The sequence below is a fragment of the Dendrobates tinctorius genome, unplaced genomic scaffold, assembly GCF_039654945.1.
Source record: "Dendrobates tinctorius isolate UK_male_01 unplaced genomic scaffold, ASM3965494v1 ptg000133l, whole genome shotgun sequence".
Lineage (NCBI taxonomy): Eukaryota > Metazoa > Chordata > Amphibia > Anura > Dendrobatidae > Dendrobates > Dendrobates tinctorius.
The window spans coordinates 24,799,367-24,871,455 of record NW_027361801.1 but is presented as its reverse complement, the minus strand read 5'-3'; positions in this window follow the sequence as shown (position 1 = coordinate 24,871,455).

The window sequence follows — 72,089 nt, the reverse complement described above, 5'->3', positions numbered from 1 at the left end:
CTATCTGCTTAAAATATTTATATATATAACATATATCAAGCTATGTATAGAAGTCTTAGAAGTCTATTATCTATATCTATTTAGAATGTAACTATTATTTATATGTCTATATATCTATCAATTCTAGGACCAACTTAAATAGTTTAAAGTAAGACATTTTTGTAAATGACATTTCTAGTGAAGATTTTTGGGCTATTAGGTAGCAATTGTCCTTGAAGTGGTGTATCCACCACTTTGACCCTAACGTTGCTGCGTTGCTTTACTCGGGAGAATGCAACATACAATTGTCCATGGGCAAATACAGGTTCGGGCAAAAAAATTCCATCTCGATTGAGGGTCTGTCCTTGGGATTTGTTAATGGTCATAGCAAAAGCAGGTTTTAGAGGAAACTGTCGACGTTTTAATTTAAAAGGTAACCCAGTTTCTGAAGGACACAAATCGATGCGTGGAATAAACACAATGTCTCCTTCAGCTGAGCCAGTAATCACTTTAGCCTGTATGATGTTGCGGAGTAAGGCAATGACAATGAGGCGAGTGCCATTGCAGAGACCTTTCTTGGTGTTTAGGTTTCTTAATAGCATCACAATGGTGCCAATTTTAAGTTTTAAGAGATGTGATGGCATTCCTGATGGTGTCAGAGAGTTTAAAAATTCAACTGGGTAGTTTTCACATTCCTCTGCCTCATCAGCATCGACAGAATCATCACTTGTATATACAGTATAATCACCACTAATGCGATCCATTACTTTACAGTTCAGAAAATCGACGTCATCATTTTTCGGACATAGTATAGCATGTGATGCAGCAGTGTCGAGGCTTTGTTGGTCATTAACATCAATGCAAATATGGTCTCCAAAGATCTCGGTTACTATAGAGCCAGTGCAACGCATGTCTGGAGGAATTTCAATGACATCCTCTCCAAGGTTATGTTCATTAGACAGTTCACCATTTCCAAGTTTAACCTCTTCAAGACCGCCCACAGTAGATAAACGTTGGCGCTTGCTGGGCTTTGTGCAGCGCCGACGTTTATCTACTGTCGGCGGTTTTGTGCCCCCCGGGACCCCCACATACCTTACAACGCGGGGATCCCGGTGCGCAATGCATGCTGGGACCCCCGACGTCATCGAGACCTGAATGGTTCAGGTCCCGATGACGTCAGCGTCACAGCAGCCAATGGGAGCGATCGCTGGGAAAGCTGCTTTTTTCCCGGCGATCTCCCTCATTGTAACGCAGCTTCTCCCTCTGATCTAACACTGACAGCTGATCAGAGGTGAAGCAGCGTTATTGTGTGACTAGATCGCTGCCTGGCACAGCTGATCGCTGCCTGGCACAGCTGTGCCAGGCAGCGATCTTGTCACACAGTAACGCTGCTTCACCTCTGATCATCTGTCATTGTGAGATCAGAGGAGAAGTCGCGTTATTATGTGCCAGGCAGCGATCTTGTCACATAGTAACGCTGCTTCTCCTCTGATCTCACACTGACAGATGATCAGAGGTGAAGTGGCGTTACGATGAGTCAGATCGCAGGGCAGCGATCTTGTGACAAAAATAAAAAAAAAAGTAAAAAAAAAAAATGCTAGGGTTAGGGTTAGGGCTAGGGCTAGGGCTAGGGTTAGGGTTAGGGTTAGGGCTAGGGCTAGGGCTAGGGTTAGGGCTAGGGCTAGGGCTAGGGTTAGGGTTAGGGTTAGGGCTAGGGTTAGGGCTAGGGCTAGGGTTAGGGTTAGGGTTAGGGCTAGGGCTAGGGCTAGGGCTGGGATTAAGGTTATGGGTGTGTTGGTGTTAGGTTTGTGGTTAGGGTTATGGTTAGGGCTGAGATTAGGGTTAGGGGTGTGTTGGGGTTAGGGTTGGAATTAGAATTGGGGGTTTCCACTGTTTAGGTACATCAGGGGCTCTGTAAATGCAATATGACGCCCGCAGACCATTCCATCAAAGTCTGCATTTCAGAACGTCACAACTTCCCTTCCGAGCCCCACCGTGTGCCCAAACAGTAGTTTTCTCCCACATATGGGGTACCAGCGTACTCAGGACTCAGGACAAATTGGACAACAACTCTTAGGGTCCAATTTCTCCTGTTACCCTTGTGAAAATAAAAATTGGGGGCTAAAAGATCATTTTTGTGGAAAAAAAATAATTTTTTTATTTTCACGCCTCTACATTATAAACTTTACTGAAACACTTGGGGGTTCAAAGTGCTCACCACACATCTATATAAGTTCCTTGGGGGGTCTAGTTTCCAAAATGGGGTCACTTGTGGGGGGTTGCCACTGTTTAGGTACATCAGGGGCTCTGCAAACGCGACATGACACCCGCAGACCATTCCATCAAAGTCTGCATTTCAGAACGTCACTACTTCCCTTCCGAGCCCCACCGTGTGCCCAAACAGTAGTTTTCTCCAACATATGGCGTACCAGCGTACTCAGGACAAATTGGACAACAACTCTTAGGGTCCAATTTCTCCTGTTACCCTTGTAAAAATAAAAATTGGGGGCTAAAAGATCATTTTTGTGGAAAAAAAATGATTTTTTTTTATTTTCACGGCTCTACATTATAAACTTTAGTGAAACACTTGGGGGTTCAAAGTGCTCACCACACATCTAGATAAGTCCCTTGGGGGGGTCTAATTTCCAAAATGGGGTCACTTGTGGGGGGTTTCCACTGTTTAGGTACATCAGGGGCTCTCCAAATGCGACATGGCGTCCGATCTCAATTCCAGCCAATTCTGCATTGAAAAAGTCAAACGGCACTCCTTCCGTTCTGAGCTCTGCCGTGTGCTCAAACAGTGGTTTAGCCCCACATACGGGGTATTGGCGTATTCGGGAGAAATTGCACAAAAAATTTAGTGGTTCATTTTCTCTTTTTACACTTGTGAAAATAAAAAAAAATGGTTTTGAAGTAAAATGTTTGTGAAAAAAAGTTAAATGTTTATTTTTTCCATCCATATTCCATTCATTCATGTGAAGCACCTGAAGGGTTAATAAACTTCTTGAATGTGGTTTTGAGTACATTGAGAGGTGCAGTTTTTAGAATGGTGTCAATTTTGGGTATTTTCTGTCATATTGACCCCCCAAACTCACTTAAAATGTGAGGTGGTCCCTAAAAAAAATGATGCAAATTTTGTTGTAAAAATGAGAAATCGCTGGTCAACTTTTAACCCTTATAACTTCCTAAAAAAAAAAAATTATGTTTCCAAAATTGTGCAGATGTAAAGTAGACATGTGGGAAATGTTATTTATTAACTATTTTGTGCGATATCACTCTCTGATTTAAGGGCATAAAAATTAAAAGTTTGAAAATTGCAAAATTTTCTAAATTTTTGCCAAATTTTTATTTTTTTAACAAATAAGTGCAGATCATATCTAAAAATTTTTACCACCATCATGAAGTACAATATGTCGTGAGAAAACAATGTCAGAATCAGTAGGATCCATTGAAGCGTTCTAGAGTTATGACCTCATAAAGTGACACTGGTCAGAATTGAAAAAATTGGCCCGGTCACGAAGGCAAAAACAGGCTCGGGTGCGAAGGGGTTAAGCAACCAAGTGCTGTATTCAGGATCAGTGGAGCGCATGTTGTTGATTAGCGGTAGTCTGGTAAAATGTTGCCAATGTTCTGAATATTTAATGCAGGAATCTACAATGTCTATTCTTGTTCCATGAGCGATGACTGGAAGACATTGTCTGAAGTCTCCTCCAAGAACAATAACTTTACCTCCAAATGGTGTTTTATTTTTTTCAGCAACATTTGTTGTCATGATGTCACGTAGAAGTCTATCTATCACATTCAATGCATGTTTTTGGACCATAGTGCACTCATCAATAATAAAAAGTTTTGTACTCTGTAAATGTTTTCCTGCATTTGTATCGTTTTTAATCCTGGAAACAGATGTTTCGTTGATCGGAATAGGTATGCCATATAGAGAGTGGATTGTTCGGCCTCCTTGTATCAAGTTAGATGCTATTCCTGTAGTTGCTGCAGGTGACACAATTTCTCCTTGTCATCTTAAATGATGTGTAAGTAGATGGTATAGGTAGGTCTTTCCACTGCCACCAGGTCCATCGAGAAAAAAGCACTTTGGTATTAAACTGCTATTTTGTAAAGCTTCAGTAATGACATCATAGGCAAAAAGTTGCTCCTGATTAAGAGTTTCTTTCATCTCTGCAGCTTTTTTTAACTCATAATCCTTATCATATTGTTTAAGGAGTTGTTTAATATTTTTTGCTGGGAGTGGTAAATTATAATCAGCAAAAGTTTTTCCATGGACTATGAGGACATCTTGGACATCTTTCATAGCATATCCTTCACAATCGATACACTCTTCAGTGTTGCTGTGGTATGTATGACAATAGTCTTGTAAAAAATGGTCCTTAAATTCATTCCACAATTCAAGTGGATTACTGGGGGGGCCAAAAATACAGATATAAGCAAACATGTCTCTAAGTTGGGAAGGCATGTTAAGAATGCAAGAATCTGTTAAAGTATGTCTCCAGATGCTATCATCGAATAATAATCCAAGTGCTAACGCAGCATCCTTAAAGGTTTCATGCATAACTCCACTGACGGTTTTAATGCTGTCAAAACTGGTAGCAGCTTTTACATGCAGTAACAACAAACGTAAATAATAGCGTTCTTGGTCTTTCACACTAACAGTGTACATTCTTCCAATAACTGTGAGACCCCCTCGTTTTCTTTGTTCCCATGTGCCTTGTTTCCAAACGTAGTGTTCTGGAATTTCGCGGTAGAAATAGTTATGTGCATTGTGGTCGATCTTATTAAGGTTGAAATACGCCATAAGTGTAGAATTGGAATTGAGCTTTTGATGGATGTTGTCTGCAGAGTCATTCTCATGAAAATAGAGTGGTTGAGAATTAGGCAGATGTACGGCTAGGCGAATGATGGCATGAGATTGTTTATGCATAGGAAAAGCAAATATCCGCCATGCAGCCTCAGGTGCACTAACATATCTGGTATCCGTAAATTGGTGTGTTTCATCATGTTGGATGTTATTTTGGGAAATTTCAAGGTTGGCTTTGTCATATCCTTTGTAAACGTATTTAAATAAATATTTTACACTTTGAATGGAAGCACATATTTCTACATTAATATGGCACTTTTATTTGGTGAGTAAAAATGGGTTATATGGAACTACCCATGAATTGTCAATCGTCTTAGAATGGTGTTCATATGTTTTGCCAATGGGTCTGCGGTAAGTGGGATAGCCATCCTTTTCTTTGATGGTATATGGTTGGTTTTGTTTTGGGAAACCTTTGCTACACTTTCCAAGATCCATACAGGGAGAATTAGGATTGTGTTCTCCACAGGGACCATGAATCATGTGTTGAAGAACAATGTTATGGAGCTGAGGATAGATTGTTTCATCAGGTATTTCAGCCCAGACTATATTGTCTATGTCCGCCTCAGTCCGTAATTTAGACAGGCTGTCAAGAATAATTAAAATATGAGCGTGTGGGAGACCACGCTTCTGAAATTCAATGACATGGACCATTGCAGTGACGTTTCCAAATAATCCACTGCTAATGTCTTTTAAGAGGGATTCCAGTTTAATTTTAAAGACACGTGCAACCAAGTCTGGTCTGTGTTCAACACGCTGCCACGGTTCTAAATGTGTAGTAATCTCATTCCACTTAGGATTACATGTCATGGTGATAAATAGATCTGGTCGACCATACTTTGCAACAATAGCCATAGCATCCTGGTAGCACTGCTGCATGTTTCTTGGACTGCCTTCAAAAGAAGATGGTAAAATGACGGTTTTCCCAATAGGGATGCCCTTTTGAACCGATTTTTTGAGTAGATGTTCTTGAAGGAGGCAGTAATCCTCCACTTTTAAATCTTTTTGGTGTTTGCGGATGTAATGTAGGCGATTAGCTTCGATTTTGACATAAGCATCTACTAAATATTGCTGTGTTAACTTACCACCATTGAGGAGTGGATTAAAGTAATTTCTGACAGATAACATATAGCAATAGTATTGGAGTTGAGTGATCCTCCTCGAACTTTTGCCTTGTTGTTTGAGTCCATCATGCCATCCTTGGTCTCCATAAGGGAAAAATATTGGATAGAGGAGGGCATCCAAATTGCTATGGAGAATACTAATTTGTTGTGTTTTTGGAGCTAAAGGGTTATGGGGATCAGGTTTTAAATGAATTAATATGTCTCTATTGAAAGGTGGCTCACCATTCTCATTTTGAAACACGACTGCTACTTCACTGACAGTGGGATTATTGTAGCGTCGAGGGTCTTGAGTACGATCTTGTTTAATAGCCATAGTGATGTTTGGCATGACAGTTCCGTTTTGTAGAGATTTAATTTTTTCTTGTTCTTCCACATCACGTAACATTTGATAAGCTTACACAAAAGGATTAATAGTTTGGATTTGAAGGGCAATAATGTTCATCAATGTAGGATGACATTTTTGATTTTCTTTACATCGTAAGCGTTGTTCGTTTGCGGTAGTGGTATCGAGAATGTAAAGTTGGGCAAATGCGTGTTGCAGGTCATCTGAGGGATGTAGTGTTCCAGTTCTATGATAGATCTGGCCATGTATGCGGAAACAGTATGGGCCATATCCAGGAGGTGGTGAAATATTTGCACCCATGGAGGCAAAAGCAAAGGAACTGTTAATACTTCGAATATTATCCATGAAATTTTTGCTAAATTCACTTTGTCCTTTCAGCAAACGTGTAAAGACATCAGGATATTGTAGTATGGGTACATGGACTTTACCCTTCTGACAACAGAGCGTAAAGTTGTTATCAGAAGGTATCTCTGCTACAAAATGCAAAGCTTCGCAATGCTCACATACATGGATCATGTCACCACAGCTGTGTTCGGTAATACTATTTTCATCATTAGTGAAAATGTGAGGTTGTAGTAGAAGTGCATGTCCAACCGATGGGGTGCGCCTAGTTTTGAGACCAACGTATATTTGTCTTGGTTGCACTTTTTGCGGGCTAAGGCAGGTTTCACATTAGCGCTTTTTAAGCGCACACACGGCCGGGGGTAGCTCCGCCCCGAGCCGGCTCTCTGCCCGGCGTGCCCGCCCCTTGCTTGTAGCGCCGCCTACTAGCGGACAGCGGCGCCTGCGATCGGCGCACCCTATCTTTAGCATAGGGTGCGCAGATCGTGCGCAGGCCGTGCGCTAGTTGCGCTTTGACCTGCGCTGCGCACTTTTGACGGTGCGCCGTGCGCGCCAAAATCCGAAGAGTTTGATTTTGACGCGCACGGCGCATCGTCAAAAGTGCGCAGCGCAGGTCAAAGCGCAACTAGCGCACGGCCTGCGCACGATCTGCGCACCCTATGCTAAAGATAGGGTGCGCCGATCGCAGGCGCCGCTGTCCGCTAGTAGGCGGCGCTACAAGCAAGGGGCGGGCACGCCGGGCAGAGAGCCGGCTCGGGGGCGGAGCTACCCCCGGCCGTGCGTGCGCTTAAAAAGCGCTAATGTGAAACCGGCCTAACTGCAGCTTGTATGTGAAGAAACTGTGCATTGGTATTGACTAATGGTGGTATTGATAGGGCAGAAACAGATTGCTGATTAGTTATGTCAGTGAACGGCATATAGGATGAAGTGTGGTAGTAACTTGTTCCACATGCTGATGTGGAAGCATCCTGTTGTGAGTCTACTAATAATGATGAGGAAGAAGCCGTCTGTTGTTGGCGGTGATGGCGTGTAGAGGCTTCTTCAGCCAATGTATAGATTTAGAGTTAGGGGATTCGTGTGTGAGACGACGGCGTTTATAAGCCTTAATCTTGTCAAGTTGATGCTGTTTTTCCTCAGGAGTCTCATTAGCACGGCGTTGTTTTTGTCATAGTGCTAAAGCTGCTTTCCTTTCACTGGCATTGGCATACTGTGCATCGGTATTGAATGGTGGTATTGATAGGGCAGAAACAGATTGCTGATTAGTTATGTCAGTGAACGGCATATGGGATGAAGTGTAGCAGTAAATTGTTCCACATGCTGATGTGGAAGCATCCTGTTGTGAGTCTAATAATAATGATGAGGAAGAGGCCGTCTGTTGTCGGCGGTGACGGCGTGCAGAGGCTTCTTCAGCCAATCTTATGGATTTAGAGTTAGGGGATTCGTGTGTGAGGCGACGGCGTTTATAAGCCTTAATCTTCTCAAGGCGATGGTGTTTTTCCTCAGGAGTCTCATTAGCACGGCGTTGTTTTTGTCGTAGTGCTAAAGCTGCTTTCCTTTCACTGGCATTGGCATACTTTTTGTTATGACTCATGTTGGCACAGGTAAAGGAGTCTATTTGGCAGTTATCTGGCAGTGAAGAAGGCGTCCTGGAGTATTGTAGAGTAAACAGATACTAATTGACCCTGTAATTGCCCAGCAGTAGTTATGAAGTGGTAGTGGCAAATTGGCCCTGTAGTTAGACACCGGCAGAGGAGCAAGGCAGCAGTAGTTATGGCGGTAGAGGCAAATTGGCCCTGTAATTAGACACCGGCAGAGGAGCAAGGCAGCAGTAGTTATGGCGGTAGAGGCAAATTGGCCCTGTAATTAGACACCGGCAGAGGAGCAAGGCATCAGTAGTTATGGCGGTAGAGGCAAATTGGCCCTGTAATTAGACACAGGCAGTGAACAGTCAGAGGAGCAAGGCAGCAGTACTTATAGCGGTAGAGGCAAATTGGCCCTGTAATTAGACACCGGCAGAGGAGCAAGGCAGCAGTAGTTATGGCGGTATTGACAAATTGGCCCTCTAATTAGACACCAGCAGAGGAGCAATGCAGCAGTAGTTATGGCGGTAGAGGCAAATTGATCCTGTAATTAGACACCGGCAGAGGAGCAAGGCAGCAGTAGTTATGGCGGTAGAGGCAAATTGGCCCTGTAAATTAGACACCGGCAGAGGAGCAAGGCAGCAGTAGTTATGGCGGTAGAGGCAAATTGGCCCTGTAATTAGACACCGGCAGAGGAGCAAGGCAGCAGTAGTTATGGCGGTAGAGGCAAATTAGCCCTGTAATTAGACACCGGCAGAGGAGCAAGGCAGCAGTAGTTATGGCGGTATAGGCAAATTGGCCCTGTAATTAGACACCGGCAGAGGAGCAATGCAGCAGTAGTTATGGCGGTAGAGGCAAATTGGCCCTGTAATTAGACACTGGCAGAGGAGCAAGGCAGCAGTAGTTATGGCGGTAGAGGCAAATTAGCCCTGTAATTAGACACCGGCAAAGGAGCAAGGCAGCAGTAGTTATGGCGGTAGAGGCAAATTAGCCCTGTAATTAGACACCGGCAGAGGAGCAAGGCAGCAGTAGTTATGGCGGTAGAGGCAAATTGGCCCTGTAAATTAGACACCGGCAGAGGAGCAAGGCAGCAGTAGTTATGGCGGTAGAGGCAAATTAGCCCTGTAATTAGACACCGGCAGAGGAGCAAGGCAGCAGTAGTCATGGCGGTAGAGGCAAATTAGCCCTGTAATTAGACACCGGCAGAGGAGCAAGGCATCAGTAGTTATGGCGGTAGAGGCAAATTGGCCTTGTAATTAGACACCGGCAGTAAACAGGCAGATGACCAAAGCAGCAGTAGTTATGGCGATAGAGGCAAATTGGCCCTGTAATTAGACACTGGCAGAGGACAAAGGCAGCAGTAGCTATGGCGGTAGAGGCAAATTGGCTCTGTAATTAGACACCGGCAGAGGAGCAATGCAGCAGTAGTTATGGCTGTAGAGGCAAATTGGTCCTGTAATTAGACACTGGCAGAGGAGCAAGGCAGCAGTAGTTATGGCGGTAGAGGCAAATTAGCCCTGTAATTAGACACCGGCAGAGTAGCAAGGTAGCAATAGTTATGGCAGTACAGGCAAATTGGTCCAGTAATTAGACACCGGCAGTAAACAGGCATAGGACCAAGGCAGCAGTAGTTATGGTGGTACAGGCAATGCCAAGCGTCCGCACAGCAAGTCGGCGTGAGGTAAATGACGCAATTTCACGAATGCAAGATGGCGTCGGCAAAATCTCACGAGATTACGCCGACGTCGTTAACACCTCTTGCCATGTTAACCCTCAACACACCACACCGCCTCAACACACACTCCTCTCACCTTTCACCTCCACTCACTCTTTCACTCCACATACGTTCCTTTCTCTCACTCCGTTTCTCATACTCACACCGTCATCGTCGCTGCCCCGACATCTTCCTCCGCCGCCGCGATCCAGGATCCAGACGTTCTCCAGGCCGCCGACATGTTCTTGCGGGACGCCATCTTGGATTTCGTGAAATCCCGCGATATTCAAGATGGCATCGCCGCAACAACATGTCGCTGGCGTGGACGACATCGGGATGCCAAAAGATGGCGTCGGCGAAATCTCGCGAGATTACGCCGACGCCATTTTGGATCCCGATGTCGCCCACGCCAGCGACATGTTCTTGCGGGACGCCATCTTGGATTTCGTGAAGTCCCGCGATATTCAAGATGGCGTCGCCGCAACAACATGTCGTTGGCATGGGCGACTTCGGGATCCAAAATGGCGTCGGCGTAATCTCGCGAGATTTCGCCGACGCCATCTTTTTGGATCCCGATGTCGTCCACGCCAGCGACATGTTGTTGCGGCGACGCCATCTTAAATATCGCGGGATTTCACGAAATCCAAGATGGCGTCCCGCAAGAACATGTCGGCGGCCTGGAGAACGTCTGGATCCTGGATCGCGGCGGCGGAGGAAGATGTCGGGGCAGCGACGATGACGGTGTGAGTATGAGAAACGGAGTGAGAGAAAGGAACGTATGTGGAGTGAAAGAGTGAGTGGACATGAGTGGAGGTGAAAGGTGAGAGGAGTGTGTGTTGAGGCGGTGTGGTGTGTTGAGGGTTAACATGTGCGTGTGTGTGGTGACGTCACCGGTTACAACTGGACGGAAGTTGTTACAACCGGAAGCTGGTTAGGGCATTTATTATTATAGATATTTCATAGAATTTGTGCTCAATGTATTCTTGAAAACAGTTTTAAAGATATCCTGCTAAATCTGGACTTCTGACTCAATATGTATAATTTTAAAAATGTACAATTGTATAATATTTAATTGGAATTAGCTCCTTAAAACTAACCTGTGTCTTATGAGAAATTTAGGTGTCCTCACTTTTCAGCATCTTTTGATGTTGCTACAGTAGATGGGATTAATCGCTGTCTAACTCTTCTGCTCTAAGTACAAATTGCAATTGAAAGTTTAGCTTTTAGAGCTGGCCAGTAAGCTTCAGTTGGGATTGGAGGGTGCTCTAATATGGGATGTTAACTAAGGATGAGCGAAAGCGAACTGTAAAGCTAACGGATCCGGTGCTGTATTCCGAAAACGGACTTCTCCGGGAAGTACGTGCCACTGTTCGGAGTTCGGATGTCTAATTAAAATTTGTTAAAAGGCTGCAGAGCAGCCAGTCAACAAGCTTTTAAGCTGTGGGCACTTCTGGAGACATCACAGCCATGCAAGTATTGATATGGCTGTGATTGGCCGGCACCACCCTTAACCTGACCTGTTTTAAACACCCTATGATGAATGGTGATGGGGGACCCTAAAAAAATGACATGGTGTCCCCCCTATTTTTAATAACTAGCTAAAGTAAAGCAGACAGCTAGAGGCTCATATTAATTGGCTGGGTAGGGCCATGGAAATTGGCCCTTCCCAACCTAATAAGACCAGCCCTCAGCCACCCCAGAAATGGCGCAACCATTAGATGAGTGGTGCATAGCCTAAGGTCTTCAAAATTGCCATATTGCATTGGCCATGGGGTAATGGGATTGTGGGGTTAATGTCAGCAGCTGGCGCTAAAATCAAACCCCTGGGGTAGTAATGGAGTGATGTCTGTCAGACACCTCCATTACTAACCCAGTTGTCAAAAGAAATAAACACACACAAAAAAAATCTTTATTATCTTTATTTGAAAAAGCCTCCAACAATTTCCCTCTTTCATTCATTTATTTAAAAAATCTACTGCAGTCCACACAGAGATCCTACGACGACCCAGGCTCCTTCCAGTGTACGGTGCCCCGTTCAGAGAATGGGGCCAAATGGACTGGAGCAGCAGCTACTGCTGGGTCTCATGCTGAGCATGAGAGCTGGAATGATGAGCGGTGACATGACCGCGAGTGACCTATGCAGCCTAGTTCTCTAGGCTCCATGGAAGGACCTGTTGAAGTGCCAGTTGGCATGAAACGTGCCGTTGTCCACATGTATTTGTCCTCTCCCTGCTATGAGATATTTTCTAAGAAATATAGAAGATTTTATGAAGTAGTGAGTGTGACCTGTTCATTCTACTTTGGTACATCATGCTGTACTCCGCTAGGTCTCACGAAGTTCAGCATGAGAGCTAGAATTATGAGCAGTGACATCACCACGAGTGACCTTTGCAGCTTCATTCTCTAGGCTCCAAAGGTCACTCGCTGTCATGTCTCACCGGCGATGATGTCAGTAACGTCTCTTTAATTTGTAGCAGGCAAAAAGCTATACACTACAACACCTATCATCCCAATGAACTCTAAAGAACACATACAGTCACTGTCTAAACATTCTCAATAAATGTGTTACTTTGTAGCATGTTTAATTTGTAATTATTATTCAGATCCATTATTGCTTACCTAAATGCCTCAACTATAAATTGGAAAGAAAATGTTATTTTACTAGTACAAACTAAATAGAAGAATCTTTTCAGCGTTTAAGAACTATTTGCTAATGATTTACATGGTAAAATATCAGTTGGTAATATTTGTGTTGGTAGTCACCTAAATGAAGATTGTAATCTCTAATTACTGCAGGATTTAAGTACAAGTCAAAAGTATATTGACTTTATATTGTGAGATAATAGAATGAAATAAGCCCGGTCATGCCAGTGTGAAGTAAAGTATTCTCTGTGTATAATTTATATGTCTATTGCTATATGACTAAACAAGACAGAAAGATATGAACACTTTGCAAATTATCAGGTAGGAATATAAATAATGAGTGTTCGATTCAGCATCAGTGGTTATAATATCCATTATCTAATACCCAAGCTATGTTGAACTCAGCCAATTTATAGCCCGGTACAAACTTACCATGAAAAACAAGGTGATGAGATGTGACCTATGTCATCCAGTAATTTTAATCACTTTTATTGCATTTTACAGTGTTGCAGAAACGAAAAACCCACAATTCTATTGTTTATTTTTCCTTCCCTATTGCACTTACTGATTGGTTAACTAACTTTATATTTTTATAGATTAGACTTTCATGGATGCAGTGAAGACACTTATGTGTATTTCACTTTTTTTTCTCCTTTGCATTTAATGGCTTTTAAAAACTTTTCTTTACATTATTTTTGAGTCCCCTTAGGGGACTTGAAACTGTTTGTCATGATCCCAGTGCAGGTTTTTGCCTGCATGTCATGGGTTAATGTCTTGAGCCCAGTGCAGACTTGGACCTGCACCCCTGGGGTTAATTATTGTGGCCTCTCTTTGGTTCAGGGAGAGCTTCTTGTAGCCCTGGGAAACTCCAATCCCCGTAAGTTATACTTTTGCCTTTGGCCGAGTGTGGTGACCCCTGTGTGCCTGTTGATAGTCTTCTAGTTTGCTTCTATGGTTCTGACCTGGTTCTGTCCCGCGTTGTGAGTTTGCCTGTTGATTCGGTACTGTGTATCTGTTTCTCTGGCTGTCATATTCGGGAACTTAACAAGATAACGGTTACGAACACTTACCCGCTTCCCCTCATCCCAGACTTATGTAACCAGTTATCTGGGGCCCAATGGTTCTCCAAATTAGATCTCCGGGGGGCCTACAACATGATAAGGGTTCAGGAAGGGGACATGTGGAAAACTGCGTTCCTCACATCAGAGGGACTCTTTGAAAACCTGGTTATGCCGTTTGGGTTAACTAATGCCCCCGCTATATTCGAGAACTTTATCAATGTTGTGTTTCCTGACCTGATAGGCCATTTTGTTGTCACTTATTTGGATGATATTTTGGTGTATTCCCTGGACAGTCAGTCTCACTTGCAACATTTACAGACAGTTCTCCAGAGACTCAGGGAGAACCACTTGTTTGCTAAATTGGAAAAATGTTCGCTTTTCGTACAGGAACTGTCTTTTTTGGGGCTGATTGTGTCTTGTGAGGGGTTTCGTATGGATCCTAAGAAGGTGCTGGAGATCACAGACTGGGTTCATCCTCGTGATCTCAAGGGGCTCCAGCGCTTCTTGGGGCTTGCGAACTATTACCGGAGATTCATTAAAGGTTTCTCACAAGTGGTTAAACCACTCACGGATCTTAAGCGGAAGGGTGCTGATGTAAAAAATTGGTCAGAACTTGCTAAGGAGTCCTTGTCAGCTCTTAAGAACTGTTTCATGTCCGCCCCGGTCAGTGGCATAGCAACTGTTTGTGGCTCCCAGGGCGGTCGAAAAATTTGCCGCCCCTTTGGTCGTTGATAATCCGGAAGCATCCGAGGAGCCCATGTATGGTCCATGGCGCACACAGACAGCACACTGCCCAATTATACGCCTGTCTGAACAAGCCCTTTTTGTGTGAGCAAAAAAAAAAGGTGGTCAAGACTGATTGTGATCTAGATTCATCATCAGTAAGTTTATGCACCCCAACATTTCAGACACACAGACTCCCCCCTCTCTACCTTCATGTGTGCTGAAGCATTATTACAGTCACTGACTGACAATGGCTGCATATAACACCAGATGTACACATGTGTAGCTTAACATAGGGGCAGGCACTGGTGATAGGCAGGCAAATGGGGAAGCAGGAAAATGGGGGAGCAGGCACTGGTGACAGGCAGGCAAATGGGGGAGCAGGCACTGGTGACAGGCAGGATGAAAAGTAGAAGGACGAGCAGCAAAATAAGCAGCAGGACAGGCAGGCAGAAAAGGCTCAGGCACCAGTGAAATGTAGAAAAGCAGGTAGCAGAATTAAAAAAAAAAAAACACCAGGTACAAGTAACAGGCAGACAGACACCAGTGACAGACAAACAGGCAGATATGTTGTGCACTGTCATTGTAAAAGTAGAAATAACAGAACAAAGATAAGCAAGTGAACAGCAGAGTGACAGGCAGTCAGAAGAAGCAGGCAGGAGGATAGATAGGGTAGGCACTGGTAATTGGTTGGATGAAATGTAGTAGGGCTGGCAGCAGAATCAGGATAAACAGGTGCACAGCAGGATGACAGATAGACAGGACAGGTAATAGCTACAGTGAAAAGTAGAGAAGCAGGTAGCAGAAAAAAATTCAGCAGGTGGACAGAAGAGTGACAGGCAGATAAGGCAGTATAAGCATTTGGACAGTGGGGTGACATGCAGATAGGCAAGACAAGAAGGACAGGAAGGGAGGGAGAGAAGCGGCAGACAGGTATAACAACCATGAGTCCAGGCAGGGTGACAGCACTATGACAGCCAGGGGCAGGGTGACAATGCTATGACAGGTAGGGTGACAGTGCGGTGCAGGCAGGGTGACAGCCAGGGTGACAGACAGGGGTAGAGTGACAGTGCAGTGACAGCCAGGGCAGGGTGACAGCGCTGTGACAGGCAGGGTGACAGACAGGGGCAGGGTGACAATGCTATGACAGGCAGGGTGACAGCGCTGTGACATGCAGGGTGACAGCGCTGTGACAGGCAGGGTGACAGCGCAGTGACAGGTAGGGGCAGTGTGACAGCTGGGTGACAGCGCTGTGACAGGCAGGGTGACAGCGCTGTGACATGCAGGGTGACAGCACTGTGACAGGCAGGGTGACAGCGCAGTGACAGGTAGGGGCAGGGGGACAGCGCAGTGACAGGTAGGGGCAGGCAGGGTGACAGCAGTGTGACAGGCAGGGGAAGGGTGACAGCCAGGGGCAGGGTGACAGCACTGTGACAGGCAGGGGCAGGGTAACAGCACTGTGACGGGCAGGGTGACAGCACAGTGACGGGCAGGGTGACAAGTAGGGGCAGGGTGACAGCACTGTGACAGGCAGGGTGACAGCAGTGTGACAGGTAGGGGCAGGGTGACAGCACTGTGACAGGCAGGGTGACAGCTTCCTCCCCTCCTCCTGCAATCAACAAGTCGGCAGCGCAGTGACACAGTGCAAGACAATAACAAGTTTGTGCCCCCCTCCCATCCCTCCTCCGTCACCTGCAGCATCACGGAGCGCACGGCTGCCATTACCTTAGCAGGGCATGCGGGGCCACACTGCCATCCCTGGGGATGTGGCTGCTGCCGCCTCTGGTGCTCTGCAGCTGCTTTGGGCACTAGGGCAGTTGTGCTGCAGCTGAGGGTAATCCAGCTCCCACTTCCTCCATGATCTGCACAGAGCCAGGCAGGGGTTAGCCAGGGACAGCTAGTCAAACCCAGAGAAACGGATGAACCAGGCAGCAGCAGCCTCCCCAGATACACAGCCAATAAATACAGGCTGGCAGTTCCAGGCGCTCGGCAATCGATTACAGGACAGTGGACTTGATCCGCTGCTCTAGTCTGAATGTCTCCAGTGATCTCAGCAGCTGCACTGTGCCTCCGCGCTTCTCCCACAGAGGAGACGAATTGCTGCTTCTGCCGCGCCGCCCCCACACTTGTGCCGCCTGGGGCGGAAGGCCCCCCCCACGCTACGCCACTGGCCCCGGTGTTGGTTCAGCCAGACCCGTCCAAACCATTTACTGTGGAGGTGGATGCTTCTGAAGTGGGGGTGGGGGCAGTGTTGTCCCAGGGTCCGGCCACCCTTACTAATCTCAAACCCTGTGCCTTCTTCTCCAAGAAGTTCTCATCCGCCGAGAGAAACTATAATGTAGGCAATAGAGAACTTCTTGCAGTCAAGCTGGCATTCGAAGAATGGAGGCACTTTTTGGAAGGGGCGGCTCACCCTATCACTGTTATCACTGATCACAAAAATTTGGCATACCTTGAATCTGCTAAGAGGCTTACTCCTAGACAAGCCTGTTGGTCACTTTTTTTTCACGATTTCAATTCTCCATTACTTTTCGACCGGGGTCCAAAAATGTTAAAGCGGATGCCCTGTCCAGAAGTTTTGACCCAGTGTCTCCCCCCGAGCCGCCGTCTTCCATTCTTGGCCGGGGGGTGGTAATGGCGGGGGTCTCGTCAGAGTTGGAACAAGAATTTTTGAGGGCCCAGTTCCTACCTCCGGCCAGGGGATAAATTGTTTGTTCCAGATTTATTGCGGCCTAGACTTCTGCAGGAGTTTCCTGAGTCTAGACTGAGTGCTCATCCCGGTATCACTGCCACTAGAGAGGCAGTAGCCAGGGTTTTTTGGTGGGCTTTACTTGGGTCCGATGTCAAGAAATTCATTTCTGCTTGTGGAGTTTGTGCCCATTCCAAAAGCTCGCATAACCGGCTGGCTGGGGAACTCATACCTTTACCGGTTCCTGATAAGCCATGTACTCATCTCTCCATGGACTTCATTACCGGTCTTCCACCTTCCAGGGGCAATATGGTGATCTGGATGATGGTGGACAGGTTTTCGAAACAGGCCCATTTCATTCCTTTGGCAGCATTACCCTCAGCAGAAACATTGTCAAGGTTGTTTGTGCTGCATGTGGTCCGATTGCATGGGGTACCCCTGAATGTTGTGTCTGACAGAGGTGTGCAGTTTGTGGCCGAATTTTGGAGGGCATTCTGTATGAAATTGGGCATCTCACTCTCCTTCTCGTCGGCATATCACCCGGAGAGTAATGGTCAGACGGAATGCACCAATCAATCCCTAGAATAGATTCTCAGGTGTCTGACCTTCACCAAACAGGAGGATTGGTGTGATGCTTTACCGTTGGCGGAATTTGATTTTAACACCCGGGTGAGTCAATGCACTAACATGTCCCCATTCCTGATCAATTATGGATTTAATCCTCATTTTGGGGAGTTTTCACGGTTAGATTCCGATTGTCCAGGGGCGGAGGGATCCGTTCAACGGTTAAAAAACCTCTGGGCTGAAGTTCTGTGTAATATCTCTCAGGCCCAGGGGAGGTATAACTATTTTGCTGACAAAAAGAGAGCCCCAAGACACATGCTTCAGGTGGAGGAGAAGGATTGGCTTTCCACATGTAACATCAACTTGAAGGTAACATCAGCTAAATTGGGACCAAAGTTCATTGGTCCATATGAGATTGTGGAGATAGTCAACCCAGTGGCATATAGGCTGCATCTCCCAGCCTCCTTAAAAATATCCAATGTCTTCCATAAATCTCTGTTGAAACCCATGGGGTCTGTCAAGGAGGACTCCGAGCTTGTTGTTCCTCCAGTGTCGGTGGAGGGTCACTTGGAGTATGAGGTTGGACATATTGTGGACTCTCAGCGGGTGCGCCGCTCCTTGCAGTACCTGGTCCACTGGAAGGGATATGGACCGGAGGATCGCTCATGGGTCCCTGCTCACTTTGTACATGCAGATCGCCTGGTTCGGGCTTTCCATGCCAAATACCCAGGGAAGCCTGGGCGTCCAGAGGCCCCCCGTTGAGAGGGGGGTACTGTCATGATCCCAGTGCAGGTTTTTACCTGCACGTCAGGGGTTAATGTCTTGCGCCCAGTGCAGGCTTGGACCTGCACGCCTGGGGTTAATTATAGTGGCCTCTCTTTGGTTCAGGGAGAGCTTCTTATAGCCCTGGGAAACTCCATTCCCCATAAGTTATACTTTTGGCTTTGGCCGAGAGTGGTGACCCCTGTGTGCCTGTGCCTGTTGATAGTCTTCTAGTTTGCTTCTGTGGTTCTGACCTGATTCTGTCCCGCGTTGTGCATTTGCCTGTTGTTTCGGTACTGTGTATCTGCTTCTCTGGTTTCTGACTTCTTGGCTACGTCCTGACTATCCTTTCTGACTAGCCCTTTTGTACTATCGTGCTATCTCGTGCTTTGAGCCCAGCCTGATCTGGTTTACATCCCTGTCTATGCCCCTTGGTAACTTTTTCCTGTAGTTACCCTTCTAGGAGATTTCCAACAGCTTCTAGCTCTCTGGAGTTTAGGCCACACCCCAGCAGTCATGTGCTTTAGGCCCTGTTAGTCTGAAGCACGCATCCTCACTGCTGCTGCCCTGCTCCACAGGTATCTTAGAGCACAGTTTCTCTTACTCAGGACACACGCACTAGCTCAGTGAGCAAGTGCAGTGCGGTGATTCTGACACTGTTATTGTCTGGCTGCCTACACTATATACTGCCATAGTGCAGTATGGTAGTATATAGTAAAAATCATGATCTCCTATGAATGCCAGACACAGGCTGCTCTTTAATGGAACACTATGACTGCAAGCATGAGGACCCTCAGCATACCCCGGATGTCTTTTGAACCCATTTGCAAGTCCCCTAGTTGGCATACTTTAAATGCTGCTATCACTGGTCAACAGTAGCATTTAAGGGGTAACAGCAGTTAGTGGAATTCATCTTCACTCACTGCTGTTAGAGGCATGTAATGGCTGTGTGACACAGCCATCTTCTGCAGGAATCATGCAGGCTTGATGAGATGGGGACTCAACAATGAACGTATCGATGCATCCAATGTCAGAAAAGGGTTAATTATGTGTACCAAGTGTCCTACTGGGGGGTCTACATGTAGGGAAAACAGCAGAAACTTAGAATGAGAATGAAAGTCTACAAATGTAAAGGGCAAGTAGTATCCAGCACTAAATAACAACAGCTTAAGGCTGGTTTCACATTAGCTTTTTTTGCGCAGTGCATCGTGCGCGTCCACGCACATGCGTCATGTGCACCTATGTTTGGCATGGCGTGCGCACGGTCTAGCGTTTGCACGTGTTCGCATACATTTTTGTGCGCATGCATTTTTTTAAAGTGTGCGCCTAGGTGCACCAGACGCAACCAGTTGCATTTTTTGGGTCGGTCCAACAGCGTAAAAAAAAATGCATGCGCGCACGGAATGTGACAAAATAACGCATTACAGTCTATGGGAATGCAGGCGTGCGAATCAACATGCGCACGCCTGCGTTACAAAACGCATGCCTTTTTAAGTGTTAACATGGCTAGAAACTGGTTAAAACGCATGCGCCTAAAAAAACACAAAAGCATGCAAAATGCATGATGTGTTTTTTGCATGCGTTTCCATTTTACATGAAGCGCTGCGCTAAAAAATGCTAATGGGAAAGTAGCCTAAGGCACACTGACAGGGCAAGACATGTAGTCTGTCACCATCTGACGGAAACGTTGCCTCCTGCTGACTTGAGCCGTCTGTGATGGTTTAGACATTTGTGGCGGACTCACAAAACTTTGCCACATTTGGGCCACAGTGGTCTTGCCTTGTGCTGAGGCGCTGCCTCTGTTCCCTCTTTGTGCCGAGCTTCCTAGCTTCCTTGTAAAGCACTAGCAGCACTGCTGTCGGGTGGAATAGAGAACATCATGGACTGCACCAGTGTGTCATGGTACTCTCACAGTTTACGCTCCCGGTTCAACGGTGGTATGAGGCTTTGTAAGTTGTCCCGGTAGCGAGGATCTAGGAGGGTGTACACCCAATAATCAGTCGTGTTGAGAATGTGGGCGATGTGGCGGTCGTTTCTCAGGCACTGCAGCATGAAATCAACCATGTGCTGCCGACTCCCAACTGCCAAAAGAAACGCTGTCCCCTGCTTTAGTCGTCATCTCTGCCTGCTCTGCATCACCCCACCCTCACCGTACATACTGACTAGAGCATTGTGTACCTCCCTCCTCTGGAGAGATGTCTTCCTCCTCCATTGACTCCTCCTCATCCTCCTCACAAAGTGTCCCCTGCCTAGGCCTTTGTGAGGAACCACGTAGCGCAGACTGTCCAGGAGCATATGGCATTTGTGACTCCTCATCCTCCACCTCTTCCAAAACCTCCTCCTTTAGTGCTTGCAGTGTTTTTTGAAGCAGGCAGATAAGGGGGACAGTCATGCTGATTAGTGCATCATCTACACTCGCCATCCATGTAGAATCATCAAAGGCACGCAAAACGTGGCAGATGTCCTTCATGAAGGCCCACTCAGTGGTGCTGAAGTGTGACCGGTGCACAGTGCGACTTGTTTGCGCCTGATGCAGCTGGTACTCAATGACTGCTGCCTGCTGCTCACACAACCGCTCCAACATATGTAACGTTGAATTCCACCTGGTGGGTAGGTCACATATGATGTGATGTTCTGGAAGGCGTAATCGGCGCTGCAGAGCAGCAAGGCGCGATCTTGCCGTGCTGGAACGCCGCAAGTGAGCGCATTCTATGCTGACCTTGTGCAGCAGTGCATCAAGATCCGGATAGTCCCTCAGAAAGCTCTGCACAACCAAGTTCAGCACATGTGCCAGACATGGGATGTGAGTGAGGTTGCCTAGGCCCAGAGCTGCCACCAGATTTCAGCCATTGTCTCACACTACCAAGCCCGGCTGGAGATTCGCTGGCACAAACCACACGTCGCTCTCCTGCTTGATGGCATTCCAGAGCTCCTGCGCTGTGTGACTTCGATTCCCCAAAGAAATTAATTTGAGTTCAGCCTGTTGACGTTTGGCCACGGCTGTGGTCATATCGGTCGTAAAGGTTCCTGCAGCACTGTTTCTGAGGAACTTGAGTAGGAGGAGGAGTCAATGTGTACAGACTGGATTCCTGCAATCCGTGGAGTTGGCAGAACATGTACAGCACCACTCTACAGATCTGTATCCGGCTCCACAACATTGACCCAATGGGCAGTGAGGGAAAGGTATCGTCCCTGTCCATGGTTACTGGTCCACGCATCGGTGGTCAGGTGGACCTTGCTACTGACGGGGTTTAGTAGCGCATGTTTTATTTTTCCCTTCACATGTTTTTGCAGGGCAGGGACGGCTTGCCTGCTGAAATAAAAGCGGCTGGGCACGGTGTATTGTGGGACTGCCAATGCCATGAAGTTCCGGAAGGTGTCTGTCTCCACCAGCCTGAATGAGAGCATATCAAGGGCCAGTAGTTTGGCAATGCCAGCATTCAGAGCCTGTGCTCGGGGATGGTTTGCCGAGTATGGCCGCCTTTTATCCCATGCCTGTGCTACTGATGGCTGTAGAGTGGCCTGGGAGTGTGAGGATGACTGGGAACGTGGTGCTGTGGGTAGAATGTCACTGGGTCTCCGGACAACAGTGCCAGAGGTTCTTCCTTGGCGATCCTGTGAGGAAGCCGAACCAGCTGTATGTCAGCTGAAGGAAGAGGCCCCAACATGATCTGAAGAGGTGGTAGGTGGTGCTGTACGTTGGCCTACGTCTTCAGTGTGTCTGTGTAACTCCACCTCGTGCTTGGTCCGCACATGTTTCCACATATTTGTGGTATTGAGGTTGCTGACATTTTTCCCTCTTTTGACTTTCTGATGACACAGCTTGCATTTGACAAAGCAAATGTCATCTGCAACTGAGTCAAAAAAGGACCACGCACTGCAAGTTTTGGGAGCACCCGTTTTGGCTTTTGAAAGAGGAATGCACCTAACGGGTGCCGAAGTGGAGGCTACAGGCAACCAAGTCTGCCTCCTCCCTCTCCCTCCTGTTTTGGCCGTTCGGGGAATCTCTTCCTCAGAGTTGCTCCCAACACCTTCCTGTTCCTCACGCCATGATGGGTCAAGGACCTCATCATCCACACTCCCCTCTTCAAACACCTGCTTCTCCTGGGTTGTCTCGCCAGCACCATACGCACCAGAAAGTGGCACCTGAGTCTCGTCGTCATCTGATGCGTACTGAGGTGTGCTGACCATAGGCACTGGCCCACCTGCCTCTTCAGATTCAGAGGGACAAAGAAGTTGCGCATCACTGCATATTCCCTCTTCTTCACATTCTTGAATGCTGCTTTGCTGACCCCCTCTTTCCAAGCCAACAGATTCAGAGAACAGAAGTAGAGACTGTGATGGCTCCTGTCCAGGACTCTCTGACTGCAAGGGCACTTTGGCAGGTGGTGAAGAGACAGATGGTTGCTCTTCAGTGCTCTGGCCCTGAGAGGACGTGAAAGTCATTGAAGTCGAAGCGTTAGCTGCCATCCATCCGACAACGGCTTCAATTTGTTCCTCCCGCAGCAGTGGGGTACGGCGAGGTCCTACAAAGCTGCGCATAAAGGACTGTTGCCTGCTAAATCTGGGGGATGCTGACTCACTGGTGCCCGCAGCAGGCAAAGAATCCCCACATCCTCTCCCTGCAGAATCCCCATGTCCTCTCCCTGCAGAATCCCCATGTCCTCTCCCTGCAGAATCCCCACGTCCTCTCCCTGCAGAATCCCCACGTCCTATCCCTGCTGAAACTCCACGCCCACGCCCACATGCCTTACTCCCTGCCTTCTTCATCTTGGTAGACTGATAGAGATAGGCAGAAAAGTACAAAGGGGGGCTTAGTGTGCTTATTCCTTAACAACTGGTAACAGGTATAAGAAACACTAATTTTATGAACTGTGTGTGTGGACTACACTTTAATAGAAGCTAATGTGGCCTACACAACTGTCTAATGGAGTGTTTGGTGAACTTTATTTTGTTTTTGTTTTTTTTTTAAAAATCTAAAAGGATGTGACCCAAGATTTGAAAGCGATAGTATCACAAACTTTTTGGAGCTATTACAATGCAGGAAGGTAACCTACAATGCAAAAGATGAGGCTCCAAAAAACAGGGTAATACTAATCTGGCTGCAGCTGAAGGGCACAAGCCAGAAAAAAGGCTCCTCTATCTACTATATAGTGTTTGCAACCAACCAATGTAGATGGATACGGATGGATGCACACTAATAGGAGAATAAAAAATGAGCTGCAATAAAAGAAAAATATGTGTGAGGCAGTGACGCACGCTGAGCGGCCTACAACCAGACGTAGCTGCAGGACACACTACTCAGCGTGAGCTGCACTCACACACAGTCAGAGACCTCTCAGACAGCCGTGAACAGTGCAGATAAGTGGGCACTAGCACTGAAAGGCTGTAGAGAGGGTCCGCTGTCTACTCCTATAGAGTTTGCAACCACCGTATATGGATACTGATGGATGCACACAAATAGGAGAATAAAAAATGAGCTGCAATAAAAGAAAAATATGTGTGAGGCAGTGACGCACGCTGAGCGGCCTGTAACCAGACGTAGCTGAAGGACACACTACTCAGCATGAGCTGCACTCACACACAGAGACCTCTCAGACAGCCGTGAACAGTGCAGCAAACTGGGCACTAGCACTGAAAGGCTGCAGAGAGGCTCAGCTGTCTACTTCTTTAGTGTTTGCAAACAATGTATATGGATACGGATGGATGCACAGTGCACACTAATAGGAGAATGAAAAATGAGCAGCAAAAAAAGAAAAATATGTACGAGGCAGTGACACACGCTGAGTGGCCTACAACCAGGCATGGCTGCAGGACACACTACTCAGCGTGAGCTGCACTCACACAGACCTTGCAGACAGCTGTGAACACTGCTGCAAGGCAAAAGAAAGCTACAGTGGTGGATTATGTAGCCTGAGTAAAGCACACTATGATTGTGAAAATCGCTATCTCTAACTGTCCCTCACAGTCTTGAACAGCAGCCTGTCCCTAACTGAATTCACAGCAGAGTGACCCAGAAATGGCGGCGGCGGCGGCTTTTATAGTGCATCATGACATCATTTCAGCAGCCAATCACAGCCATGCCATTAGTTAACATGCCTACATGCCTAACAGGATGTGCCCACACTTCTGAGGATTGTCATTGGCTGAATCAAATCAAACTGGCTCATAGCATTATGGGAACTTTCGATTCCAGTATTCGATATGCTAAAAGTATCGGAACTCAGTATCGGAATTCCGATACAGTGAATATCGGCCGATACCCGATACTTGTGATATCGGAATGCTCAACACTAGTGGAGATACAAGGAGAGAAAAGTAATAAAATCCTCATAGGGGTTTGATATAAGCCACCAAATATAACAGAAACCACTGAAAATGTATTATTGAAACAAATAGACAAAGCAGCAAATCACAATGAGGTGATTATTATGGGGGACTTCAACTACCCCGACATAGACTGGGAAACTGAAACCTGCGTATCTCAGAAAGGAAACCAATTTCTGTCAGTGACCAAGGATAATTATCTGTCACAACTTGTGCAGGGCCCAACTAGAGGGACAGCCCTTCTGGACTTAATTTTAAGCAACAGGCCAGATAGAATAACAGAAGTACGAGTCGATGGGACCTAGGGAACAGTGACCACAATATAATACAATTCCACTTGTCCTTCAGTAAGGTGCCCTGGAAGGGGGTTACGAAAACGCTGAATTTCAGGAAAGCAAAGTTTGATCAGCTTAGAGAGGACCTTCGCCGAATTGATTGGGACAATGTCCTCAAAAATAGGAGCACAGAAAATAAATGGGAAATATTTAAATCAGTTTTACACACCCACTGCGAGCTAGCCATACCGTACAGAAATAAAAGGGCTAGGAACAGGAGAACACCAATGTGGCTAAATAAGGATGTAAAAAGGGCAATAAATAACAAGAACAAGGCATTTAAGAAGCAAAAAAAAGAAGGCAATGAAGAAGCATTAAAAGTTATAGAGAAAAAAATAAAATGTGTAAAAAAACAAATACATTTAGCAAAAGTGGAAACTGAGAGACTCATTGCTAAGGAAAGTAAAACAAACCCCAAACTATTCTTTAATTATATAAACAGTAAAATGATTAAAATTGATGGTGTCGGCCCTTTAAAGAACAATGAGGGTGAAATCATAGAGAGCGATGTGGGAAAAGCAAATGTTTTAAATACTTTTTTCTCAACAGTGTTCACACAGGAAAAGGATTTGCCAGGGGAAATGCAGAGCGATAATGTAAACTCCCCATTAACTATTACCTGCCTAACCCAGGAAGAAGTGCAGAACCGCCTTTGTAAGATTAAAATTGACAAATCACCAGGCCCTGATGGCATTCACCCTCGGGTATTAAGGGGGTTAAGTAATGTGATAGACAGGCCTCTATTCCTTATATTTAAAGACTCTATAGAAACAGGGTCTGTTCCTTTTGATTGGCGGCAAGCAAATGTGGTACCAATATTCAAAAAGGGATGTAAAAGGGAACCTGGAAAGTATAGGCCGGTAAGCTTAACATCTGTTGTGGGTAAAATTTTTGAAGGATTTCTAAGGGATACCATTATGGAATATCTCAATGTTAATAAATGTTTAACTCCATATCAACATGGATTTATGAAGGATCGCTCCTGTCAAACTAACCTGATCAGCTTCTATGAGGATGTAAGCTCTCAAATGGACCAAGGAGAATCATTGGATGTCATTTATCTCGACTTCTCTAAAGCATTTGACACTGTCCCACATAAAAGATTGGTAAGTAAGATGAGAAAGCTTGGGCTAGGGGAAAATGTGTGTAGATGGGTAGGTAGCTGGCTTAGTGATAGAAAACAAAGAGTGGTTATTAATAGGGCATACTCAGATTGGGCCAGGGTTACTAGTGGGGTACCACAGGGTTCTGTATTGGGCCCTCTACTATTTAATATATTTATTAATGATCTAGTGGATGGCTTACACAGTAAAATATCAGTATTTGCAGATGATACAAACTATGTAAGGTAGTTAACACAAAGGAGGACAGTTTGAAACTACAGACAGATTTGAGTAAATTGGAGAATTGGGCTGAAAAATGGCAAATGAGGTTTAACACAGATAAGTGTAAGGTTATGCACATGGGAAGGAGAAACAGATGCAACAATTACTTACTAAATGGGAAACTGCTGGGGAAATCAGACATAGAAAAAGACTTAGGCATCTTAGTCAATAAGAAGCTAAATTGTAGTGCCCAGTGTCTGGCAGCTGCCACCAAAACAAATAGGGTCATGGGATGCATTAGAAGAGGTCTGGGGACACGAGATGAAAACATAATTCTCCCTCTGTACAAATCACTCGTCAGACCACACTTGGAGTATTGTGTGCAATTTTGGACGCCGGTGCTCAAGAAAAACAGAACTTGAAAGGGTTCAAAGGCGGGTTACTAAGATGATAAATGGAGTTGGTTCACTACAATACCCAGAAAGGTTATCAAAATTAGGTCTATTTACTCTAGAAAAGAGAAGACTTAGGGGAGACCTAATATATATGTACAAGTATATCAGAGGGCAATACAGAGATCTCTCTAATGAACTGTTTGTACCAAGGACTGTGACAAGAACAAGGGGGCATTCTCTTTGTTTGGAGGAAAGACAATTTCTGCACCAGCATAGAAGAGGGTTCTTCACGGTAAGAGCAGTGAGGCTCTGGAATTCTCTTCCTGAGGAAGTGGTGATGGCCGACTCACTGAATGAATTTAAGAAAGGAATGAATGCTTTTCTTGTGAGTAATAGTATAGAAGGTTATGAATAACATGATATTATAGGTTGATGGTTGACCCAGCTTAGGGGAAGGAATTTTTTTCCCTATGGAGAAAATTGGCTTCTACTCTGTGGGTTTTTTGCCTTCCCCAGGATCAACAATGCAGAACAGCTGCACTATAAATAGGCTGATCTAGATGGACATAAGGTCTTCCTTCAGCCTTCAAAACTATGTTACTATGTTAGCGCTTACAGAGGCTGCTGTATTCTTTTGTTTGTATATTATGCAGTCATAGCAGCTTGCATGTGTTCACTCTTGTATCATCCTGTTTAAATTGAAAGGAGACTTTTTTCTTTTCGAACCACTTTACATTTTTATTCTTTCTTTAAAGAATTTCATTTGGACAGGTCATTGAAATGAAAAAGGACATTTAATGTAAGTCAAATCTGTTAGAAAAATAAAAAGAGAAGGGAGATTATTCTATTGTCAGAGCCGTTGGCTTTGTTCAAAACATGTAGGAAATGATTACCTCTGTCTGGTTGCCATGTGAAAATGGCAGACACTTTATGCAGGGGTCTGTTAATCAGCACAACCTCGGGCTCCGCTCTGACTCATCCAATTTAGTGGCTCCAGCAGCTGTACTGATATTTGCTGCTGATTATCCGCACCGTATTTCTCTATTTTATGGGTCTCTGTACTGATCTGGAAAATAATCCATACATAGCTAGAATTATCTGTAGGGAAAAGATGTATTAAAGAGACGGGAACATTTTCTCCACACAGAATAGGCTGCAATAACTAAAAAGATATCTCATTTCGGTAATTTGTACTAATGGTCCTCATGGTAACATAGTCTAATGGTTCATTTTCACACTAAGGTTTCATTAGCTTGCAAATGTTTCCAATGAATAACTCGTCTGGTTAATGTCTGCCCAGAGCTCTTACATGGTGGAAAATATCTAATAGGCATGACTGATACAACGGACTATGTTGTCTTACTTTAGCTCTTTCCACGGCTTATTAATGTGTTCTAACTATGTGAATCTTTACTTATAAGAAAACATGAATAGTATTTTAAGTAGTAATGAACAAACAAGCCAAAATGCAAGTGCGATAGAGTCCCTAAAATTCAATCTGAAAATTCTAGTCCTCTCAAATTTAACCAATGTGAGGTCTTTACAGATAAAAGAGCATAATAAATGTGGTTACAAAAAGCTAAAAAATATATTCTCACCTCCCCCCACCCATCACCTGTCCAGCACACCGGCCCTGATCTAAGCCGGTCTTCAGTCTCTCATATACCAGCATTTTTGGCACTTCTGGTGTTGAGCAGACTGCCTGGGCATTTTTCTGGATTCTCATGAAGCAATTCGCAACATAATTCCCAATTTTTTAAAAGATTCTAAACATTTAATTTACTTTTAGTCAATTATCTCATCCCTAATTGTAGGTTATTATAGTGCTGGTTCCCAAAGGAGCCTGTTTATACAAAAACGTGTATTCTATTGACCTATATAATTTTCTATGACCATCAACACTGTTATAAAAGTTTGAGTGATTCCACAGCTTTTGCTAGAAATTTTCTCTGGGTAGTATAGTCCTACCTTCCCTCTGGTTAGCTGATGTAACAGATAGAGGGAGAATGAGGTGTGTGTACAGTAAGTGTGCATGTAAGTGTGTGTTTGTGTGCTTGTAAGAGTGTGTATATGTGCATGTGCATACATATGTATGTGTTCGTGCATTTGTGTGTGTGTATGCATGTGTGTGTATGCATGTGTTTGTACATACAGGGGCTTCTCAGAAAATTAGAATATCAAAAAGTTAATTTATTTCAGATCTTCAATAAGAAAAGTGAAACTCATATATTATATAGAGTCATTACAAACAGAGTGATCTATTTCAAGTGTTTATTTCTGTTAATGTTGATGGTTATGGCTTACAGCCAATGAAAACCCAAAAGTCATTATCTCAGTAAATTAGAATAATTAACAAAAAAACACCTGAAAATGCTTCCTAAGCATTTAAAAAAGACCCTTAGTCTGTTTCAGTAGGCTCCACAATCATGGGGAAGACTGCTGACTTGACAGATGTCAAATATTGTATTTGCTTGAGACCCTTTTCTGATTATGCCTTTCATCTTTCACTTTTATTATATTATCTCGTTTTCTTCTCAGGACTGGGAATGTAACTGTCTATTTTGTGTCCTTGGGAGGTTATTAGGCTTACCATCGTCATAGTTAACTGATCCTTGTATTTCTTAAATCTGTTTGTTATCTATCTATGCTTGTAATATACTCATGGCAAAAAAGAAAGACTTTTCTTTAAAAAAAAATAAAAATGGGTCCCTTTTGGTACAATTTCATGGCATCACATCCCATCAACCCAGAGCATCCCTTTGGATTGTTGCTTACAACATACAGTCCCTGTAGGAGAAAAGGTTGATTTGAGTCTTCGGATGTATCCACTTTTTTTTTCCTAATGTTGCTTCATCTGTGTAAAGAAGCCCATTAGTATAATGAATTATCCTAGGCATTATCTGCTCATCCTATGGACCCATCTTAGGAACCCATAGCCATGGCAAGCAAGGTCTGCCACTACGGTATGTGTGACCAGTCACGCTAAGCCAACCTTGTAAAATTCTGCTCTGATTACTAAAAGCATGACATTAAAAGAGGCTGAAAATACAGACACTAAGCCTGAAACCAGATCAGAGTTTAAATACTAAGGCCATGTGCTTCTTCATAGGCATGTTTTTATAATTTTCTTTTCAGTGGATTTCCTACAGTGAGGATAAATGACAGATGCTCTTATTTCAGAGTGTATCATTCATATTGAACTAGAAAAATGGAAAAAGTGAGACAGCTCGGGAACATAAAATGTTATATTTTTGACGGTAATATGCTTCTAATTGACTAGGATGTGTCTGATCTTCTATTACTACAGTATGTTATTATCATTAGCTTCCATTTTTGTTTTTTCATTTAACCTCTTTCATATGGAGTACATTTTGAAAGGTGTCTGTCATGAAATGTCATTGGCTTGTTCATATTCACCGTTTTCGGCTTTTAACATTATCTCTGTAGGCCACAGCTCTACCTGTGCGTGCAGCTTGATCTTTCCTTTTTTTCATTATCAATGGACTATGTAATAGTATATTTTATTATTTATGAAGACAAATAAGAGTGTCTAATGACTGTCTATGGACCATATTTATTTCTAATGGAATTTATGAAGCTGTGAGACATTGAAGAACTTTATTGTTTATGGTCATTCTTTTGGACTATTCAGTCATTGCACTTGGAATAGTGAATGAAGCTGCATTTTACTGTACAATGTGAATTTGAATAATATGTATAATTTTTGGAATAATAAAGGTTTCTGGAGAATTATTGAATGCAACTGATTATCTACTGTTAGATACCACTGCCAATCTTCATGAGTCTTGTGGGACCTTGCTTCTTCAGTTCAGAGATGTTTTGGAGGTACATAGGCAGCCGACACAACATTAGGCACACTGTCAGACACAGACTGAAAAAGGCCCCTGTGCAAGAACAATATATGAGGCCTTTGTAGACCAATAGCTCATCATAATGGACAATTCCACATTTTTTGGAGCTGGTAATGGGCTCCCTTCGTTCTGTTCTGCACAGGTTGCACCACTGATATGTCCATCCCTGACTTGGCTGGTGATTGTGGTGTCATGGCTGATTGATGTAGTTGTTTATTCAAATAATATAGTTTGCATGCATTATTCTATATAAAATCTAAAGAGATAGGAATAAGACCGTATATGGTAGCAAAATTACTGTTTTTGGCACGTGTTTTTCTGCAAAAATGTAGCATTTAACTGTCTCACTCTCAACAAAGTGTAAGTGTTTCCTGAAATCTCATCCTGTTGTTTCTTATTTTTCCTTGCAGATTTTAAGTTGTTTCAAATCTACTCCATGCCAATTCTTTCAGCATTTTTGCAGCATTTTTCACCCATTCTAATGAATAGGGAAAAAAAGCATTAAAAAAAATGAAAAAACACGTTTTTAATGCAACGTTTTCCAACCAATTGACAAATTTTTGTTGCAGAAATGTTTGCAGCAAATTTTTAACATGTGCCCATACCCTAATGTGTGATTGCAACCTTACTGCTTTGCAGCATTTTGTTATCACATTTACATTGCCGTTCTGCTGTAATTATAGTTTCAATGTTGAATGAAAGGCTTATGTTGTGTACTGGTTAATTATTTACATCAATTAATATGACTTACAGTACACTGCCTAATGGCACGGTGTACAGGAACAAAGGATGGGGCCGAGAAAAACATCAATTATGCATTCCGCTAATCTGTTACTGAAAAGTGATAAAGTAATTCAGGAAGTGATGTTCATCATTTGGGAATGATAATAAATGGTAAAGCTGAAATCACCAACAGTAAGAAGCATAAATGTTCAAGGAAGAAAAGGGACTGCGAAGGATATCAGTGGGTACAATGGCGTTTGGAGTTCTCTATCAGGATGATAATTTGTGACAATTGGAAAATGATAAAATGACAAGTCGTGTCAAGCCGGTTTGTAAACTGACAGTGAAGCTCATCTTATAACATCAAGTTGTGAAATAAAAAATTAATGCTACTTGTAAATATATTTACTTCACAATGACTAAAATACACATTTATGAAGCTTTGTTGACTAGAGAAAATAAATAATTAATTTACTGTTAAATAGATAAAGAGAAACTGTCAATATAATCAACCTTCATAAGCCACCTATATGAGCTGCAGGTCATCAGAAGCTAAATAAAGTGGTACCTTGATATCTGCAATCCTAAGTCTTATTCCAGAAAACTACACATTTTTGTTAACATATAAATTAGCTACTGGCCTGATATAGATCTCCCTTAGAATCCCCTAGAGTTTCTAAAATTGAAAGGGGTCACTACCAGTGTGAAACATGCAGTGACTGATAACCTGCTTTCCTGATCTACATGACTCACACTAGTAAATCCCCCTTTTTTATAAGTTATTGAAGAATATTCTTGGGGAAATCTGTGTTCTGCTCATAGATCTTACCTGTTCATTTACATATTAGGAAAAAAGTGGATATATGCAATAAGATCTTGGATCGAAGATATCAAGGTATAATTTTTTTACAAAATTTTTATGACCTGGATTCCATTATAGACAACTCAGGAAGATTTACCCTTCTGACAGATCCCCTTCAAAGGTATAATATTAGGTAAAAAAAAGGAATCGGATAGCAGTATACAGTAAACTGAATTACAGCAACAATTGCCAGGTACAAAGACAAATTAGAACGAGATACATTATGTCTGCATCATATAAGATCCTCAGAGTTCAATTACACTGGGACCAGGAAAAGCGTGTCTTTCAATAGGAACACTCATTAGATACTATGATAACAAAAAAACAGAAGTTTTGCATTTTTATATTTAGGATGTACACTCTGTGTTTCTTGTCAACAATTGCCAGGTAGATGCTGACAAATTAAATATAATCTCAAAACTAACATATAATAACTAGAGTTGATCGACTTTGGTCGGATCGGGTTTCGTGAAACCCGAATGAAACAAAATTTGATTCGGATGAAACTGGTCCGACTAGGGCAAAAAAAGTCGGAGTTTCGTCCCAAACCTGACCCCAATGCAAGTCAATGGGGAATAAAAGTCGGCATTGAGTGGATTAATGTCATCCGCTCAATGCCGACTTTTATTTCCCATTAACTTGTATTCGGGTCGGGTTTCGGACAAAACTACGACTTTTTTTGCCCTATTCGGACCAGTTTCATCTGAATCAAACTTTGCTTCATTCAGGTTTCACGAAACCCGATCCGACCAAAGTCGCTCAACTCTAATAATAACAAAAAAGATGTAGGGTCCCCCCTATTTTTTATAACCAGCCAAGGTAAAGCATACAGCTTCAGGCTTATATTATCAGGCTGGGAAGGTCCATGGTTATTGGTTCCTTCCCAGCATAAAAATACAAGCCCGCAGTCACCCAATAATTTGTGAATCACATTAAATATGCCAATTCTGTCACTTCGCCCTGAGTCTTCCTGATTGCCATGGTCCTGTGGCAATCTCAGTAATGGTTTATGGGGTTGATGTCAGCTGTGCAATGACAGCCTAATTACTAAACCAGTAAGTTAAAAGGAAAAAAACACACACAAATATTTTATTTTAGAAAACTGCACCCAACTCTAGCCCTGTTTCACCAATTAATACAAATAAAATAAGAAGTCCATCCAGTCAAGGAATTCTGACTTAGTTGACCAAATCTGAAGTAGTGCACAAATGAGGTCATGAAAGAGAGACATAAAGAAATAGAATCAAGAAACAACCTCTCACTCACCAATTTATTATTAAAAAATAATCCCCAAAGTTCCACCATAATCCAAGGCATTTCCACGACATCCATTGATTCTATGCTGAAACCTATAGACCCTTGTTATGAGATAACGTCATGACTCATGAGTAGTGTTGAGCTTTCCGATACCGCAAGTATCGGGTATCGGACGATATTTGCCGTATCGGAATTCCAATACCGAGTACCGATACTTTTTTGTATCGGATACCGGAATCGGAAGTCCAAAATGCAATGAGCCACTTTTGTGGCTCTGATTGGCTGCCGAAATGACGTCATCATGATGCGCTGTCTGTGCGCATCATGATGCGCCGTCAGTTCGGGCTTTCGGGGGGGCTGTGTCAACTGTCCGGGGGTCTGTGCCGGCCTGCCGGTGGTCTGTGCAGGCTCCGGGGGTCTGTGCCGGCCTGCCGGGGGGCTGTGCCGGCCTGCCGGTGGTCTGTGCAGGCTCCGGGGGTCTGTGCCGGCCTGCCGGGGGGGCTGTGCCGGCCTGCCGGTGGTCTGTGCAGGCTCCGGGGGGCTGTGCCGGCCTGCCGGTGGTCTGTGCAGGCTCCGGTGGTCTGTGCCGGCCTGCCGGGGGGGCTGTGCCGGCCTGCCGGTGGTCTGTGCAGGCTCCGGTGGTCTGTGCCGGCCTGCCGGGGGGCTGTGCCGGCCTGCCGGTGGTCTGTGCAGGCTCCGGTGGTCTGTGCCGGCCTGCCGGGGGGGCTGTGCCGGCCTGCCGGTGGTCTGTGCAGGCTCCGGGGGGCTGTGCCGGCCTGCCGGGGGGCTGTGCCGGCTTGCCGGTGGTCTGTGCAGGCTCCAGGGGTCTGTGCAGGCATCGTCCGATGGGACTACAAGTCCCATCGGGCGATGCCTGCTACCATGACAGTGATTGACACATTAGCCAATGATGGGACAGTAGTAGTCCCATCATCCGGCTAATGTGTTGAATGTAAAAAAAAAAAAAAAAAAAAAAAAAAATTACATGCTACATACATGCTACATACATACAACATGCATACTACATATATACTACATGTAACATACATACTACATGCAACATGCATACTACATACATGCTACATACTGCATGCATGCTACATACATGCTACATACTACATACATGCTACATACATACTACATACATAATACATATATACTACATGCCTGCAACATGCATACAACATATATACTACATGCATGCAACATGCATACTACATATATACTATATATACTACATGTAACATACATACTACATATATACTACATGCTACATACATGCTACATACTACATACATGCTACATACTACATACATAATACATATATACTACATGCATGCAACATACATACAACATATATACTACATGCATACCACATATATACTATATATAATACATGTAACATACATACTACATATATACTACATGCTACATACATGCAACATACACACTACATGCTACATACATGCAACATACATACTACATACATGCTACATACATACACACTACATGCTACATACATGCAACATACATACTACATACATGCTACATACTACATACATGCTACATACATACTACATATATACCACATGCATGCAACATGCATACTACATATATACTGCATATATACTACATGCATGCAACATACATATATACTACATACAATACATACATATAGACATACAGTACATATAACATAGAGTACATACTCACCATCACTTGTCACTTTGATCCCCGAAGCCATTGTCCCCTTGAGGAATAAATATCAAAATAAAAAAACACCAATATACTTACCCCGATCCGCAGAAGTCCACGAGGGTCCCACGTCCATCTTGCGTGGAGAACAGCAGCATCAGCTGATGCTACCGTTCTCTACCAGCTCCAGGAATACAATGACGGAAGGTAGGTATCCTTGCGCACTGTATTCCTCCACCACTTTAAAAAAAAAAAAAGTCCCTAGTCTCACTTTATGCCATTGCTGCGTGGGAAATTCCACGCAGCAATGGCATAAAGTGAGTATGTATGTTGCATGTATGTAGCATGTAGTGTGTATGTATGTAGCATGTATGTAGTATGTATGTTGCATGTATGTAGCATGTAGTGTGTATGTTGCATGTATGTAGCATGTAGTATATATGTAGTATGTATGTTACATGTAGTATATATAGTATATATGTAGTATGCATGTTGCATGCATGTAGTATATATGTATTATGTATGTAGTATGTATGTAGCATGTATGTAGTATGTATGTTGCATGTATGTAGCATGTAGTATATATGTAGTATGTATGTTACATGTAGTATATATAGTATATATGTAGTATGCATGTAGTATATATGTTGTATGTATGTTGCATGCATGTAGTATATATGCATTATGTATGTAGTATGTAGCATGTATGTAGTATGTAGCATGTATGTAGCATGTAGTATATATGTAGTATGTATGTTACATGTAGTATATATAGTATATATGTAGTGTGCATGTTGCATGCATGTAGTATATATATTGTATGTATGTTGCATGCATGTAGTATATATGTATTATGTATGTAGTATGTATGTAGCATGTATGTAGTATGTAGCATGTATGTAGTATGAAGCATGTATGTAGTATGCATGTTGCATGTAGTATGTATGTTACATGTAGTATATATGTAGTATGCATGTTGTATGTATGTAGCATGTATGTAGCATGTAAATTTTTTTTTTTTTTACATTCAACACATTAGCCGGATGATGGGACTACTACTGTCCCATCATTTGCTAATGTGTCAATCACTGTCATGGTAGCAGGCATCGCCCGATGGGACTTGTAGCAGCCCACCAGCAGGCCGGCACAGCCCCCCGGCAGGCCGGCACAGACCCCCGGAGCCTGCACAGACCACCGGCAGGCCGGTACAGCCCCCCGGCAGGCCTGCACAGACCACCGGAGCCTGCACAGACCACCGGCAGGCCTGCACAGACCACCGGAGCCTGCACAGACCCCCCGGCAGGCCGGCACAGCCCCCCGGCAGGCCTGCACAGACCACCGGAGCCTGCACAGACCACCGGCAGGCCTGCACAGACCACCGGAGCCTGCACAGACCCCCCGGCAGGCCGGCACAGCCCCCCGAAAGGCCCGTACAGACCCCAGAGAGGCTGTACAAGGCAAAAATAGGGTTTTTCTTATTCCGATACCGGAAGTCCCATAGACTTGAATGGGACTTCCGGTATCGGAATCGGCGATACCCGATATTTTTTTTAGATCGGCCGATACCATCCGATACGATACTTTTAAGTATCGGACGGTATCGCTCAACACTACTCATGAGGCATGACCGGGATAGAGTGTTTTGGAAAGACAAAATCACACGAGAGGATTAGATACACGGCTCAGCAGACTGTATCACACAGGATAGTATTAGATACATGGCTCAGCAGTCAGTATCACACAGGATAGGATTAGGTACACGGCTCAGCAGACAGTATCACACAGGAGAGGATTAGATACACGGCTCAGCAGTCAGTATCACACAGGATAGAATTAGATACAGTCATGGCCAAAAGTATTGACACCCCTGCAATTCTGTCAGATAATACTCAGTTTCTTCCTGAAAATGATTGCAAACACAAATTCTTTGGTATTATTATCTTCATTTAATTTGTCTTAAATGAAAAAACACAAAAAGAATTGTCCTAAAGCCAAATTGGATATAATTCCACACCAAACATAACAAAGAGGGTGGACAAAAGTATTGGCACTGTTTGAAAAATCATGTGATGCTTCTCTAATTTATGTAATTAACAGCACCTGTAACTTACCTGTGGCACCTAACAGGTGTTGGCAATAACTAAATCACACTTGCAGCCAGTTGACATGGATTAAAGTTGACTCAACCTCTGTCCTGTGTCCTTGTGTGTACCACATTGAGCATGGAGAAAAGAAAGAAGACCAAAGAACTGTCTGAGGACTTGAGAAACCAAATTGTGAGAAAGCATGAGCAATTTCAAGGCTACAAGTCCATCTCCAAAGACCTGAATGTTCCTGTGTCTACCGTGCACAGTGTCATCAAGAAGTTTAAAGCCCATGGCACTGTGGCTAACCTCCCTAGATGTGGCCGGAAAAGAAAAATTGACAAGAGAATTCAACGCAAGATTGTGCGGATGTTGGATAAAGAACCTCCACTAACATCCAAACAAGTTCAAGCTGCCCTGCAGTCCGAGGGTACAACGGTGTCAACCCGTACAATCCGTCGGCGTCTGAATGAAAAGGGACTGTATGGTAGGAGACCCAGGAAGACCCAACTTCTTACCCCGAGACATAAAAAAGCCAGGCTGGAGTTTGCCAAAACTTACCTGAAAAAGCCTAAAACATTTTGGAAGAATGTTCTCTGGTCAGATGAGACAAAAGTAGAGCTTTTAGGGCAAAAGCATCAACATAGAGTTTACAGGAGAAAAAAGAGGCATTCAAAGAAAAGTACACGGTCCCTACAGTCAAACATGGCGGAGGTTCCCTGATGTTTTGGGGTTGCTTTGCTGCCTCTGGCACTGGACTGCTTGACCATGTGCATGGCATTATGAAGTCTGAAGACTACCAACAAATTTTGCAGCATAATGTAGGGCCCAGTGTGAGAAAGCTGGGTCTCCCTCAGAGGTCATGGGTCTTCCAGCAGGACAATGACCCAAAACACACTTCAAAAAGCACTAGAAAATGGTTTGAGAGAAAGCACTGGAGACATCTAAGGTGGCCAGCAATGAGTCCAGACCGGAATCCCATAGAACACCTGTGGAGAGATCTAAAAATGGCAGTTTGGAGAAGGCACCCTTCAAATATCAGGGACCTGGAGTAGTTTGCCATAGAAGTATGGTCTAAAATTCCAGCAGAGCATTGTAAGAAACTCATTGATGGTTACCGGAAGCGGTTGGTCGCAGTTATTTTGGCTAAAGGTTGTGCAACCAAGTATTAGGCTGAGGGTGCCAATGCTTTTGTCCGGCCCATTTTTGGAGTTTTGTGTGAAATGATCAATGTTTTGCTTTTTGCTTCATTCTCTTTTGTGTTTTTTCATTTAAGACAAATTAAATGAAGATAATAATACCAAAGAATTTGTGTTTGCAATCATTTTCAGGAAGAAACTGAATATTATCTGACAGAATTGCAGGGGTGTCAATACTTTTGGCCATGACTGTACACGGCTCAGCAGTCAGTATCACACAGGATAGGATTAGATGTCCAGCAGATGGCCAAGTGTTTTGAAAGAGCAGGGAGCAGCTCCTCCTATGTTTTGCTAGAGCAGGGGTTGCAGCTGGTCGAGTGTTTTGGAAAGAGCAGCTCGGTCTCCAGGAGCTCACCCTGTATCCTCTCCTGCAGCTGGTATGTGCAGAGTGAACATCCAAGCCCAGTTATGCTGCAACAGTACAGCATCCAGAGCTTGCAATAGAGTGTAAATGGAGCTAAAAGGAAAGCACTGGGCTCTAATAAAATGGCACCTGGCCACACCTACAGCTGTGAATTGAGCTGCCCACAGAGGCGTGTCCAGTTCACAGCTGATGCTGCTGCAATGATACAGATAGGGTCGGCAGCCGACTCTTGTGTCTTATGCCCAGGGACTGCCGTAAATGAGCATGGAAAGTGTCGCTCAGCAGCCAGAAAGGTAAGATGGCAGCCCCCTGTGGCTGCATTAATATAGCAAAAAAAAAAACATACACACCACTGAGTCAAGCTTAGGGGACAAAATCTTTTTATACTATTTTCTTTTTTACATTAAATTATGAAAAAAACACGGCACCTTCCCTTTGAAGTGGATTTTAGTCAAAACTTTACATAAAAAACAAACTCTCCTATTTTTATGATCCTTTCTAAACAGACTGTAACTCTGTAAGATAACTGCCCAGTCATAGCTTTCATCTAACCATGTCTGGGTTTTTCCACTATGTCATAGTTACCTGTAGATATTTCTGCTTCTAGTTCTTCCATCTTGTTTGTCAGGCTTCTGGCATTTGCGAGTATGCAGGTTAGAGGATTTTGTTTTGTTCCAATCTCCTCCCTGTGGATTGCTTTAGAAATTTTCTTACCTCTGTAGGGAAGGTGACCTGATGGATGGACTTGTCTGTAGGAAGTAGTGATGCTGGGTGCACTGTAGATGGACATTTATGATAATAGAAGGGAAACAGCTGGGGGAAAATGGAATAGGAGTGCAGTACCTAAGTTTGACCACAAGATGGCAGGGGGGAGCGTAGTTCAGGACTTGACAGCAGCTTAGGGCTTTAGAAACCGCTTAGTCATGGGGGGCGGGGAGATAGGAACCCAGGAGGGAAATTCCAGAGGAAGGTGATAAATGGGACAGGACAGGTTTCCAGACGGTTCTAGTCCCGGGAGGAGCTCAGGAGGAGAAGAATCATTATGGAGGACTGACAATGGTGGAGAGCTCGACCAAGGGACTGATAGGAAGAGACAGTCAGGGGGGTGGCCCTGACACAAAAGCCGCAGGACAGACGAGGCCCCGGGGGTACCAACTGGCCAGCCCCAGCGAAAGAGCCACGAGGAACGTCATTACGACTGAAGAAAGGTGCAGGTACCCGGGCCTGAGTACGGAGAGCTGTGAAGGTGCTGCGGTGTATGGCTATGGTCATCAGGAGGACGGCCAATAAAGTTGGACCTGTTGCAACCAAAATCTGCCTCCGTCTGGTGTCTGTGTCATCTGGTCGCAGTAAGCAGTGGACCACCCCCCAATCTGGGCCCTTACCACACCTCCTTTCAGACTATGTTGTCTTGTGTCTTTTTTGCAGCACCTAATATCCTTCATCAGTTTATTTTCTGGCTTCATGTTCGTGTCTAACGTTTTTCTTCCCATCCCCTCTTCTTCTAATCTGCCTCTTTCTCCTCATGTCTTATCATTTACTCTCAACTGACACGCAAAATCAGTTTTTATTGAAGATAAAGGCAGAGGAAGAACATAAAGCTAGAATGAGAGGCAGACACAGACAAATTCACTTGATATGATCGTTACACTTTAAGGGATCTTCCTGAAGTCAGTGTGTCTGGTAGGTGTGGTGACAGTTTTCATGGAAACTGGAGACACTTACACACGTGGATGGGTCTGTGCAGATCAGTGTGTTTTCAAAGATCTTTGATCTGCAGTGAACATACTGAGCTGAATTGCGGTGAACTCAGTGACTTTTTCTCACTGTGTTGAGGTTACTGAAGTTCAGCTGGGATCACAGCCTCAGTGACCAGCGGTAACCTTGATGATGTCACCAGTGCACACTGATGCTTGCACTGCAGCAGCTCATTCATCAGTGGTTCTCATCCTGGACGGTCACATCTTGGCACCGGGAAGTGGTGCAAGTGGGAAGAGCCATGCAAAAGGACAGAATTCATGCATCTAATAGATGTGCCTTTTCTGGGCGAATGAGAGCTGCTATTTTTAGGCTGGGGGAGTCAATATCCATGACCCCTCACCAGCCTGAGAGTACCATCCCCCAGCTGTCTGCTTTAGCAAGGCTCATAATGAGCCTAAGAGAGTTATTCACACTAGACATGTAAGTTCCCAGTAAGTCAGAGACTGCCTTTTTGTTGGCTGCTGGGCATGCATGAATTGGATAAATTATGTGCTAAGCAGCTCCATTTTTTCTTATTATCTACAGCAGTAATGTATTGCATATTTACATGCTTTAATACTACAGAGTGCAACTTTATTTCTTTGTTGTATATGGAGGTGGCTGCTCCTTGTTCGCACCTGTACACACCGGTTTTCTGATTTGGAAGTGCCAGTCAGTTTTTTTCTATATGCTTTAGCAAGGCTCGTTGTCAAAAATGAGGGGCACCCCACACTTTTTTTAAATTTTTTTTGAATAGTTTAAAAAAAACAGTGTGGGGACCTTCTATTCTTGATAACCAGCCTTGCTGAAGCTGACAGCTGAGGGTTGCAGCCAGCAGCTATCAGTTTTGCCTGGCTGGTTATAAAAATACAGGGGAACCCATGTGTTTTATTTATTTATTTCATTTATAGTGCAGGTGGCAGCTAATGAATACTCCCATCAGCCGCCACCTGCTCTCACTGTTTTAAACTAGTCACATTAGCCGCTGCCTGCTCTTGCTGTTATCAGTTGCATATAACTCTCAACATTCTCCCCTGCTCATGCTGATCACTGGCAGAGCAGTAGAGAATGATGAGAGTCATCAATGGGACTAATAATGAAACAAGCTCAGTAAAGTATACCCGAATCAAAATACTATATGTGAACAGTACTACCATCTACTGGAGTCTAGAAAATGTCTTATCCAGGTAAGAACAAGCTATTACTAGAAAGTTTAACATAGTATAAAAGGAGACAGCATCATAATAATACGTGAGGATGGTCACACACAAAAATGCAGGTATTGGAATTTTCTCACCATTAGAAGTCTCAAGTGTAATGTCTCCTTATCTGCTGGAATGATGTAGCGGTAATATAAGCCATCACCATGTATAGGACTTATCACCATTTCTCGGAGCAGTGGTGTTCTATACACCCATTTCTTTGCTTTATGTATATAGCTTATCTTCTATTTGAAATGGGAACTATTTAATGTTTTATTTTATGGATCAAAGAAATAAATTGATTATTCCAATAATATATTTTGCATTATTATGTATAAAGGGAAAGAAAAATGAACCTTTACAGTAGCAGATTACAACTTAATTTTGAAGTCTAACCAGTGGGATATTTTGTGATCTTTCGATGTGTAAGAGGGTGACCGAGATATCATGTGCTTCTCCCTTGATTAGAAAAATTGTTATAACGTCTGTATACGAAAAAGGGTTTTATATTGCATAGAACCTTTTAGGTACCAATGTGCACAGTTAATGTTTTGCTATAATATATGGATGACTCAATGTGTTCTGATACATGTATAAATATAGGGAAAGGATAAGATTAGTACATAGGACATAGCTAAGATTTAGCTATAACATAGGATTGGGAATAGTACAGTGGTGAGCACAATAAGTTTTGGAAGAAGGCAGGTTTAAGATAAAACAGTTTTTGTGTTCAGGAACAGCTCCAGTTTGTGAGGGGCAGGGACAGTTAAAAAGAACACTTCCTGGTTCTTCACGGTAAGAGCAGTGAGGCTCTGGAATTCTCTTCCTGAGGAAGTGGTGATGGCCAACTCACTGAATGAATTTAAGAAAGGAATGGATGCTTTTCTTGTGAGTAACAGTATAGAAGGTTACGAATAACATAATATTATAGGTAGATGGTTGATCCAGAGTAGGGGAAGGAATTTTTTTCCCTATGGAGAAAATTGGTTTCTACTCTGTGGGTTTTTTGTCTTCCCCAGGATCAACAATGCAGAACAGCTGCACTAAAAATAGGCTGAACTAGATGGACATAAGGTCTTCCTTCAGCCTTCAAAACTATGTTATGTTACTGGTTAGTGCAGTGAATAGTAAGAGCTTAGATGGAGAGAGAGAGCAGTAGTTGGAGGCCTGAGGGCATGAGGAGCAGGGGCTGTACAGCAGCAAGAGAACGTCAGCCATTCCTGGAATGTCCAAAGCATACAGTTCAACAAAGGCACTGAGAAGCGTGTCTCAATATCTTCCTAGGAGATGAAGCCTGACAAGAAAACGCATAAGGTGGTTGGGACAGGATTCATGTAAGCTACAGAGCCAGATGGTGTACCCCATGGGCCAGAGATGCCAGTGAGCAAAGGGATAGCTTGGGGTGAGCAAACAGCAGGCATCAAAAAGTGCTGTGCTATGGGCTTTGAAAACGGAAAAGTTTGTGCCCAATACTGCATGTTTTAATATTATGAAAATGGACAGTTAAGTAAACTTCTTTACTATAAAACTAATTTATTGTCCCCTAATGTGTGTGCAGCAGGTTCTGAAGTTGAAGAGCTTGTAACAGCAGAGGTTTGGGACCAATCTGAGAGCAGCATAAAATATGGATAGAAATCTTGATTCCAGTCTTTTGGCATTTACTTACCTTAGCTTCTTGTGATAGTATTGATAATATCACTGTTTTAACTGCTGCAGCTTTGCTAGTCTTTGCAGTAATGAGTTTTGTCTAACCCCTCTAGTGCCACATATTGGAAACTTAGGTTTACACTATGCATTGGAAGGAAGCTGCCAATCAGTGGTGAGGGGTGGGGATAGCCAGAACTCATGAATATTGAGGACTAAATTACAGGAGCTTAAATTGAGAATACTAGCAGAGCTGCGGTGGAATAAACAGTGTTTTATCAGAATTACGGTAAGATCCCAGTAAAGGTATGTTCACATGTTGAGTATTTGCAGCAGATTTTTAATCTGTTAAAAGCAGAGTGTTGGCAGGAAAATAGCTGCATAGAGAGCACACAATTTTATGAATTTTTTAATGTATTTTGGATGCGTTTTTACTTGCATTATTTTCTCCATTCATTTAAATGGATGAAAAACTCTGAAAGAACTGATAGCTGCAAGTTTAAGAAAACGGATTGATGGTCCACAAGCGACAAATAAGCAGCATGTGTCACAAATCTCATTTACTCTATTGGTACTGTAAAGTACAGTGTATTTAACCCTTGAAAAACTTATCCAAAAATGCAACTTGGGAACCATCCCTGAGTGACACGGCGTTGGGATCAGTGTCTCTTCCTCTACTTTATAATGCCCTCAGTTGGGGCAGCAAAAACCTGGTGAAAGATTCTTCTTTTTAACATTAAAAATAGTGTAGTTCTGAGGAGTAAAGTTTCTCCTTGTGGAGAGTGTCATGCCTGGTATGCCAGGATAAAGAGACTTAGAAGCCATGCAAAGCTCCTGAGAAAATAAATATGCAAATTGCATCTTCAGAGAGGAAGAGGACATAAACTCTAGTGCTACTTATTGAAAGTAGAAATCCTAAAAAGTCAATGTTGACCTTTTAACGAGCCTTAGCACATAACTTAGGATAAAAGCCAAAGCAAAATCTCGAATCTGCAGACACGTCTCTGAAAAGGCAATTTCATATTTAATTTCCCATAAAAGCATTGCATGGCTTATAAGTCTCCTTACCCTGGCATATTACTCTGCACAAGGAGAAACATTATCCCTTTGACTCCAGTCAGAGACTTCTCATACAGCCAAAGTAAACATCATGCTTTGCACTGAGGAGGGGCAATACCACGTAATACGTGTCTGCAAATATTCTGGCTTAATTTATATCCTAAGTGATGTGAAAAGGCTTGTGAAAGGTTAAAATGGACTTTTAGGATTGCTACTTCCAATAGATGGCACTAGAGTTTGAGTCCTCTTCCTCTTTGAAGTGGAAATTCACACAGATAGTGTATAGTTTTGCCCATTTTTTTGTATTCCCTATGTTCTACAGTGGTTTATTCCTTTTTTTATCACAACTATTGAAAGAGCATTTGTGGCGTCCCTGAGGCTTCAGTTGCCACAGAGGTACTGCACCTCCTCCTGAGGTGTGGTACCCCACCATCCAGGTAAGTTGGAGGCTCCTGACCACGCTCCAACACTCGCATCCCACACAACATGGTAGTTCAGCAAAGTCACATTGCGGCTCCTTAGAGAGTAGCAGAGCACCTTTGGTGGTTCCCTTCTTGGAACACGGAACGTGCTGGGAGGCGAGTGGAGTTTAGGATACATAAAGAGCGGGAAGGTTTAGGTAGTCAGTAAGTCAGTGAGTGAGGGAGAGAGAGTCACTCGGAGAGGAGTGAGGATCCCTGTAAGAGGGATGGAGGAAGGAGTGCTGCAGCTGCCTCAGTGATCTGAGCCAGCTGGCACAGGAAAGGAAAGAAGGAAAAAGACATTGGACTGAAACCTGACCTTCTATGAGAGAGAGGGATTAGTATGAAATGAAGGAGTAAAAGGGAACAGAGAGGACGTGGGTTAGAGGAGAACCCTACCTAGAAGTTCTAAGCGCAAGGCTGGTGCCCGGTCCCCGAGGTTGTATGGATACTGAAGGTCCTGCGGCAGACACCGATGGAGTAGTGGGCTGTAAATGCACTACTCCCATCAAAGACTTGGGGGCACAACAGCAACTTGGATAGTGAGCCGGGACTCAGGAGTAAGGAGTCCCCGAAGCAGGCTACAGTTGTCTGCCGTACAAGTAGAGTTCTTGGGAAAATCTGTCAGGAGGCACTTCAGTGTAACTCAGTACTAGGAGTACTTCACTTAAAGGCGCTATAGAGGAGATGTTCAGAAAGGTACATGTTGGCGGAGTGTTGGAAGGGAGCATCCTATCTTGCTTGGAGGTTGACTGAGCCCAGGACCAGGAGGACACAGCACGGAGGCAGGCATCTGTGTGAACTGCAGACTGTGAGTAAAGCTTTGGAACTACATGCCCTGGTGTCCTCCACTTATTCCCGCATCACTACACCCCGCACTACTACATCTGGGCAACGGCCTCTACACCGCCTGTGCCTCTCCTCCATTGCTACATCTACACTGCCCTGGGACTACAGCTCCACCTGTGGGGAGCTTCACCATCTTGGCTGCAACCCACCACCAGTCCCAGAGGATCTGCATGCAGCGTCGGCCTAACATCTCACTTGCCGAACACCACAGGTGGCGTCACGAACTAGTCATAAAATTTATTTCATTGTTCATCCCTTTTTGCCATGGGGCCAGGGACCGGGTCACAGCTTCCTTGACAACTCCCATTGAGATCAACGGGCCCGGTACCAAGTACCACTCTAGGCCTTGGTGGGGCGCTCCACATTCAAAACAGCCCATAATGTAATTATGTAATATACAAAGATGGAACTTATTTCTTCTGAACAAGTGGCACAATAGGCCTCTTGTGAACGCTAATGGATTGCAATATGCCACAATATTTCAGCCAAGTGTGACTTGATTTTAAGTTTGGAACAGATAGACATACAGTGCACAGCTGGATTGGCCTGCCACGTATCCTAACAATAAAGTGTATCCCTTATGATACCTTGTCTCACTTTTAGATTAAACTGCTCTTAAAAAAATAATCATTTCTTAAGTTTTTTATAATTTTTATTTTTTAATGAGAAAATAATAAGTGTGATCAAACACTTGGATTTTATGTAAATGTTTGAGGCGGCAGAAGGGCACCTTGTCTTATCAATATCTTTGCTCAGCTAAAATGAGAGGTTGGTGACTTGACTGTTCCTTTTATACATGTTATCAAAGCCTTTGGGATGAGACAAAATGCTTCACAACTGGTAAACTTCAAGTTACGTGACATGACTCCTTAAAGCACACATGACTTAGCTCTTGGCTTCTGTTGCTTGGAAGATGATTATGAATTTGATGTTACCAAATAAACCCTCAAGGTTCAAAAAAATGAGTCTTTTGTATGAAAGTTTTATATTTTCTACTTATATATTTACATTGGTGTGAAAGGGTCTTACTGACCTGGTATTGTTCACATGATCAGGTTTTAGATATATTAGATAGGACTGCTCTGAAAAGGGTTACCGTGACGTGGTGGAGTGGCTTAGCGTACATTTTTTGCAAAAAATGTATCAACTAAATACCCTGGTTTTGTTAACATCTTTTACTAGCACTTGCTGCTTACTGTTACATATATTTTACAACAGAGTATTCATGCACGTTTGTCATACTGTGTGTTCTTTCTGTGTCTTAGTCTTTGGGTGGTGTGAACAGGGTCTTACTTACCTGTTCATTTTTGTGCGTGTTTCATGTGTTCTGAATCTATTGATTTCTTGCTTATGCAAGCTTTGGGAGATCCACACCTCTCTCTTTTGAGACATGCACATAAAAAGCCATTTTGCCCAGTGTGCCCATAACGGGCAGCACCTTTCTGAACCCTGCTAATGAAGGTATTGTTCACATGATCAGGTTTTAAATACATTAGATAGGTCTGCTCCGAAAAGGGTTACCGTGAAGTGGTGGATTGGCTTAGCGTACATTTTTTGCAAAAAACGTATCAACTAAATACCCTAGTTTTGTTAACATCTTTTACTAGCACTTGCTGCTTAGTGTTACATATGTTTTACTTCAGGGCATTCATGCACGTTTGTCATACTGTGTGCTCCTTCTGTGTCTTAGTCTTTGGGTGGTGTGAACAGGGTCTGCGTGTTTCATGTGTTCTGAATTTATATATTTTGCAGCAAACAATTATCCCAATTTGTGATTAATTAAAAGCTCACAAATCTACTTGTTCAATATATCACGCTATTCTGCTACTACAGGTCCGGCGTCATTATATAAATTAAATGTTTTATAACTGGGCTAGCGACAAGAAAAAGGAGGTATAAGAAAATGGTAAGGATTTCTCATCTGCATCTGATAAATAAAAGAAAGTTTGCTTCTTACCTTTACAAACAAAGTGATAAGTTAGTATTTGGCTTTTTACAAAAGTTAAAAAGAACTTAGCATATCATATACTGTATTTATGAGAGCTGAGCAAATACATTTTCAAAGGAATTCACCAAAATGTACGGTAAATTTTTTTTTGTCATTCACTTTCAACAAAATGTTAAAAATGAAACAAATCCTTATATTCTCTGAACTAATCTCCCGATATCTTCCCTCACGTAATCTCCGGTCCTCTTAAGACCTCCTTCTCTCCTCCACACTTATTCGCTCCTCACTAGAGTTGAGCGATACCAGCCGATACTTGAAAATATCGGATCGGAATGGATCGGCCGATCTTTAAAAAAAGTATCGGTATCGCCGATTCCGATACCGGGAACCAATGCAAGTCAATGGGGCCAAAATATCGGAATTAAAAAAAAACCTTTCTTTCCTTTATAGGTTAATTCTACATGAAGAAAAACAACTAAGAATAATGTAGAATGTATTGTGGGAGGTGGAGGAGACATTAAAGCCATAGAGGTTTAGCCCAATCAAATGGAATAGCAGGAATTAAACTTTTTTTTTAAAGATGTTAGGAGTTACAAAGATATTGACTATGTTAGCCTCATTTATATTTTGCCAGACATGTATGTCTTCTTCTTCTTTCTTCTTCTTTCTTATTCTTCTTCCTTTTTTTACCTTCTTCTTCTTCTTATTCCTTTTTTTACATTCTTCTTCTTCTTCTTCCTCCTTTTTTTACATTCTTCTACTTCCTTTTTTTACATTCTTCTTCTTCCTTTTTTTACATTCTTCTTCTTATTCCTTTTTTTACATTCTTCTTCTTCTTCCTTTTTTAAATTCTTCTACTTCCTTTTTTTACATTCTTCTTCTTCTTCTTCCTTTTCTTACATTCTTCATATTCTTCTTATTCAACAATTATTATTCTACATATTCAACTTCTTCATCTTCTTCATCATATTCTTGTTTGTGTCAGGCATTCCTGTAGTTGTTATCTGGAAAAGTTAGAAGTTTACACCTTCCGTTCTGCCTGTCACAAAAGATTTACAACAGGATTTGTCCGCGTTCAGTTTGGCCTGCAGCAGCAGGCCTTTTCCAGGGGCACCACGAGGAGGAACGGACTCACCCCCATACACTGCTTAGTCTTCTTCTGCTTATAAATAAGATAATATCATTTGCTCAGAGTATTAGTCTTATGCTTAATGTTCTTCTGCTTTGTTTTTTTTATGCTTCTTGGTCTTCTCTCTCTTGTTGTTCTGCATCTTGGTGGTTGTCTTCCTGTTCTTTGTCCTCTTGAACCAGCTGACGGTACTGGCACCGGGAGGGGCAGCAGAAGGAACAAGAGCCAATGGCACTACCGAGGACCAGCTGACGGTGCTGGAACCCGGTTACTAAGCAGGAGGTACCTGTGCTACAAAGCACTACCAAGGACCAGCAGACGTTGCCGGAACTCGGATACCGAGATGGAGGCACCTAGGCCAAAGGCTCTGACGAGAACCAGCTGACGGTGCTGGAACCCGGAGGGGTAGCATAAGCTGCAAGAGCAAATGGAAATAGCGAGGACCAGCTGACAGTGCTGGCACCCGGAGGGGCAGCAGAAGGAATAAGAGCCAATGGCACAACCGAGGACCAGCTGACGGTGCTGGAACCCGGTTACTAAGCAGGAGGTACCTGTGCTACAAAGCACTACCAAGGACCAGCAGACGTTGCCGGAACTCGGATACCGAGATGGAGGCACCTAGGCCAAAGGCTCTGCCGAGAACCAGCTGACGGTGCAGGAACCCGGAGGGGTAGCATAAGCTGCAAGAGCAAATGGAAATAGCGAGGACCAGCTGACAGTGCTGGCACCCGGAGGGGCAGCAGAAGGAATAAGAGCCAATGGCACAACCAAGGACCAGCTGACGGTGCTGGAACCTGGTTACTAAGCAGGAGGTACCTGTGCTACAAAGCACTACCAAGGACCAGCAGACGTTGCCGGAACTCGGATACCGAGATGGAGGCACCTAGGCCAAAGGCTCTGACGAGAACCAGCTGACGGTGCAGGAACCCGGAGGGGTAGCATAAGCTGCAAGAGCAAATGGAAATAGCGAGGACCAGCTGACAGTGCTGGCACCCGGAGGGGCAGCAGAAGGAATAAGAGCCAATGGCACAACCGAGGACCAGCTGACGGTGCTGGAACACGGTTACTAAGCAGGAGGTACCTGTGCTACAAAGCACTACCAAGGACCAGCAGACGTTGCCGGAACTCGGATACCGAGATGGAGGCACCTAGGCCAAAGGCTCTGACGAGAACCAGCTGACGGTGCTGGAACACGGAGGGGTATCAGAAGTTACCCCTGAAAAGCAAAGTTGGCATGCCGCAAGCTGGCCGCAGTTACCGAATCACACAGTCCTACAGGGGGTGCTTGTCCTACTGGCACTATGGAACAAGCCTTTCTTACCAGAACCCGCAGTCCACATAGGAAGCACCTAAACTGCTGGCACCCTAGCCTCGGCTAACCCAACCGCAACACGACATGGCAACTTGGGGTGGCAAACTGACATTGACACTTCCCGGAAACAGCAGGCAGGGCTGGAACCAAGCTGGGCAGGAGGGAGTACCCGTGCCAAAGTCAGTTATGAGCAGCAACTGGCGATGTTGGAGCCCAGGACAAGCACTTAGCAGGCTGAGGCCTGATGTGCTGTCAATTGGGAGGCAGCAGGACAGATTGCCATCAAAACAGCAGGGGAACAGCTGACGTTACTGAACCCCACAAACACAGGAGCTAGTGTTTTACTCTGTGAAGACGGCACTTCCGAGCAACAACTGGCTGTGTTGAAGCCCAGGGACAAGCACGGAGCAGGCTGAGGCTGCATTGAAGAAATTTTAAGATCGGTTGTAGACTACTAATTTGAACCAAGCTCCACTTAGGCCTGTGGCTTCACTGATTTTCGTATTTCCCCTGTCCTCCAACCCCGCCAGTTACAGCTCCGAAGTGGCGTCTGCACAATCCACACTTGTTCCTGTGTTACAGGTGTTCAGTCCGGTCAGTTAATCCCCTGATGTGTGTCCGGCAATGTCGCCTGCTCTGTCCACATTCCCATAATGGGAATGTGGACAGAGCAGGCGACATTGCCGGACACACATCAGGGGATTAACTGACCGGACTGAACACCTGTAACACAGGAACAAGTGTGGATTGTGCAGACGCCACTTCGGAGCTGTAACTGGCGGGGTTGGAGGACAGGGGAAATACGAGAGACAGTGGAGCCACAGGCCTAATTGGAGCACGGTTAAAAATCAGTAGTGGTATGACTGTGTAGGCAGCAGGAGACTTTGCCATCTACACAGCAGGGGATCAGCTGACGTTACTGAACCCCACTGAGACACGGGAGCAAGTGTCTCTTTCCGTGTGGACGGCACTTCCGAACTACAACTGGCTGTGTTGAAGCCCAGGAAATAGGAGGGTGTAGGCAGAGGCCTACTGTATTTTGAATGAGGTGACAGCAGGAGAGACTGCCATCCACACAGCAGGGGATCAGATGACGTTACTGAACCCCACTGAGACACGGGAGCAAGTGTCTCTTTCCGTGTGGACGGCACTTCCGAACTACAACTGGCTGTGTTGAAGCCCAGGAAATAGGAGGGTGTAGGCAGAGGCCTACTGTATTTTGAATAAGGTGACAGCAGGAGAGACTGCCATCCACACAGCAGGGGATCAGCTGACGTTACTGAACCCCACTGAGACACGGGAGCAAGTGTCTCTTTCCGTGTGGACGGCACTTCCGAACTACAACTGGCTGTGTTGAAGCCCAGGAAATAGGAGGGTGTAGGCAGAGGCCTACTGTATTTTGAATAAGGTGACAGCAGGAGAGACTGCCATCCACACAGCAGGGGATCAGCTGACGTTACTGAACCCCACTGAGACACGGGAGCAAGTGTCTCTTTCCGTGTGGACGGCACTTCCGAACTACAACTGGCTGTGTTGAAGCCCAGGAAATAGGAGGGTGTAGGCAGAGGCCTACTGTATTTTGAATAAGGTGACAGCAGGAGAGACTGCCATCCACACAGCAGGGGATCAGCTGACGTTACTGAACCCCACTGAGACACGGGAGCAAGTGTCTCTTTCCGTGTGGACGGCACTTCCGAACTACAACTGGCTGTGTTGAAGCCCAGGAAATAGGAGGGTGTAGGCAGAGGCCTACTGTATTTTGAATAAGGTGACAGCAGGATAGACTGCCATCCACACAGCAGGGGATCAGCTGACGTTACTGAACCCCACTGAGACACGGGAGCAAGTGTCTCTTTCCGTGTGGACGGCACTTCCGAACTACAACTGGCTGTGTTGAAGCCCAGGAAATAGGAGGGTGTAGGCAGAGGCCTACTGTATTTTGAATAAGGTGACAGCAGGAGAGACTGCCATCCACACAGCAGGGGATCAGCTGACGTTACTGAACCCCACTGAGACACGGGAGCAAGTGTCTCTTTCCGTGTGGACGGCACTTCCGAACTACAACTGGCTGTGTTGAAGCCCAGGAAATAGGAGGGTGTAGGCAGAGGCCTACTGTATTTTGAATAAGGTGACAGCAGGAGAGACTGCCATCCACACAGCAGGGGATCAGCTGACGTTACTGAACCCCACTGAGACACGGGAGCAAGTGTCTCTTTCCGTGTGGACGGCACTTCCGAACTACAACTGGCTGTGTTGAAGCCCAGGAAATAGGAGGGTGTAGGCAGAGGCCTACTGTATTTTGAATAAGGTGACAGCAGGAGAGACTGCCATCCACACAGCAGGGGATCAGCTGACGTTACTGAACCCCACTGAGACACGGGAGCAAGTGTCTCTTTCCGTGTGGACGGCACTTCCGAACTACAACTGGCTGTGTTGAAGCCCAGGAAATAGGAGGGTGTAGGCAGAGGCCTACTGTATTTTGAATAAGGTGACAGCAGGAGAGACTGCCATCCACACAGCAGGGGATCAGCTGACGTTACTGAACCCCACTGAGACACGGGAGCAAGTGTCTCTTTCCGTGTGGACGGCACTTCCGAACTACAACTGGCTGTGTTGAAGCCCAGGAAATAGGAGGGTGTAGGCAGAGGCCTACTGTATTTTGAATAAGGTGACAGCAGGAGAGACTGCCATCCACACAGCAGGGGATCAGCTGACGTTACTGAACCCCACTGAGACACGGGAGCAAGTGTCTCTTTCCGTGTGGACGGCACTTCCGAACTACAACTGGCTGTGTTGAAGCCCAGGAAATAGGAGGGTGTAGGCAGAGGCCTACTGTATTTTGAATAAGGTGACAGCAGGATAGACTGCCATCCACACAGCAGGGGATCAGCTGACGTTACTGAACCCCACTGAGACACGGGAGCAAGTGTCTCTTTCCGTGTGGACGGCACTTCCGAACTACAACTGGCTGTGTTGAAGCCCAGGAAATAGGAGGGTGTAGGCAGAGGCCTACTGTATTTTGAATAAGGTGACAGCAGGAGAGACTGCCATCCACACAGCAGGGGATCAGCTGACGTTACTGAACCCCACTGAGACACGGGAGCAAGTGTCTCTTTCCGTGTGGACGGCACTTCCGAACTACAACTGGCTGTGTTGAAGCCCAGGAAATAGGAGGGTGTAGGCAGAGGCCTACTGTATTTTGAATAAGGTGACAGCAGGAGAGACTGCCATCCACACAGCAGGGGATCAGCTGACGTTACTGAACCCCACTGAGACACGGGAGCAAGTGTCTCTTTCCGTGTGGACGGCACTTCCGAACTACAACTGGCTGTGTTGAAGCCCAGGAAATAGGAGGGTGTAGGCAGAGGCCTACTGTATTTTGAATAAGGTGACAGCAGGAGAGACTGCCATCCACACAGCAGGGGATCAGCTGACGTTACTGAACCCCACTGAGACACGGGAGCAAGTGTCTCTTTCCGTGTGGACGGCACTTCCGAACTACAACTGGCTGTGTTGAAGCCCAGGAAATAGGAGGGTGTAGGCAGAGGCCTACTGTATTTTGAATAAGGTGACAGCAGGATAGACTGCCATCCACACAGCAGGGGATCAGCTGACGTTACTGAACCCCACTGAGACACGGGAGCAAGTGTCTCTTTCCGTGTGGACGGCACTTCCGAACTACAACTGGCTGTGTTGAAGCCCAGGAAATAGGAGGGTGTAGGCAGAGGCCTACTGTATTTTGAATAAGGTGACAGCAGGAGAGACTGCCATCCACACAGCAGGGGATCAGCTGACGTTACTGAACCCCACTGAGACACGGGAGCAAGTGTCTCTTTCCGTGTGGACGGCACTTCCGAGCTACAACTGGCTGTGTTGAAGCCCAGGAAATAGGAGGGTGTAGGCAGAGGCCTACTGTATTTTGAAAGAGGTGACAGCAGGAGAGACTGCCATCCACAAAGCAGGGGATCAGCTGACGTTACTGAACCCCACTGAGACACGGGAGCAAGTGTCTCTTTCCGTGTGGACGGCACTTCCGAACTACAACTGGCTGTGTTGAAGCCCAGGAAATAGGAGGGTGTAGGCAGAGGCCTACTGTATTTTGAATGAGGTGACAGCAGGAGAGACTGCCATCCACACAGCAGGGGATCAGCTGACGTTACTGAACCCCACTGAGACACGGGAGCAAGTGTCTCTTTCCGTGTGGACGGCACTTCCGAGCTACAACTGGCTGTGTTGAAGCCCAGGAAATAGGAGGGTGTAGGCAGAGGCCTACTGTATTTTGAAAGAGGTGACAGCAGGAGAGACTGCCATCCACAAAGCAGGGGATCAGCTGACGTTACTGAACCCCACTGAGACACGGGAGCAAGTGTCTCTTTCCGTGTGGACGGCACTTCCGAACTACAACTGGCTGTGTTGAAGCCCAGGAAATAGGAGGGTGTAGGCAGAGGCCTACTGTATTTTGAATGAGGTGACAGCAGGAGAGACTGCCATCCACACAGCAGGGGATCAGCTGACGTTACTGAACCCCACTGAGACACGGGAGCAAGTGTCTCTTTCCGTGTGGACGGCACTTCCGAGCTACAACTGGCTGTGTTGAAGCCCAGGAAATAGGAGGGTGTAGGCAGAGGCCTACTGTATTTTGAAAGAGGTGACAGCAGGAGAGACTGCCATCCACAAAGCAGGGGATCAGCTGACGTTACTGAACCCCACTGAGACACGGGAGCAAGTGTCTCTTTCCGTGTGGACGGCACTTCCGAACTACAACTGGCTGTGTTGAAGCCCAGGAAATAGGAGGGTGTAGGCAGAGGCCTACTGTATTTTGAATGAGGTGACAGCAGGAGAGACTGCCATCCACACAGCAGGGGATCAGCTGACGTTACTGAACCCCACTGAGACACGGGAGCAAGTGTCTCTTTCCGTGTGGACGGCACTTCCGAGCTACAACTGGCTGTGTTGAAGCCCAGGAAATAGGAGGGTGTAGGCAGAGGCCTACTGTATTTCGAAAGAGGTGACAGCAGGAGAGACTGCCATCCACACAGCAGGGGATCAGCTGATGTTACTGAACCCCACTGAGACACGGGAGCAAGTGTCTCTTTCCGTGTGGACGGCACTTCCGAGCTACAACTGGCTGTGTTGAAGCCCAGGAAATAGGAGGGTGTAGGCAGAGGCCTACTGTCTTTGTAATGCGGAGACAGCAGGAGAGACTGCCATCTCCACAGCAGGGGAACAGCTGGCAGTGCTGAACCCCACTAACACTTGAACGAATGTGTTTGGCTCTGTGGAGACGACACTTCTGAACACCAACTGACGCTGTTGGAGCCCAGGATTAGGCGAGGAGCAGGCTGGGGCCTACTGGATTTTGGCAGGTGAATGCAGCAGGAGACTTGCCATCTCCACAGCAAGGGAACAGCTGGCAGTGCTGAACCCCACTAACACTTGAACGAATGTGTTTGGCTCTGTGGAGACGACACTTCTGAACACCAACTGACGCTGTTGGAGCCCAGGATTAGGCGAGGAGCAGGCTGGGGCCTACTGGATTTTGGCAGGTGAATGCAGCAGGAGACTTGCCATCTCCACAGCAGGGGAACAGCTGGCAGTGCTGAACCTCACTAACACTTGAACGAATGTGTTTGGCTCTGTGGAGACGACACTTCTGAACACCAACTGACGCTGTTGGAGCCCAGGATTAGGCGAGGAGCAGGCTGGGGCCTACTGGATTTTGGCAGGTGAAGGCAGCAGGAGACTTGCCATCTCCACAGCAGGGGAACAGCTGACAGTGCTGAACCCCACTAACACTTGAAAGAATGTGTTTGGCTCTGTGGAGACGACACTTCTGAACACCAACTGACGTTGTTGGAGCCCAGGATTAGGCGAGGAGCAGGCTGGGGCCTACTGGATTTTGGCAGGTGAAGGCAGCAGGAGACTTGCCATCTCCACAGCAGGGGAACAGCTGACAGTGCTGAACCCCACTAACACTTGAACGAATGTGTTTGGCTCTGTGGAGACGACACTTCTGAACACCAACTGACGCTGTTGGAGCCCAGGATTAGGCGAGGAGCAGGCTGGGGCCTACTGGATTTTGGCAGGTGAATGCAGCAGGAGACTTGCCATCTCCACAGCAGGGGAACAGCTGGCAGTGCTGAACCCCACTAACACTTGAACGAATGTGTTTGGCTCTGTGGAGACGACACTTCTGAACACCAACTGACGCTGTTGGAGCCCAGGATTAGGCGAGGAGCAGGCTGGGGCCTACTGGATTTTGGCAGGTGAAGGCAGCAGGAGACTTGCCATCTCCACAGCAGGGGAACAGCTGGCAGTGCTGAACCCCACTAACACTTGAACGAATGTGTTTGGCTCTGTGGAGACGACACTTCTGAACACCAACTGACGCTGTTGGAGCCCAGGATTAGGCGAGGAGCAGGCTGGGGCCTACTGGATTTTGGCAGGTGAAGGCAGCAGGAGACTTGCCATCTCCACAGCAGGGGAACAGCTGGCAGTGCTGAACCCCACTAACACTTGAACGAATGTGTTTGGCTCTGTGGAGACGACACTTCTGAACACCAACTGACGCTGTTGGAGCCCAGGATTAGGCGAGGAGCAGGCTGGGGCCTACTGGATTTTGGCAGGTGAAGGCAGCAGGAGACTTGCCATCTCCACAGCAGGGGAACAGCTGACAGTGCTGAACCCCACTAACACTTGAACGAATGTGTTTGGCTCTGTGGAGACGACACTTCTGAACACCAACTGACGTTGTTGGAGCCCAGGATTAGGCGAGGAGCAGGCTGGGGCCTACTGGATTTTGGCAGGTGAAGGCAGCAGGAGACTTGCCATCTCCACAGCAGGGGAACAGCTGACAGTGCTGAACCCCACTAACACTTGAACGAATGTGTTTGGCTCTGTGGAGACGACACTTCTGAACACCAACTGACGCTGTTGGAGCCCAGGATTACGCATGCCGCATGCAGAGGCCAATGGGCATCGGTTTTTATGGAGGTTGTGGACTACTACTGATTCTAACCATGCTCCACTTAGGCCTCTGGCTCCACTGTCTCTACTATTTACCCTGGCCTCCAACCCCGCCAGCTACATCTCTGAAGTGGCGTCAGCACAATCTACACTTGTTCCTGTGTTACTGGTGCTCAGTCCCATCAGTTGATCCCCTGATGTTTGTCCGGCAAGTTAGCCAGCTCTGTCCTCATTCCCACTACTGGTTATGGGAATGTGGACAGAGCAGGAGACCTTGCCGGACACACATCAGGGGATAAACTGATGGGACTGAGCCACAGGAACACAGGAACAAGTGATGGCGGGGTTGGAGGTCAGGGGAAATAGTAGAGACAGTGGAGCCAGAGACCTAAGTTGGGCACGGTTAAAAATCAGTAGTGGTTTGAATGTTGATGGAGCTGGTGACTCTGCCATCCACACAGCAGGGGATCAGCTGGCATTACTGAACCCCAGTAACACAGGAGCTAGTGTGTTTCTCTGTGCAGACGACACATCTGAGCGACAACTGGCTTTGTTGAAGCACAGGGATTATAGTTCAGGTGGTAGAAAAATGAACACACCAGCAGACCTGGATACAGTTGCCAACCACTAATTTAGTCTGTAAGAGGAATGGCAAAGTCTTTGGAGATCCAGGCCTTGTTCATTTTCAGAAAAGTCAGCCGGTCAACATTATCGGAAGATAGTCGCGTGCGACGGTCTGTTAGTACACCACCTGCGGCACTAAAGACACGTTCCGATAATACACTGGCAGCAGGGCAAGCCAGCACCTCCAATGCATACTGGCTAAGCTCTGGCCATGTATCCAGCTTAGAGACCCAAAACTTGAAGGGGGAAGAGCCATCTGGGAGTACAGCGACAGGGCAAGACATGTAGTCTGACACCATCTGACGGAAGCGTTGCCTCCTGCTGACTCGAGGCGTCGCTGATGGTGTAGACAATTGTGGTGGACACACAAAACTTTGCCACATTTGGGCCATAGTGGTCTTGCCTTGTGCTGCGGCGCTGCCTCTGCTCCCTCTTTGTGCAGAGTTTCCTCCACTGCCTCGACGCACAGAGCTGCTTTGTAAAGCACTAGCAACAATGCTGTCGGGTGGAATGGAAAACATTATGGACTGCACCAGTGACTCTTCGTACTCCCGCATTTTACGCTCCCGGTTCAACGTTGGTATGAGCCTTTGTACGCTGTCCCGGTAGCGAGGATCTAGGAGGGTGTACACCCAATAATCAGCCGAGACGAGAATGTGGGCGATGCGGCGGTCGTTTCTCAGGCACTGCAGCATGAAATCAACCATGTGCTGCAGACTCCCAACTGCCAAAGAACCGCTGTCCCCTGTTTGAGGCGTGACCTCGACCTGCTCTGCATCACCCCACCCTCGCTGTACATACTGAGTAGAGGTTTGTGTACCTCCCTCCTCTGGAGAGATGTCTTCCTCCTCCATCGACTCCTCCTCATCCTCCTCACAAAGTGTCCCCTGCCTAGGCCTTTGTGAGGAAACACGTAGCGCAGACTGTCCAGAAGCAGATGGCATTTGGGACTCCTCATCCTCCACCTCTTCTGAAACCTCATCCCTTAGTGCTTGCAGTGTTTGTTGAAGCAGGCAGCTGACTAGTGCATCATCTGCACTCGCCATCCGCGTGGATTCATCGAAGGCACGCAAAACGAGGCAGATGTCCTTCATAGAGGCCCACTCAATGGTGCTGAAGTGTGAACGGCGCACAGTGCGACTTGTTTGCGCCTGATGCAGCTGGTACTCCATGACTGCTGCCTGCTGCTCACACAACCGCTCCAACATATGTAACGTTGAATTCCACCTGGTGGGTAGGTCACATATGATGCGATGTTCCGGAAGGCCAAATCGTCGCTGCAGAGCAGCGAGGCGCGATCTTGCCGTGCTGGAACGTCGCAAGTGAGCGCACTCTATGCGGACCTTGTGCAACAGTGCATCAAGATCCGGATAGTCCCTCAGAAAGCTCTGCACGACCAAGTTAAGAACATGTGCCAGACATGGGATGTGTGTGAGGTTGCCTAGGCCAAGAGCTGCCACCAGATTTCGGCCATTGTCACACACTACCAAGCCCGGCTGGAGATTCGCTGGCCCAAACCACACATCGCTCTCCAGCTTGATAGCATTCCAGAGCTCCTGCGCTGTGTGGCTTCGATTCCCCAAAGAAATTAATTTGAGTACAGCCTGTTGACGTTTGGCCACGGCTGTGCTCATATCGGTCGTAACAGGCTCCTGCTCTGCTGTTTCTGAGGAACTTGAGTAGGAGGAGGAGTCTATGTGTACAGACTGGAGTCCTGCAATCCGTGGCGTTGGAAGAACACGTACAGCGCCACTCTCCAGATCCGTACCCGGCTCCACAACATTGACCCAGTGGGCAGTGAGGGAAAGGTATCGTCCCTGTCCATGGTTACTGGTCCACGCATCGGTGGTCAGGTGGACCTTGCTACTAACGGCGTTTAGTAGCGCATGTTTTATTTTGCCCTCAACATGTTTCTGCAGGGCAGGGACGGCTCGCCTGCTGAAATAAAAGCGGCTGGGCACGTTGTATTGGGGGACTGCCAATGCCATTAAGTCCCGGAAGGTGTCAGTGTCCACCAGCCTGAATGACAGCATTTCAACTGCCAGAAGTTTGGCAATGCCAGCATTCAGAGACTGTGCTCGGGGATGGTTTGCCGAGTAAGGGCGCCTTTTATCCCATGCCTGTGCTACCGATGGCTGTGATGGATGGGAACGTGCTGTTATGGGTGGAATCTGACAGGGTCTCCGGACAACAGTGGCAGAGGTTCTTCCTTGGCGATCCTGTGAGGAAGCCGAACCAGCAGTGTGTGAGCTGGAGGAAGAGGGCCCAACACGAACTGAAGAGGTGGTAGGTGGTGCTGTACGTTGGCCTACGTCTTCAGGGTGTCTCTGCAACTCCAACTCGTGCTTGGTGCGCACATGTTTCCACATATTTGTGGTATTGAGGTTGCTGACATTTCTCCCTCTTTTGACTCTCTGATGACACAGCTTGCATTTGACAAAGCAAATGTCATCTGCAACTGTGTCAAAAAAGGACCACGCACTGCAACTCTTGTGAGCGCCCGGTTTGCCTTTGGAAGGAGGAATGCTCCTAACGGGTGCCGAAGTGGAGGGTACAGGCAACCAAGTCTTCCCCCTCCCTCTACCTCCTGTTTTGGCCGGTAGGGGAATCTCTTCCTCCGAGCTGCTCCCACCACCTTCCTGTTGCTCACGCCATGATGGGTCAAGGACCTCATCATCTTCCCTCCCCTCTTCAAACAGCTGCTTCTCCGGGGTTGTCTCGCCAGCACCGTACGCACCAGAAAGTGGCAACTGAGTCTCATCATCATCTGATGCGTACTGAGGTGTGCTGACCATAGGCACTGGCCCACTCGCCTCTTCAGATTCAGAGGGACAAAGAAGTTGCGCATCACTGCATACTCCCTCTTCTTCACATTCAGGAATGCTGCTTGGCTGGCCCCCTCTTTCCAAGCCAACAGATTCCGAGAACAGAAGTAGAGACTGTGATGGCTCCTGTCCATGTCTCTCTGACTGCCTGGGCACTTTGGCAGGTGGTGAAGAGACAGATGGTTGCTCTTCGGTGCTCTGACCCTGAGAGGATGCGGAAGTAATTGAAGTCGATGCGTTAGCTGCCATCCATCCGACAACGGCTTCAATTTGTTCCTCCCGCAGCAGTGGGGTACGTTGAGGTCCTACAAAGCTGCGCATAAAGGACTGTTGCCTGCTAAAACTGGGGGATGCTGATCCACTGGTGCCCGCAGCAGGCCCAGAATCCCCACGTCCTCTACCTGTAGAATCCCCATGTCCTCTCCCTGCAGAATCCCCACGTCCTCTCCCTGCTGAAACTCCACGCCCACGCCCACGCCCCCGCGCCTTACTCCCTGCCTTCTTCATCTTGCAAGACTGCTTAAGATAGGCAAAAATGTACAAAGGGGGGCCTTAGTGTGCTTATTCCTGAACAGCTGGTTACAGGTACAAGAAACACTAATTTTATGAAGTGTGTGTGTGTGGACTAGACTTTAATAGGAGCTGATGTGGCCTACACAAGTTCAAAATGTAGTGTTTGGTGAACTTTTTATGTGGTTTCTTTGTTTGAAACAAACTCAAAGTATGAGAACAAAGAATTGAAACTGATAGTATCACCAACTTTTTGGAGCTATTACAATGCAGGCAGGTAACCTACAATGCAAAAGATGAGGCTCCAAAAAAATTGGGTAATACTAATCTGGCTGCGCCGGCAGGGCACAAGCCAGAAAAAAAGGCTCCTCTATCTACTCCTATATAGTGTTTGCAACCAACCAATGTTGATGGATACGGATGGATGCACACTAATAGGAGAAGAAAAAATGAGCTGCACTCAGAGACAAATATGTGTGAGGCAGTGACGCACGTTGAGCGTCCTACAACCAGACGTAGCTGCAGGACACTCTACTCAGCGTGAGCTGCACTCACACACAGTCAGAGACCTCTCAGACAGCCGTCAACAGTGCAGCTAAGTGGGCACTGGCACTGACAGGCTGCAGAAAGGCTCCGCTGTGTACTCCTATATAGTGTTTGCAACCACCGTAGATGGAGACGGATGGATGCACACTAATAGAAGAAAAAATGAGCTGCACTCAAATAAAAATATGTGTGAGGCAGTGACGCACGCTGAGCGTCCTACAGCCAGACGTAGCTGCAGGACACACTACTCAGCGTGAGCTGCACTCACACACAGTCAGAGACCTCTCAGACAGCCGTGAACAGTGCAGCAAAGTGGACACTAGCACTGAAAGGCTGCAGAAAGGCTCCGCTGTCTACTACTAGTGTTTGCAACCAACGTATATGGATACGGATGGAAGCACACTAGATTGAAATTATTTAAAAAATGCAGCTCAAAAAATAAAAGATGTATGAGGCAGCAGTGATCACACTGGGTGGCCTACAGCCTGACGTGGCTGCAGGACCCACTCCACAGCGTGAGCTGCACTCACACAGCCCTTGCAGACAGCTGTGAACACTGCTGCTAGGGCAAAGAAGGCTACAGTGGTGGTTTATGTAGCCTGGGTAAAGCACTAGATGTTTGGTGGAATCGCTATTTCTAACTGTCCCTCACAGTCTTCTACAGCAGCCTGTCCCTAACTGAATTCACAGCAGAGTGACCAGAAATGGCGGCTGCGGTGGCTTTTATAGTGCATCATGACATCATTTCGGCAGCCAATCACAGCCATGCCAATAGTTAACATGCCTACATGCCTAACAGGATGTGCCCACACTTCGGAGGATTCCCATTGGCTTAATCAAAGCAAGCAGGCTCATAGCATGATGGGAACTTCCTATTCCGATTCCGATCCCGGAATCCGATATGACAAAAGTATCGGAATTAAGTATCGGAATTCCGATACCGCTAATATCGGCCGATACCCGATACTTGCGGTATCGGAATGCTCAACACTACTCCTCACCCAACCACCTCCAAGACTTCTCCCGAATAGACCCCATCCTCTGGAATTCTTTGCCCCAACACGTCCGACTATCAACCACAATCGGATCCTTCACACGGAACCTGAAAAGTGAAAACCCATCTCTTCAGGAAAGCTTACAGCCTGCAATGATCCCCGCTGCCTCCTCACCACTACTGGAGCTACCGCCTCACCATCACTGGAGCTGCTGCAACCCCCCAACCTACTAACTCCTTCCCCACCATCCTTTAGAATGCAAGCCCAAAAGGGCAGGGTCCTCTCTCCCCTCTATATCAGTCTGTGATTGCTAGTTTGTTTACTGTAAGTGAAATCTGTACTTTTGTATGTAACGCCTTCTCATGTACAGCACCATAGCATCAAAGGTGCTGTATAAATAAATAACAATAATAATAATAATAATATTCACCTCTCAGGCACCTCCGCATCACCCATCAAGTCTTCGCCACATCATCATATCTCCTATGCCCACACTGAATTTCCTTGGCATCTCACGCTGAGCCCAGATTTCTGGCCTCAATGACTACTCAGGAAGGTTCTGCGAAAGCAAATTAAAAATCTCGGCATCATGGTGTGTGCCGTAATCTTGCGCAAGCATACTCAGAACCCTTCAGGGAGGGTTCTGCTTTGCTATGCTTTACAAGCGATCAGACAACAAAAAGTGAAAGTCCCATAGTGGGACAAGTAAAAAATTTAAAAAAGGGGAAAAAACTGTAAAAATATAAAGCAAAATCATAAAATAATTAAAATATGTATATTGTACCCATAAATAAGTATTTTTCTGAAAAAAATGAACAACAAAAGTACACACATTTGGTATTGCCACGTCTGGAACGACCAGACATATAAAACTGTCCCACTACATAAGCGCACTAGTGAACATCGCAAAAAGAAAAAAAAAGGCCAAAAACAATGCTTTATCCTCATACTGCGAAGCAAAAAGTGAAATAAAACGTGATAAAAAAATGAATGTGAATAAAACGGTATTGCTGTTCCGCAAAAAACAATCTGTCATAAAGCTACATCAGTGGAAAAATAAACAACTTATAGCTCTCAAAAGAAAGTGATGCAAAAATAATTATTTTCTCCATAAAATAGTTTTTATTGTGTAAAAGCGCTAAAATATAGAAAAACTATATAAATGTGGTATCGTTGTAAACATACTGACCTGAAGAATAAAGCTGCCTTATAAATTTTACCACATGGCATAAAAAACAAAACCCCAAAAATTATTCCTGAATTGCTGTTTTTTGTTCGCTCTGCCTCCCAAAAAACAGAACAGAAAGCGATCAAAACATTTCATGTGTCCAAAAATGGTAAAAATAAAAATATCAACTCGTCCCACAAAAAACAAACCCTCACATGACTATGTCTGCCAAAATATGAAAAAAAGCTCTCAAAATATGGTGATGCAAAAACTAGTTTTTGAAAGAAATCATCTTTTAGTGTGTGACAGCAGCAAAACAGAAAAACCCAATACAAATCTGGTATTGCTGCAATTGCACCGACTCAGAGAATAAAATTGCCTAAACACTTATAATGCACAAGGAACGGCGTAAAAAAAAAATAAAACCAATTCTTCACCTGCTGTTGATTTGTTCATTCTGCCTCCCAAAGATCACAGTAAGGCTCAGCTCACATTTATCCTGCACTCTGTGCTGAGCACTTACATTGGGGTTTCCGTGTAAATCTCTGAAGTACTGTACATAATTTGGACAGAATCCCCAGCAGAATATTCCCTATGATGAGGCAGATGGAGGCACTGTGGACGCCGTCTGGCCTGTGATCCAGCAGTGTCCTTTTTTAGGCATGCATAAAAACACGGTCAGCCACAGTTTTGTGTACTTCTGAAAAAAAGGACACCACTGAACAGAGGAAACTCTGCTGCCTCATTATAGTGAATGGATCTTTTGGCGGTTTCATCTGAATCACGTCACGCTCGCTTAGTGTAGAGCATGGGATTTGTTTATTTATTTATTTGTGATCCCAAATGTTATGTAAAATGTTCCAAATAAAAGCTTCAACTCAATTTACAAAAAAAAGTCCCCACTCAGGTCTGTCATCTGTCAATGGAAATATAGTGGGATTGTATGTTACTGGTAGCACAAAGGCTCTGGAAAAAGCTAAATGGCTCCTCGCCCTCTCCAAAAAAATTCAGCAAATTCTCGCTCCCAAATCCAAATGTCACCTCCCTTCTGAGTCCTACAGTGGGCCTAAACAACATTTAGCATGCACATGTTTGGCATTTCTGTAGCGATGACAGCTCTCCTAATTTATGAGTGTGTGTCTCAAGAAGCATGAGTTGAACATAACGTACTGGTCTCTACAATGTACAGGTCACTATAATATACTGTTATAATCGGGACCATTAGCACAGCTACAATATGGTGGTGCAACAAGTAGGATCCTAATCTGTAATCACATAGATACAAAGACTTGGCACATACAAATAGTGATTTCCAGTGAAAGATGATGTTAATAACCAGTACATACAACAGACATTTCGGTCACATTGACCTTCATCAAAGTACTAAGTATTGTACTGTTGTCGTTTACACAGTGCTCTAATACAGAGCCAAAAGCACTTCTGATTCGCGGTGGATGCCGCGTCATAGCCCCATACCCAGAACATTCACCGGACCGACTCCGCAATACTGTGCCTTATGTCCCTATCCGTGGGGGGGACTTCTAATCTTTTGGCTCTGTATTAGAGCACTGTGTAAACGACAACAGTACAATACTTAGTATTTTGATGAAGGTCAATGTGACTGAAACGTCTACTGTATGTACTGGTTACTAAAATCATCTTTCACTGGAAATCACTATTTGTGTGTGCCAAGTCTTTGTAACTATAATATACTGGTCACTACAAAGGCAGTTTGCAATTTTTACTCAGCAACATCCACTGCTAGTTGTTTCTGGAAAACACCCATGGAGTTAAAATCCTCCCTACACCTGTTGATAAACTCCCAAAGGGGTATAAATTCCACTGATCGACAAATTTTGGTGCCTTTTTTGCCAATTTTCCAGTGTGAAAATGTAAAATCTGGGGCTAAACAAAATTCTGGTGGCAAAAATGTAATTATTTTTTTTCCTCACTGTCCAATGGTGTAAAATTCTGTGACCCACCTGTGGTGTCACTGTCAATATGATCACTGCACCCCTAGATTAGTTCATTGTAGCTTGTAAAATGGTGTCTCCCATGGGGTGTTCTGTTGTTCTGGCACCTCAGGAGCTCTGCCAATGTGATATGGCACCCTGAAACCAGTCCAGTAATATCTGAGCTCCAATATGGCGCTTCTTCCCTTCTGAGCTTTGCACTGTGCCTCAAAAGTAGTTTTCAATCACAAAAAATGGGTATCAGCATACTCAGGAGAAATTGCACAACAAATTTTGGGTTCCATTTTCTCCTGCGACCCTTGTGAAAATAAAAAAATTGGGCTAAATTAACATTATTGTGGGAAAAATGTGATTTTTATATTTTCATGTCTCAACATTATAAACTTCTTTGAAGCACCTGAGGGTCCAAGGTACTATCCATACATCTCGATACATTCCTTGAGGGGTCTTGTTTCCAAAATAGCTTCACCGGTGGGTTTTTTCACTGTTTAGGTACATCAGGGGCTCTCCAAATGCGACATGACACCTGCAGACCATTCCATCAAAATCTGCATTCCAAATCGTCACTCCTTCCTTTGAGTCCTGCCATGCACCCAAACAGTAATTTTTCACCATATATGGGGTGTTTATGTACTCAGGAGAAACAGCACAACAAATTTTTGGGTCCATTCTCTTCTGTTTTCTTGTGAAAATAAAAAATTTGGGAGTAAAAGATATTTTTTAAGAGAAAAATGTGATTTTCTTTTAATTTTCACAGCTGTATGTTATAAACTTCTGTGAAGCATCTGAGGGTTCAAGGTGCTCAACATACATCTAAATAAGTTCACTAACGAGTCTAGTTAACAAAATGGTGTAACTTTTTTGGAGTTTCTACTATTTAGGCACATAAGTGGCTCATCAAATGCAACATGACATCAACTAATTATTCCAGAAGATTTTGCTTTTAAAACGTCAAATGGTGCTTCTTCCCTTCCAAGCCCTGCCATGTGCCGAAAGAGTAGTTTTCCTCCACATATTGAGTGTCAGCATACTCAGGAGAAATTACACAACTAATTGTATGATGTATTTTCTTTTGTTACCCTTATTAAAATGTAAAATTTGGGGCTAAAAATCATTTTTTGGGCTATTGACACCCAACCCCCTGCTCCCTCTCTCGGGAGCACTTTGGAATGCCCGCTCCATATGCAACAAGCTCCATGTGATTCATGACCTCTTTCTCTCTCACAATCTTGCCTTCCTCGGCCTCACATAAACATGGCTGACACCCTCTGACACCGCCTCCCCTGCTGCGCTGTGTTACAGCGGCCTCCACTTTACCCACACTCCTCGACCTGGCAACAGACATGGTAGAGGAGTGGGTCTTCTCCTTTCTTCCAACTGCACCTTAAACCCAACCCCACCTCTTCCCTCCCTAATCCTCCCCTCTTTTGAAGTCCATTCTGTCCGCATCTACTCTCCCTCCAACCTCCAAGTGGCCGTCATATACCGACCTCCAGGCCCAACAACTGCCTTCGTTGGCCAATTCTCTACCTGGCTTCTTCATTTTCTTTCAACTGACACCCCCACTATCATCATGGGTGACATCAACATCCCCACTGATACCCTTCAGTCAGCAGCCTCCAAACTCCTGTCCCTTACTTCATCCTTTGGACTTACTCAGTGGTCCTCCTCAGTCACTCACACAGATGGACACACATTAGACCTGGTCTTCACCCGTCTCTGCTCTCTTTCTAACTTCACCAACTCCCCTCTCCCTCTTTCTGACCATCTGCTCACTTTCTCATCCCTGTCCTCCTCACCTGGCACCCATGTCCAGCAACATGCACACCCCCGCAGAAACCTTGCACACCTAGACACCCACGCGCTCTCTGACTCTATTCTACCACTGGCATCCATATCTTCACTCCATGACACAGATGGTGCCACTGCTTTCTACAATGCCACTCTCGCATCAGCTATTGACACGGTTGCCCCTCTCGTTCATGGCAGAATGCGACATATCAACAGACAACCCTGGCACAATAACACCACTAAAAAGCTCCGGCAAGTGTCCAGGATTGCAGAGCGGCGCTGGAAGAAAACAAATTCGCAAGATGACTTCACCACATTCAAACAGGCAACACTTGATTTCAAATCTGCCCTCATCTCTGCTAAACAGGCCTACTTCACAACCCTCGTATCTTCCCTATCTTACAACCCAAAACAGTTATTCAAAACTTTTAACTCCCTCGTCTGCCCACCACTGCCTCCTCCAACCTCCCTCATCTCTGCCGAGGACTTTGCCACACACTTCAAAAACAAGATTGACCAAACAAGGCAAGTCTTCATCACTCAACCACCACAACCCCTTTGTATACCAGACCAATGCCCAAACCCCATAACCTCACTCTCCAACATCACTGAAGGGGAGCTTAATTGCCTCTTCTAATAATCGCATCTCACAACCTGTGCACTTGACCCCATCTCATCCCACCTCCTCCCCAACCTCACCACCAGACTTATCCCATCCCTAACCCACCTCGTCAACCTATCACTAAAGTCCGGTACCTTCCCTTCTGCTTTCAAGCATGCCACAATCACGCCTATCCTTAAAAAGCCAACCCTTGACCCAACCGCTATGTCCAGCTATCGCTCAATATCATTGCTTCCATTCGCTTCCAAACTCGTGGAACAGCACGTCCACACTGAACTTTCCTCCCACCTATCATCTAACTTGCTCTTTGACAATCTACAATCTGGTTTCCGCCCCATCACTCCACTGAGACAGCCCTGACTAAAATTACTAACGACCTACTTACAGCCAAATCAAATGGACAATACTCTATACTCCTGTGTTATGAATGAGTCACCGAAGAGGAAAAAACAAAAAGCAAGCTAAGCCCAGAAAACCGGAGAGGTTGGTAACTAGCGGATTGCAGACCCCTGATCCTATCCACAACAACTAGCAGTAGCCGTGGAGCGTGCCTACGGTGGTCCTAGACGCCTCGTCACGGCCGGAGAACTAAATAAGCCTAAAGAAAGAAAGGGAAAATCTAAATTGCCCCAGAGCATACCTCAAAGCAATAGACAGCCCCCAACATGTACTGTGAAACAAGATGAAAGCACAGACACAGGTAGAAAGATAGGCTGAGCAAACGATGGGGCCCTCGCTAACTAGAAAGGACAGGAAAGAAAAGCTGCTGTCTGCAATCACGCAAAAAACCCTGCCAAAAAGAATGTCCAACACGTCTGATAGAAAAAGGCCCTATATCAGCACTCAGGTATATTCTGAAGACAGAGCAAAAGAGATCAACTGATCAGAGACAAAATGGGGATTCAGCCCAGTCCCAGCCAGGGCTGGCTGAACACAAAAACTAAGTAAACCAGACAAAAACTCATATAAACAATAGCAGAGAAAACTTAGCTTTAGGAAGGCAGGAACCAAACTGGAAACCAGGAGCCAGAGTCAGGAAAAATCACCAGTAAGAAACTAGGGAGTCAGCTGCCTTAACACTAGAAGTCCCAGAGAGAGGTCATTTAACATTTCTACCTTTGGAACCCAGAGACGGGTCAAATGACCTGAAGGATTTTATCTAACATCCTATAATCACCGTCTAATGGTGCTCCTTCTCTTCAAGCCCTGATGTGCATCCAAACATTAGTTTTCCTCCTCATATTGGGTATTGGTATACTCAGGAGAAATTGCACAACAAACTGCATTGAGCAATTTCTCCTGTTATCCTTGTGAAAATAAAAAAAATTGGGGTCTAAATAAAATTTGTGTTAAAAAAAGTTAAATGTTCATCTTTTCCTTCCACATTCTAATTATTCCTGTGATGCACATGAAGGGTTAATAAACTTCTTAAATGTGGCGCTGAGCACCTTGAGGGGTGCCATTTTTATAATGGTGTCACTTTTGGATATTTCCTGTCATATCGGTCCCTCAAAGTCACTTCAAATGTGAGGTAGTCCCTAAAAAGATGGTTTTGGTAATTTTGTTGAAAAAATGAGAAATCGCTGGTCAACTTTTAACCCTTATAACTTCCTAACAAAAAAAATTAAGTTTAAAAATTGTACTGATGTAAAGTAGACATGTGGGAAATGTTACTTATTATTTATTTTCTTTGACATAACTCTCTGATTTTAGGGGATAAAATTGCTACATTTTAGCCAGATTTCCATTTTTTTTCACAAATAAACACAGGTCATATTGAAGAAATTTTACCACTGTCATGAAATAAAATATGTAAAAAAAAATTCTCAGTATCAGTGGGATCCGTTGAAGTTTTCTAGAGTTATTAACACATAATGTGACAAAGGTCAGAATGGCAAAATTTGTCCTGGTAATTAAGGTGCAAACAGCCTTTGGGGTAAAGAGGTTAACAGGTGCATGAATATTGGCATAATAAAACCAGCTCACAGCTGTCTGATTTCCCTTGGTTGGTTATAAAAATAGGAGGGACCACACATATTTTTTAAAGAGAACATATGACTCCCTGAGATGCTTTTAAGTTATTACTATGGACATACAGAATTGTTCAAATAGTCTTACCTGTATACATCATAGCTGTGAGCTGTGAGTGGTGTTGTAACCTTGCGCCTGTGCCCTGCACTCGAGCTATTGTCTGTACCTTTTCTGTCTTTCTATGGGCAATATCTTCTTCCTTCTCCTGTACAGGCGCCAGCGAGTCACTGTTACAGCTGTATGTCACAGAGCACTGTGACGTGCATGAGAGGGGGTGGTATGATAATGAAGACAGGAGGCAGAAATTTATTTTAGGCACCACATGCTCCGGATGCTGAAAGAAATCATTAACATAAAAGATTAAAACTTAATTTCTAAACAACTAGACCCCAGCTATGATGCATACAGGTAAGACTATTTTTACCATTCTATGACCTGTATGCCCATAGTAATAGCTTAAAAGCATCCTAGGGGTGACAGATTCCCTTTAAGCATTTATTTATTTCAAAATGTTAGGCTGGGTCATGTGCTACACCAGCCAATCGCAGCCATAACAATACTTTGCATAGCTGTGATTGAGTCAGAAGTGCCCACAGCCTTAAAGTATGTTGATTAGCTGTGCTGCAACCTTTTAACAAGCTTTATTAGTCTGGCAAAGCAGAACAGTAACATAGACGTACATTAAGAAGTCCGTGATCAGGGTTCGGCACCAAACACTAAGTGTCTAGTAGGAACCTCAAACTTGGCCGGACATTTAACTTGCAGAACCACACCCTTGGGGTGGAGATATGATGAGTAGCCATCCTGCCTAACTCTTACAGCTACTCACAAAAAAGCCCAATGGGATCTGTAGAAGAGCTATTCAGCGCGAAACGGCTGTTGTCAGCACTTGCACACTCCTGTCCTCACTCTCCCGGCCATGAGGTTATAATAAAGAAAGAAAGAAACTTTTTCCACAAGATCGGTGAGTGCTGTCTACTTTCTTCTTGCTTGGAATCGTTGATATTGTGTTTTCTGGACAAGCACCCGGTATCTTCAGGAACAGCCTGCAACATACTTTAACACACGCAGTGGAACGCTGCAGCAGTTATAGCGGTGCCGTCCTCTTTCGCCCTTGAGGTATTCTAAAAACATAATAATATTATATTTTAAGTAAACCAAATTAGTGTATTTGTAAAAAAACAAAGCATCCCACAAAAAGTCCAATTACTGATGTGATCTTGATAAAATAATACAATAATAGGTCAAGGAAAGTGGGAGGAAATAAGAGACAAAAGATAAAAACTGGCTCCAGTATAAGGAGTTAAACAATTTCAATTCCTGCTATACTGCTACGTTTCAAATGCTGTGGTGTGCTACCTGTCATTATGAATGAATCAAAAGCTTTTAATGATAGCGCTCACATGTTTCATCTGTTACATCTAACCAGGCTTCTATATTTGTCCTTTGTGCTTAATCTTCCTAAACTCTTCAGACGTGGACTTTATGGACATATGCGTCAATTACTTAGGTGTCTGATTCCTATTTACTACTTATAACCTTTAACTAAATTGTCAAGACATTTGCGGATGAACGGGAAGACCATCACACTGGAATGCAAAGATACACAGATCTTAACAAATTTAGTCACGTGTCAAATATTGTTTGCAGACTGGTAAAACAATTGCACAGACTAGGAGGGATTCACCTTCTTATCTTACAAACATTTCCTATCTTATTCTTGGGTGAAAATGTCAATCCTCTAGAGGAATTACAATAATCCCACATGGCACTTCATTTCTGTAGTCAGTGTTGGCAGCCTGGTCTACATAAAGTGACAAGGAAAAGATAACTCAAAGATGGATGGGAATGAAGGATCCACA